The sequence below is a fragment of the Propithecus coquereli genome, unplaced genomic scaffold (genome assembly GCF_000956105.1).
Source record: "Propithecus coquereli isolate 6110/MARCELLA unplaced genomic scaffold, Pcoq_1.0 Scaffold782, whole genome shotgun sequence".
Taxonomy (NCBI): Eukaryota; Metazoa; Chordata; class Mammalia; order Primates; family Indriidae; genus Propithecus; species Propithecus coquereli.
Window position 1 is genome coordinate 65,439 of NW_012153974.1, and position 51,632 is coordinate 117,070.

General features: G+C 58.4%; 4 protein-coding genes across 5 annotated transcripts in view; 3 read left to right on the forward strand and 1 right to left on the reverse strand.

Moving 5' to 3' along the window:
- The window catches only part of MCF2L (MCF.2 cell line derived transforming sequence-like), a 32,349-nt gene extending 28,255 nt beyond the window's left edge, over nucleotides 1–4,094 (forward strand). Inside the window, exons 24-27 of the mRNA XM_012662826.1 lie at nucleotides 2,361–2,482; nucleotides 3,608–3,720; nucleotides 3,792–3,895; nucleotides 3,997–4,094. Of these exons, the coding sequence (XP_012518280.1) occupies nucleotides 2,361–2,482; nucleotides 3,608–3,720; nucleotides 3,792–3,895; nucleotides 3,997–4,082 (425 nt within the window). The 3' untranslated portion in view covers nucleotides 4,083–4,094. The remainder of the gene's footprint in view (nucleotides 1–2,360; nucleotides 2,483–3,607; nucleotides 3,721–3,791; nucleotides 3,896–3,996) is intronic.
- Nucleotides 4,095–9,010: 4,916 nt separating this feature from the next.
- F7 (coagulation factor VII (serum prothrombin conversion accelerator)) lies at nucleotides 9,011–18,131 on the forward strand. The gene is made up of 8 exons (XM_012662831.1): nucleotides 9,011–9,706; nucleotides 11,684–11,844; nucleotides 13,583–13,607; nucleotides 13,676–13,789; nucleotides 15,161–15,301; nucleotides 16,192–16,301; nucleotides 16,855–16,978; nucleotides 17,359–18,131. The coding sequence occupies exons 1-8, from the start codon at nucleotides 9,652–9,654 to the stop codon at nucleotides 17,952–17,954; spliced, it is 1,326 nt and encodes a 441-aa protein (XP_012518285.1). The 5' UTR covers nucleotides 9,011–9,651; the 3' UTR covers nucleotides 17,955–18,131.
- An 870-nt stretch (nucleotides 18,132–19,001) lies between these two features.
- Nucleotides 19,002–36,613, forward strand: LOC105825137 (coagulation factor X-like). Its single transcript, XM_012662827.1, has 8 exons — nucleotides 19,002–19,173; nucleotides 21,128–21,288; nucleotides 27,972–27,996; nucleotides 28,877–28,990; nucleotides 30,178–30,309; nucleotides 32,179–32,396; nucleotides 34,815–34,932; nucleotides 35,995–36,613. The coding sequence occupies exons 1-8, from the start codon at nucleotides 19,104–19,106 to the stop codon at nucleotides 36,594–36,596; spliced, it is 1,440 nt and encodes a 479-aa protein (XP_012518281.1). The 5' UTR covers nucleotides 19,002–19,103; the 3' UTR covers nucleotides 36,597–36,613.
- A 6,423-nt stretch (nucleotides 36,614–43,036) lies between these two features.
- Nucleotides 43,037–51,632, reverse strand: part of PCID2 (PCI domain containing 2) — a 30,217-nt gene continuing 21,621 nt past the window's right edge. The window contains exons 7-13 of one of the 2 annotated variants that reach the window (XM_012662820.1): nucleotides 51,501–51,576; nucleotides 50,272–50,413; nucleotides 46,875–46,975; nucleotides 45,866–45,939; nucleotides 45,589–45,714; nucleotides 44,615–44,738; nucleotides 43,037–43,919 (exon numbers count right to left, since the gene is read on the reverse strand). In XM_012662820.1, the coding sequence (XP_012518274.1) occupies nucleotides 43,830–43,919; nucleotides 44,615–44,738; nucleotides 45,589–45,714; nucleotides 45,866–45,939; nucleotides 46,875–46,975; nucleotides 50,272–50,413; nucleotides 51,501–51,576 (733 nt within the window). In that variant the 3' untranslated portion in view covers nucleotides 43,037–43,829. The remainder of the gene's footprint in view (nucleotides 43,920–44,614; nucleotides 44,739–45,588; nucleotides 45,715–45,865; nucleotides 45,940–46,874; nucleotides 46,976–50,271; nucleotides 50,414–51,500; nucleotides 51,577–51,632) is intronic. The other variant, XM_012662821.1, reaches the window with a different exon arrangement.

A 51,632-nucleotide genomic window follows, 5' to 3' on the forward strand; every position in this document is an offset into this window, starting at 1 on the left:
CCCGCAGCCTCTCCCACCAGCCCCGACAAGAAAGCCAAGCGGCTCCAAGTAAAGAGTGACCCGACGCCCTTTGGTGTACGAGGTAGAGCCGCCCCGTCCCGCCGCCCCTGCCGTCTGGCCAGGGTGCTGTCCACTCAGCCGCCGCGGCGCCGCCGGGGACGATACCTGAGGGGGTCTTCCGGGCCGGGAGCGGGTGGCGCCGCCGCTCAGCAGCCAGTGCCCGGGGACGGGGCCTGCGAGGGTGGCTCACCACTAGGCAGACGCGTCCCGGCCGCTGTTGCTGCCCTCGCGCCGGCTGGGCTGTCACCGTCACCTGGCAGCTGGGGTTGGGTGGGGTGGCCTCACTGCTCAAGGGCGGAGTCGGCTGCCACGCCCAACAGGCTCCATTGCGGCCCCGTCACGGCCCCCTCCCATGTCCGCAGTCTGCGCTGATGCTTGTTGGTGGACACACAGGACGCAGCAGCTGCCCGGCCGTGAGGCGTCCTTTCCTGGGCAGGTGGCAGGTGCACGGCGGGCGGTGGCCTTGTTCCTGCCTCCCTGGCGTCGAGGACAAACACTGTCCCGGGAGACCGCCGTCCGGAGGGTCTCCGGTGTCAGGAGAGGGTTTCGTGTTCTGAATCTTGCTGCATTTTCCAAACTTTGGAGAGGCCCCCAGGGATGTGAGCAGTGCCAGCATGCCCGCCACACCCAGGGCTCCTGGGCGCGGCCTGCGGGCACTTGGGAGAGGAGCTGTTTCTTGTTGGCGGCCTCCTGGGAGCGCAGCCTCGCGTGGCCCAGAGGAAGACTGCGCGGGGTCAAAGCCATCTGCCTGTTGACGTTTCCGTTGGTGGCAGGTGCCCACGAGCCTCAGCCCCGGCCTTCCGAAGGCCTCTTGGCCAGCGAACGTCGAGGACTGTTTTATGGGGTGGCCTCGCGATCGGCCACCGGGCCTGAGAGCCTTGCGCGAAGTCCCCCAGCACCCAGTCGAGGGTGACCGTCCGGGCCTGCGGTCGCTGGGCTTCACGCGCTTCTGCCTCCCTCCCATGGCTGGCGCCTCAGCGTGGTCACCCGAGCGCAGCTGCCCTTCCCCTCCCACTGTGTAAGGCAGGGCCCCCGGCAGGGAGTGGCTTGAGGTCCCTGACAGCCACAGCCCCCGCTCTTGAAGCAGGGGCTGCCCCTGCAGTCTGTCGCCACCGGCTGCGGCCCACGCAGCCATCTTGTCTTCTGTCCTCACTACCCTCGGTGCGGTGCTGCTTGGCCAGAGGCCGGTCGCAGCGCTTCGTGGCAGCCGGGGACGGGGAGGACGCTTCCAGCCAGGCGTCAGCGCCCATCCCCGTGTCCGAGCCGCCCACCCTGGGCAGCTGCACCTGTGCCCAGGCAGGGACGGTGGGGCTGCGGCAGCCGGAAACGCGTGTGCCACCAGCCCTCTCCCCTGGCCTGGGGCCGGCCGGGCCCCTGTGCTGCGCGGACGGCGGCTCCTCCCCGCACGGGCCTCACTGCCAGGCAATGGGCGCCGAGGCCGCAGGCAGGCGGGCACACAGGCGCTTGCGCGTACGGCCTGTCTACAGTCCTCGCACGCCCAGCGCCTGCTCTGGCAGGAAAGTGCCGCTTCCTGGCACCAGGTAGAACTCGGAGCTGGCCAAGCCCCGGCCCGAATCCCACTGGCAGCCGCCTGTGTCCCCACATGCTGCTCTCTGCCGAGCGTCCTTCAGTGTGACCTGTGACCTGGCCCCGCAGGGAGCTGCTGGTGTTTGTGGGGTCCGCCCTGCGCCACCCCCACGTGGGGGTCAGTGCTGCCCCTCGGGGCCCCTGGCAGGAGCAGCTCGCGGAGGGACGTGCGTGGCCTGGAATCCCGGGAGCAGCTTTGCCCCTCACTTGGCGACCAGCTGCAGTGGGGGGGGTGGCCCCAGACCCCCGACTCAGGCTCTCGGTGCCTCGGTTTGCCCAACGCGCGGTGAGGACTTCGGCCCTCCGCTCTTATCGGTCAAGGGCTTCCGATCCTCTCAGTGGACTTCAAGCGTTTTTATTGGAAACTGTTTCCGCGGGTGCCATAGATGCTGAATGTTACAGGTTAACGAAAAGCACCTTTCCCTGGAGGGGGTCACCACGTGGGGCGCTGACCCGGCAAGGCGGGCCTCCCTCCTCTGCCGACAGGGCACGCGCCCGGGGCAGGCCTGGTGCTCGCTTTCCCGCCAGGCGGCCGCAGACGGTGCAGGTGCACCCACCACCCTCCTGTGAGCCGGGCGTTCTGACGCCTGCGGCCGCAGCGCCCTCTACAAACCGGGGGGGACACCCCGCTGTGCCAGGGCCAGGGCGGCGCCTGCGGGCTGTGGCTCTCGCGCAGACCCCACGGCCGGCCCTCACGGCGCCTGTCCCCTCAGGTTGGAGCAAGACTTCCCACTCTCCGGAGGGCCCCGGGGATGACGCGGACTGGTCGAGCGCGGAGGAGCCCGTCAACTCGTCCGACGCAGAGGAAGATGGCGGGGCCCCCCCGAAGAAGCTGGTAACTCAGCCTCGGTCCCGCTGGGGGTGGGGTCTGGAAGGGGCACCTCGGCCGCGTCCTGGGGCCTCAGGTCCTTCTGACACCTGCACTTCAGAGACGCTTGTTCCCTGGATTGAGTCCCAGTCCCCGAGGCTCCCTGCGGCTCCGAGCCCCCGCCCGCCTCTCCGCGCAGCACACGCGGGGGCACCCTCCCTTCCAGACAGCCACACCCCACCGTCCCAGCCGCGGCAAGTCCGCACTGAGCTTCCCTAAAACTGCACCCAGCTGTTCTCGTCTGTAAGAACATCGGACTGTCCTAAGCGTGGGTTTGCGTTCTAGACCACGTCCTGTTTTTATGAGAGGCAGAGAGAAGCTATTTGCATCTTCAACCGTTAGAGCCAGGACTGTACCCAGATGGTGCTGGCCCACTCCGTGCTGGGCCTGGTCCGGCACCAGCGCTGTAGCGGCGGGCGGAAACGTCCAGAATGAGGACCAGCGGGTGCAGGGAGGGCTCAGGCGGCACAGACCAGGGCAGGCGCCGGCTGGAGGCCGGGATGGGCCTGGCCAGGGGCCTGGTCTTGCTCCCCTGGGGGTGGGGCAGGAGCCAGTGCGGGCCGTCCCCCCATACCCCCAGGGCAGCTTCCATGTCTCAGGCTGCGCAGCCCACGACAGAACCTCCCGCACCGGGGTCTGTGCCCGGCCCAGTTCTGGGCACTGCAGATGAAGCGGGAACAGAACCCACGGGAGCCTCCACCCTCGGAGGAGCCTGGGGGCTTAGCGAGACAGGTGGCCTGGTGGGCAGGGACAGCTGCCTGAACACGGGCTGGGAGGAGGGCAAGCATGTAGGCAGAAGGAAGGGAAGACCGCCGGGGGAGGGACTGCGGGCGCGAAGGGCCGGGCGCAGGGCGCGCTGGAGGGGTCGGCTGTGCTGTGCGGCGAGCACCCTCGGAGACTGGAGACCTTTCCAGGGTTAGGCAGAGTCTCGCCGGGGCTCCCGAGGCACGTAGTGTCCCCTCGGTGCTGGGCGGTCTGAAGTCCCCGGACGTCCTGGCCTGTGCCGTGGGGACGGCGGGCGGGCCGCCTGCCTGCGGGTGTTGAGAGGCGCGTGCTGATGTCCCGGCGCCTGCGTGCCTTTGCCCACCCCAGGTCCCGGGCAGACGCACGGTCGTGGTGGGCCCCGTGGAGGGCGGCCCCGGCGCCCTGGCCGTGAGGAGCGGGGACGTGGTGGAGCTGGTCCGGGAGGGCCACGAGGGCCTGTGGTAAGACGCCGCCTGCTCCCACACCTTGGCCGCGCTGCGCGTGGCGGCCGGGCTGACCCCACCCCTTGCAGGTTCGTGCGGGACCCCGGCACGGGCAAGGAGGGCTGGGTGCCGGCCAGCAGCCTGTCCCCCCACCTGGGCAAGTCCGGCTCTGCGCAGCGCCTGAGCAGCTCAGGTGAGCCGGCGCCGCGCCCGCTGCGCCCCAGCCCGTGTGAGGAGAGGGTCCAGTGCGCGAGGAAAGAGCCAAGCGCGGCGTCTCGCCTGGTTTCCCCGCAGAGTCGAGCCCGGGGTCGGCCGTGCTGAGCCACTCGTCCAGCTGCAGTGAGAGCGGCCAGGCCTCCTTCGCCGACCTCCAGGGCTAGGCCGGGCGCAGACGTCGCGGGCGCCACGCAGGAGGCCAGAGTGTGGATCTCAGTTCTCCTTGGCTTGGGCTTGCGTCGCTTGGCGAGGGGACGGTGCTCTAAGATACCCTACAAGGGGGGACCCCAGTAGCCCAGCACGAGAGCCACCTGGCCGCGTGCGGGCGCGGTCGGACCCTCTCCAGGCCAGAGGCCAGGTCCACGGGAAGACCCTCGTCCACGGAAGCTTCCTCGGGAAACCAGGCGTGGACAGGGGCTGCGGGTGAGCAGGCCCCACCCCGTGCGCGCCGCCTTGCTGGCGGGAGGAGCCGCCCTGGCAGCGGCTGGTCGTCTCTGGGCCGAGCGTCCCGCGGAACGTGCAGACCTGGGGCTGCTCCCAAGAGAAGTGAACGAACCGCTGACCGGCGCCCGAGGGCAGAGGGGACTCTTCTGTCTTTCACAAGTTTTAGGATTTTTTTAAAACAGGGATTAATCCCACGACCATTTTTCATGGTACTTTGGTCTCAGATCTTTACCAAGAATCACTGTGTTTACATGAAATGACAATTTGATACTGTATTTGATATAAAACTATTTTTTGTTATTGGGGTTTACATCGAAGCACGTGGTTCATGCCGCTGAATGGTTTGGGGGTCTCTCACGGAGAGGGATGGCACCCTTGAGCTCACCCGGCCACAGGTGAGTGAAATCACGCCCTGGGTAACGTCCGGAGGTGCGTCCACGGCCGCAGCAGGTAGAAACCAAGGAGATCGCTTCACCTGTGTAGATTTCATTTTCAAAAGAAAATTCAAACTATAATTTAAGGTAGTAAATTCTTTTCTATGAAGAGTGGGGGGATCTGATTTTTTTCAAAGAGCTCCACTGAGTTAGAATATTTTTTATTATTTGTAAAGAAAATACAAAGATGCCGTTTCTGCAGGGCATCGTCTGGACCGGCGCTGCCGACCGCGGCTTGGTGACGCGGCCACCGCGGCTCAGCCTCGCCCGGCAGTACCTCATTTCTGGCCCAAACACCACCCGCCCCGCACACAGGCGGCCCCCGCCCCGTTCTGTGCCACGCTCACCCCAGCACAGAAACGCGAGTGGGGAACATTCGTCGCGTTCGGATCACGGCACAAAGCAAAGAAGGCGCCTCTGTCTGACCCCTTGTTACGTTTCAGAGACAAACTGTTCTTTCAAAACGCTTTCCTGTGTCTGGCCAGACAGATGTGTGTGTGTGCGTGTCTGAGCGTGTGTACATGTCTGGATGCAAAGGCGTGTTCATGTGTCCATGCTGCTGCGCCGTGTCCTTCTGCCGTGCAGGCCGACCCGGCCGCGTTCCCACCGGGTTTCCAGAGGCGTCGCTCGCCCCGCCCCGCGGCACGCAAAGCCGGCACTGGCCGGCTGCCAGAGTGGGGAATGGAATGGGAGCCATGCAGAGACTCAGTAGCTTCTCCTCTGGCGAGGAAGTTATTTGGGAGACGACGCGATTGCAATTCATGTAGCGTGTTGTTCTGACACAGTCCCTCGTCCCGACGCAGGGCGGCCCGCTCTTCTGTGTGATCTCTTCCCCGCGACGGCACTTTAACCTCCGCATTTCGTACACTGTCACTGTGTTTTACTGCTGATGTGATGAAGTTTCATAGAGTTCTTTACTGTACGGATGAAGTTCGAATAAACGTGAGCCACTCCTCTGTCCGCCTCTGTCTGGGAAGGGCGCAGAATGTCACCGCGGTGCTGCTCCAGGACCGTGAGCGCAGCGCGCTTGCTCGGGGAGGGGCTCAGACAGAAAGGCAGGCGGCTGGTGGCCCTATGCTGAGGCAGGTCCCGCGCTTCATGTCATCAGACAGTGATGACGTGAAGTAGCCACGAGGTTCTACGGAGGCAACGAAAGAAACGTAGAGGAGCCATTACGGGGTAGTGATACAGCCGGTAGCTTCTAACCCAAAATGGGGAGAATAAAGGCAGATCGTTGGTCCATCAGAAGAGGGAAGGTGGCAGGGGAGGCACAGAAACAGTGATGGGCAAAGCGAGTCCAGATGCCCACTCGGTAGCCGCGGCCACGGCTAGACCTATGGGGAGAGCATCAGATCCGGGGTCACCATAACCGCTAAAAGAGCCCACAGAACTATACAAAGGCTGACGATAAAAGAAAGAAAAAAGATACAAGAAACACGGACCAGAAGCGAGCTGGTGTAGCAAGGTCAGTCACGTAGCACATGGAGTTAGGACGGTGGACGGCGGGAAAGGACGGTCAGGACCTGCAGGCACCTGGCAGTAACGTCACGGCACAGCAGTCGCGTCTGGATTTGCGAGACGAGTGAATGAGTTGACCACTTATGGGAGCTAAAGCATAAGACCAATAGAACGCAAAGAAAGTATAAAAAGGAGTTAGTACAATTGAGAGAAGAAAACAACAAAGGAAAAACAAATCCACAAAATCAAAATGGTTCTCCGAAAAATCTAGTGAAGTTGTCTGATTTATAGAAAACCTGAGAAAGTTCACGACACGTACAATTTCAGATGACAGAACCATTATGAATAACTTTCTGTCAATACATTTGAAAACAGACAAAATAGAAATTGTCTTTTTAGAAAAATCAAATTGGTCGAAAAGGATAAAATACTTGGGCTGATGAATAAAAAATCGAATTGCAGTTAAAAAAAAAAAAAAAAGAATTCGCCCCCATACAGATACTAAACCCAGGTGGTTTTTATAAGCATATGAAAATATTTATGCAGCAATTTGATATTCAAAGAGTATCGAAAGAGAGAAACCAGCTCAACAGATGTATGAAGCAAGTTTAAACTTGGTGCCCAAACCTGACAAAGGTTATGTGAGAAAAAATAAAATTATGCAGATGAATGCAAAAGTTCCAAATGAATGCATATAATCAACTAAAACCCAACTGTATGATGTAAATAAAAGTAATTCCTTCTAATCCAGTAGCTCTGTCCCAGGAAGGCAAAGACAGTCCAGCGTCAGAACCTGTTGCTGTAGTTTGCCGTGTTAAGGAACCAAAGTGGGTCACCAGCCCGACATGTGCAGGAAAAACAATCCAACTTCACTCAGCGTTCATGTGTCCTGTTTAGCAACTAGGAGTAGACGGAAATTTCTTTAGCCAAATAAACTGTATCTCACAAAATCTTCACAACAAAAATTTTAGTTATTGAAACACTTTAGAACCGTCCCCACTGCAGGCAAGATGAAGCAGAGATGTCCACTACTGCCCAAAGTTATTGGAAGTACCAGTGAGTACAACAAAGGAAAAGCAACTCAGCTGTATTAATTGAAAAATAACTTTGTATCTAGAAAATCCAGGAGAATTCATAAATTACCGGAACTAATACGAGTCCACAAGAGCAACCCACAAAAAGCCATTCATACTCCTAGCAATAACAAATTGAAAAACACTGTTTTAACATCAAACAAATGGTAAAATACTAAAATGTAACAAAATTTCTGGGCGAAATTAATGCAAGGTCATAGGTCATTAAAAAAGGCCTAAATAAACGGGGAGATTTCTATGGATGGGACAATTCAGTATCACCAAAATGTCAATTCTCCCCAATGTTAATCTGTAGATTTAATGTAATTCTGTCAAAATCCCAGCAGAGATCTTTGTGGAATTAGGAAACTGACTGTAATAAATGTGGAAGAAAAACTTCCTGTGTGTAGCCAGGGCTGGTCTGGGGCTGGGGCAGGGGAGGGGGAAAGGCCCCCGGTGTCGAGGTTGATCACAAAGCCCCAGAGTTCCTGCCTCGTGGTGGGGCCAGAGCTGACGGAACAGAAGGCCTGCGGTCATGGCAACCCGCTGTCCTGGGATGGGGTGGGGGGTCAGCAGGGGCACGGAATGGCCTCTTCAGCAAATGTCCACACCGCTGCGCCCACTAGCTTTCTAGTGAATAATAAAGTACAATTAGATCCCTCCCTAAACTTAAAAAATTAGGGTTATTAGAAGAAAACAATATCCTTATTGCCTTAGGACAAGGATTGATTTCTTACGAAAGACAAGAAAGGTACGCTCTCAACAACAGACAAAAAGTCGGATAAATCCGAGCACATCTCAGGACGAAGTCCTGGCCACCCAGAGCCCTGTGAGGAAGGTACAAAGGCCCAGAGGAGATACTGAGTCACACTCAACATCACAACTTTTCATCCCCCAAACGAACACCCCCCCAAAGCGACCAGCAAAGGTTGCTGCGTCCTCCGCACCGGAGGGCAGCCCGTGGGTGGCTCAGCATGGCAGACAGACAGGCAGACGGACCAGCAGAGGCCACCACGGGAGGAGGCAGAGGCTGTGACTATCCCCTTCCCTGGGGTCAGGGCGGAAGGTGCCTGGGCCCATCCAAGGGGGCTCGGGTGAGGGGAGCCCGCTGGCCTCCCTAAGGAAGGTGGTGGGGGCTCGGGAGGGTGGGTGGCGGACCCCACGCCTGCCCCTCTGTGTGGCCAGGTCCAGCTCCAGGCTCAGTGCTGGGGGCCCACGGGACAGCCGTGGACAAGCCCAAGCAGGTGGGGCCCAGGGGAGCTGTCACACTGTGTCCTCGCAGATCCTGTGCTGGGACCCCGGCCACAGCTGTTGGTCGGCCAGAGAGCCGGCCCCTGCGCGGGGACAGGCGCTGCACACAGGTGCCGGCACAGCCCCCAGCCTGTGGGACCCTGAATCCCTCAGAGGCTTGGCACGTGTTTCCTGAAGTCCCCCAGGTTTTCTGCTGCCCAGGAGGAGGTGAGGACCTCAGGCGCAGAGCCCCACAGAGGAAGGACACCCCAAAACCAGCCAGGCCTCCACCAGGTGTTACCACGTTGCCCCCTCACCTTGGGGCTGTGCTGGCTGAGAGCGGAGGGGACCCCACTGGAGCTGGACACGTTATCCCGGACCAGGAAGCCACTCGAAGGTTTTTATGTTTGTTTTTTACTAGATACGCTGGAAGACAGACTAAAATTTTAAATTACCTCAAGAGTGAAGAGGTCTCCCTGAGACGGGCATTGTCCAAAGACAGGCAGGGGCTTCAGCTGCACTTGGTGGAGGGAAAACACTCCCTGGGGGGCCTTCACCAAGCTCCCTCGTGGACTGCTCCGGAAGACGGAAGGAGTCCCTCCCTCCCTCCCTGCAGCTGCCGGGCAGGCCGGGTCGGCCGGTCCCGGCAAGGCCTGGCCCCCAGAGGAACTGCCAGCAGCGTCCCCTTCCCATACGGGATATTTACCGGGGAGGGTCCAGCCCGGGAGGCTTGGTGCCCGGCGAGCCCAGTGCTCTGGTGTTGGCGCAGAAAGCCCCACACCCTGGGAAGCCCAGGGTGGCGGGTCACCCTCGCGTGGCTGGGCCTGGGGAGCGTGTGGAACGAGGACAGGCCGGCGGGCGCGGGGAGGGGCTCTGGTGCCAGTGTCTCCCGCAGGGCCCCGGAGAGCTGCGGGACAAGCTCCGCAGGCGGGGCCAGGACCACCGTGCTCTGCTCTCCTGCCTTGAGCTTGGTGGCAGCACAAGGGCACAGCCCTCTCCTGTGTTTGGGACGCTGTCCCCTCCCCTCCCCCAGCCCCCTTGCCCTTTGCCCACCAGTCCAGCCGGGAGTGTCAACAGGCTGCGGAGACCTCGCCATGGCCCTTGGGCTGCTCTGCGTTCTGCTCGGGCTTCAGGGCTGTCTGGCCGCAGGTACGCCGCCGGGGAGCTTCCCGCAAACCGGGATGGAAGGGCGGCCGGGCTGTCACAGCGAATCCCACCAGCCGGGCCCCAGGTCTCCCAGACCGCGCCTGTTCCGGGCACCCCTGCCCGGGAGCGTTTGCTGGTGGCCCAGCTTGAGGTGTGGAGGCCCCTTCCTCCTGGAGTCCTGTGCCAGGCGCTCGCCATGCGGCACAGCAAAGGCTGTTCTTGACGGCCCGGGCGTGGGTGGGATTATTGTTCCAAAAACTTTCAGGAGCCGATGGTGCTTTCCCAGCCCGCAAGCGCCTGCGAGGACCCGCTAGTGGCTCGCTCCAGGCTCCCGGGCTCAGGGACGGGACACGGACGGGGGCTGCAGGCTTGGTCACGGCTCTGACCGCGGCCACCCTCCCTGCCCTGCACGGGGTGCTGAGGCCTCGGGGGAGAAAGCGCGGGCGAGTGCTCCGTGTGCTGGGAGCCCTCGCGGAGGCGCTTCTTGGTTTTCCCCGTCCGTGTCCTCCTCCTCTCCTTCCACAAGTGACTGACTCCCTGGCAACGTCGACACGTGCAAATCCGACGTAGAGAAAGACGTGGCTCTCTCAGCCCCGACGGCCCAGTGCACCACCCTCCTCGCTCCCTCCCCTCCCGCTCGGCAGCTGACCGCGCCCACCCAGGCCCTGGCGCCCACCGCCCTCCTGCTGCCCGAGCGCCCCGCGGTGCCAGCCTTGTGGGCTGCGTCCTCCAGCAAGGCCCCAGCTCTTCCTCCCTGGACGCCCTCCTCCCGCCTCCCCAGCGCCCACCTGGCGCCCTGTCACTCTCGTCTTTGCTGCGCGTGTGACTTCCCCTCCCGCCAGCTGGTCCTGCCCCTCCCACCGCCTTCTCCACACCCCTCTTGCCCCAGGAGGGCTCAGTGGGCTTCCCACTCAATTTCAGCCTCTGCATAGCTTTCAGCATCTTAAACGTCCTAGTCTCCACCTCCACGCCCTCTAGGACACAGTCCCCACAGCTGTCAGGTGTCCTACAGAATCAGAGTGGCGCTGCCCTGGGTGTCCTCAGGAGAATCTGAAGCCCCACCAACCTCGTGTTCCTCGTGAGCAAAACGCGGGGCCCTATCACTGCAGCGGTGGCCGGGCTACCGTGAGCAGCTGGGAGGACGCTTGAGAGGTGCCCAATCGGGAGGTGCCCCACTCGGGAGGTGTCCACTCAGGGGACCAGGGTCCCTGGGAGAGCGGCGGGGTCTTGAGCTAATGGGCCTGCGTGACACAGGCGGGCACCCGGGACTGCGGAGAGCTGGCGTGCGGGGATGAGGACTTGTGGGCGCTGTGTGGCCTGGGGGCAAGGCGGGGGCCGTGCCGTCCGCCAGGAACTCAGGGAGAGGCAGGGCTGGCTGCCAGGGACACAGCAGCATCACAGATGAGGAATTTAGGTTTCACACAAGGGCTGTGATGTGCCGAATCCATACTTAGGTACTGTTCGTGAGCACCTGTCGTGTGCCCAGAAGGGACAGTGCAGCTCACACGGCGGCGTCACCTTCGTTTTCACTTGCCGGCCCATCTTTTTTTAAGCACACCGCAGTCAGTGGCAGTGCGGGAGCCTCCCATGGTGGCCTCTGACTGGCATTGTATTGTCAGTGGCTCCTCATGGCTGAGGGTCTGCGTGTGCCTCCGATAATCCCTTAGAATAAATTCCTAGAGGAGAGGTGAGCAGGTCGAGAAGGATCCGTGTGTTACACTAGTCTGGAGAGTGCGCTGTCACGGACCCGCGCAGAGCGCTGTGCCACGCCGCCCGCCACCAGCCGCCCGCAGAAAGCACCAAATTGAGCCCGGCCCGCAGGCGGCCACGCTTCTCCGTGGGCCTCCGCCCGCGCCCCTCCCCGGCCCGGGGCAGCAGGAACCCTCTGAGACCACCACTGAGCAGGGGGGGCCCAGCATGGGTGGTCTCCCCGCGCCCTGGCACAGAGGGTCATGCGTATCCCGTGGGTTTGCCGCCCAGTCTTCGTCACCCAGGAGGCGGCCCACAGCGTGCTGCGCCGGCAGAGGCGGGCCAACTCGTTCCTGGAGGAGCTGCGGCCGGGCTCCCTGGAGCGGGAGTGCAAGGAGGAGCAGTGCTCCTTCGAGGAGGCCCGGGAGATCTTCAGGAACACGGAGCGGACGGTGAGTCCACCTGGAGGGCCCGGCGCCGCCCAGGTGCCCAAGTGTGCAGAGACTGTGGGGAGGGACGGGGTGGCGTTTGGGTCACGCCAGGGGTCTGCGCCTCTCCACTGCTTCGAGCACGGGCGGGTCGCCCCCGCCCCTCTTAGGATGACTTGGCTCTCCTGGGCGACGCCCCCTCCCTCGCCCTGTTCCGGGGACATCCTCCAGCTCGCATGCCAGCTTTTACATCAGAAAATGTCATCTGAAAGCACACTCCATGTGTCCCTCGACTTCCCCAGGAAGGCCCCCAGCGTCTGAGGGAGCGGGGAAGCCGAGCAGCGCTGCAGCGCGGGCAGCGCAGACGCGGGGGAGGCCGCCCCGCCTCGTGGGCCTTGCACAGGCTTGTCTTTGCGTCTGGCTTCAAGTTCGGAAATTTCTATGTTTGGGCATCGTTGACGTGTCCCTTCCCTTAAATATTTCCCTTTGAACATTTTCACCAGAGGGGTGGGGCAGGGTAGGACGGGGACAACGGCTTTGGGGTCAGGAGGTTCCAGTGGCTTGTTACGGGCCATCCCTGGAACCACCCGAGCCAGGTCAGAGCTGCTGGAGCAAGCGGCAGCCGTCGCCTCGGCCCCGGGCTCCTTGTCCACGCTGGTCCTGAGCTTCCTACCACCTGCCCTGACTCATGTCACCTTTCACACCCACAGGACATCGCACACCACACTCTCACAGGACACCTCACACTCACACAGGACACCTCACACTCACAGGACACCTCACACTCACACAGGACACCTCACACTCAAGGACACCTCACACTCACACAGGACACCTCACACTCAAGGACACCTCACACTCACACAGGACACCTCACACTCAAGGACACCTCACACTCTCACAGGACACCTCACTCTCACACAGGACACCTCACACTCACAGGACACCTCACACTCACAGGACACCTCACACTCACACGGGACACCTCACACTCACAGGACACCTCACACACGGGACACCTCACACTCACACGGGACACCTCACACTCACAGGACACCTCACACACGGGACAACTCACACTCTCACAGGACACCTCACACTCACACAGGACACGTCACACTCACACAGGACACCTCACACTCACAGGACACCTCACGCTCACACAAGACACGTCACACTCACAGGCCACCGCACAGCCTGCAGGAAGTCCGGCTGTTTGGGACTGGCACTAGCATGGCCTTTTCCAGGCAAACCGAGGTGGTCGCAGTGTAGGGTTTCATGTCACCAGCTGTCAGCGCGTCGTCAGCGTCTCTCGCCGGCAGCGTCACAGCAGCGCGTGCGTTTACACTCGCTTGGCCAGAGCTGCCCCCGGAACCAGTTTTATCCACGGGCCCTTTGCCGTGGCGGGATGCCCTGCACCTCCTGCTGCCCCTGTCCTGGGACAGCCCGTGGGTGCGTGGGTGCCCCGCCAGAGGACAGGATGGACGCTCAGAGCATCTGTGTCTTGCCCCAGGTCCCAGCTCGGAGGTGGCAGGGTCGGGGCTGACACTCGGATGTTCTGACTTGGGACAGGGAAATACGTGGCCTCTGGTGGCCCCAGATGCCCTGGAGAGGGGAGAGATTAGGAAAATGCCCCCTCGAGATGAGCCCCCCTCGTGTCCAGAGGAAAATGGGGATCCCGAGCCCATCCCGAGTCCGCGGGCAGGGTCGCCGTGCCGCCGGGCAGCAGGGGTGTCACGCGGCTCCCTCCCTCGCCCCGCAGCAGCAGTTCTGGATTTCCTACAACGGTGAGTCGGGAGCCCGATTCGGGCCGCGGCCGCCCTCCCCCCGCCCGCTGACGCCGCCCGCTCCGCAGACGGGGACCAGTGCGCCTCCGATCCGTGCCAGAACGGGGGTTCGTGCGAGGACCAGCTCCAGGCCTACGTCTGCTTCTGCCTCCCCGACTTCGAGGGCCGGAACTGCGAGACGAGTGAGGCTCCGCTCCCCGTGCCTAGCTGGCACTGGCCCCACAGGGACGTCGACCTGGGTGACACTGAAGGCCCCTTCCCACCTTGGGGGTCTGCCGCCTAGGGCCCCAAGATTCCACTTCTCACACTGGGTGGCCCCTCGGGCTCCCAGGCCTGGGAGGTTCTGACCGGCCTGGAGCGGGCCGGGGCCGGGCTCGGTGTCGCTGCCCGGCTTCCACATCCCGCCCGCGAGGCAGCTCGCTCAGCTCCCCCTGCTCTACCTGCCGCAGTACAGGCAGGAGACGGTTTCACCTTCCAAATATCCAACTCAAAGCCCGGGGCTGCGGGCCTCCTCAGGGGCAGAATTCACTAGAAGGACTCACAGAACCCACCAGAGTGGATACACTCACAATTGGTGACAGCAGAGGACACGGCTAAAAGCTGCAGAGGGGCCAGGCCCAAGCATCCGGTTGCCCCACCCAGTGGAGTCACATGGACAGTCCCCAGTCCTCCCAGAACAACACGTGACGAGACGTACAAAGTGCTGCCCACCCGGAAAGCCCCCCGAGCCTCGGCCCTGTCACACAGACAGGGTGACTGCCTGTCAGCTGGACCGTGCGGCAGGCCCGAGGCCCAGCTAAGCCGTGACACTCGCCTCAGGCAGGACCTCCGGGGCCTTGGAGGTCACCTCCCAGGGGCCGAGGGCAAAGGCCACTGTCTCTTTGGGCGAGGTTAACGCTTTCCCATCCAGGTGCACATCCTCACACAGCATTGGATTTTCTCGGCCACGGCCACTGTCTTCTCTAAGCACAAGAGAACCCAGGAAGAGTAGAGGGAAACTGAGGAAAGAGACTCCCCGCTGCTCAGCCTTTGGTGCACCGCAGCCCTGGCCCTGCACGTCCCAGGACGAGCCTCCCGCCAGGCCCTGCGCTCACTCAGGGCCAGCTCCCACCCCCCGTCAAGCCGCTTGGACTGAGGGTCCCTCATCTTCTGTCCCAGCCAGGCGGGCTCAGGGCGCACGAGGTCTGCTTGGAGACCAGTCTCGTGTCTCTGGCCCTCACTGGCGGCGTCTCCAACCCAGCAGGACACTTTTACTGTCACCAGGGGCTTTCACTATTTTCCGGGGCCGTCCTCAGCTTCCTGTCAGCTGCTTGGGGGAGGGAGCATTTCGGAGGCCCCCGGCTGCCAGCCTGGCGTGCCCCAAATGCCGTCTCGGTGGCCCTGTCCCCCACGGGCCCGGCTGCTCCCCCAGCTCCGGCCCCGTCGTCAGGGCCAATATGCAGAGCAGGTGGTACCCAGTCCCCGCAGCCCCCAGCTGAGCGCCACCCTCCAAGCAGAGCGCCACCCCCACCACCAGGACGGCCCCTCTCAGGCCATTCCCTTCCTGTCCCCAGACAAGAACGACAAGCTGATCTGCGCAAACGAGAACGGTGGCTGTGAGCAGTACTGCAGCGACCACGCGGAGGCCAAGCGCTCCTGCTGGTGCCACGAGGGGTACTCACTACAAGCGGATGGCGTGTCCTGTGCGCCCACAGGTGACGGGGCTCAAGGGGCTGTTTGCTGTGTCACGTGCCAGATGCCTTGTCCCACTGCAGATTATCTTCCTGGCTGCAAGGTGGGGGGTGCTTGGCATCCACTGAACACCTGCTACTGCCACGTGGGGGCTGAGGGCGGAGAGGCAGCCCCCACACGGGAGCAGCCCAGAGCCGCAGCGACCAGGACGGGCCCCCTGCCTGTCCCAGTCAGGCCAGGGGAGCCAGTCAAGGCTGTCTCCCTTCGTCCCACGTGTGGGGCAGCTGCCGGCGCTCGTGAATTTACTTTGACGCACCCAGAGTCTGTACCAGCTGCTGCACAATTCTAGATTCCAGAAGTTTTTAAAGGCATGGCCTCTCAGGAAAATGGAATTTTTCTCCAAACCAGCCTCAAACTAATGGGGCTGCAATTCCAAAGGCTGGGACACCCCAAACCCACTGTGTCCCTTCAGGGGTAGAGGGGCCCCGCCTCGCCCAAAAAGCCTGAAGTCCAGCCTGCCACCTCTGCAGGGGTTCTTTTCTGGCCCAGGGGCTTTAAAGACCAAAGTCAGCGTGGGATCAAACAACACACTCGTTTTCACTGTGGGTTCCTCCGTAGACAGAGTATCACTCACCTTTCAGTAAACGCAAGCGAAACGTCTTCTCCCCCTGGAAAAGTGAGCAGAGCTCAGTACCAAGATGCAGCCACACCTGCCCCCCACCCAGCCAGCCCCTGCACACTGTCTCCTTCACTGCAGCTTCCACACGGCCTCCTGAGCCCCCAGCCCGCCCTGCCGACCACAGCCCCGGCCCCCGGCCCCTGGCTCTTAGGGTACTGGTGCTTCTGAGCCTCCACCCACTGGCACCTTCGTCCCTCGCAAACCTTCTGTCTTGCTGACTTTTGTTTTGTGCAGTTGAATATCCGTGTGGAAAAATACCTATTCTGGAAAAAAGAAACACCAGCATGCCCAAAGGCCGAATTGTGGGTGGCAAGGTGTGCCCCAAAGGGGAGTGTCCATGGCAGGTAAGGCTTCCCCGGCCCGAGGGTTTTCCAGCCCTGGTTTCCCCTCTCTGAGCAGCGTGGAGCCTTGCGCAGGAGAACTAATCGGCAGAGCTCAGAGTGGAAGCCGCAGGCCGGCCCCGGTCGCCGCCATCAGCCCACCCCTCGCTCCCAGCTCCGCACCCTCCTTGCCCCTAGCGGGGGAAAGCAAGTCGAAAAGACAATGATGTTTATTGAGCATCTACTCTGTGCAAAGAACCATGCTGGTGTTCAATAGAGTTAGTTCATGCCATCCTCAGGGTAGCTCTTTGGGGCAGGATCTGTGCTGATCTTTGCAAAATCAGGTGCACTGGGTCAAAGTTACGTGCCGACCCGGGGGTGCACGGTGGAATCCAACACCCACATGCCCACTGTCAGGACAGTGCCAGGAGAACAGCTCCACCAGGGGTGGGGAGTGGCCTCCCGGAGCCAGGGTGCACGGCTTTGCCCAGGAGGGGCCTGGATTCCAGAGGCGGTCGCGCACCGCCAGTGGTCCCTCGGGGGCGGGGCCCCTCAGAGCACTTGTGCCCTTGCCCAGGCCCTGCTGACGCTGAACGGAGCTCTGCTGTGCGGGGGCACCCTGGTGGACCCCAGCTGGGTGGTGTCTGCGGCCCACTGCTTTGACAGAGTCAAGAGCGGGAGGAACTTGACGGTGGTGTTGGGTAGGTGCCGTCCTGTCTCCTGACCTGAGGGGGGCCGAGCGGGAATGTCCCAGGGCTGAGGGCATGGCGGGGCCACGGCCAAGGCCCACGCCCCGTGGGCGCCTCCCGAAAGGGGAGTGGGCAGACTCGCCGCGGCCGCTCCTCTCGGCCTCTTCCCGCTCCCTGACGAAGGTCAGAAGACCTGGGGGTGCAGCGCCTGCCCTGCCTCGCCGGAGGAGGACCCCCCGGGGGGCAAGACCAGGACCGCAGGAGGCTCAGGCCCGGGCTGGGAGCAACTGAGGAGAACTGGGGGCGCCCTCTCCCCTCGCGCCCAGGCTGCCACCCCTTCCTCTCGGGCCCCAGCACCCAGTTCCGGATTCGGCCCGTTCCCCCCCACGCAGGCGAGCACGACCTCAGCCAGGACGACGGCGACGAGCAGCCCCGGCGCGTGGCGCAGATCGTCCTGCCGGCCACCTACGTTGCCGGCTCCCCGGACCACGACGTGGCCCTGCTGCGCCTGCGCGCGCCCGCCCGCCTGGGCGCGCACGTGGCGCCGCTGTGCCTGCCCGAGCCCGCGTTCGCAGCGCGCGCGCTGGCCGCCGTGCGCTTCTCCACCGTGAGCGGCTGGGGCCGGCTGCTGGAGCGCGGCGCCACGGCGCGCGAGCTCATGGCCGTGGACGTGCCGCGGCTCATGACGCAGGACTGCGAGCGGCAGTCGCGGCGCCGGCCCGGCTCCCGGCGCGTCACCGAGAACATGTTCTGCGCCGGCTACGCGGACGGCAGCAAGGACGCCTGCAAGGGCGACAGCGGGGGCCCGCACGCCACGCGCTACCGCGGCACCTGGTACCTGACGGGCGTGGTCAGCTGGGGCGAGGGCTGCGCGGCCGCCGGCCACTTCGGGGTGTACACCCGGGTGTCGCGCTACGCCGACTGGCTGCGCCGGCTCATGCGCTCCGAGCCCAGCCCGGGCTTCCTGCTGCGCGCCCCGTTCCCCTAGTGCGCCCGAGGTGGGGCCGTGGGGTGGGGGGACACAGGGAGAGACAGCTGCGAGGCGGGGCGCCAGTAACTGGCCCTGGGGACAACCAAGTAGTTTACTTAAAGCAGAGCAGGGCTGCAAACCAAGGCTGAGGGTTGGCTGAATGCAGGCCACACTGTTTGTAAATAAAGTTTATGGAGCACACCCGTCTGTTTGCTTCCTGTCCCTGCCTCCTCTCCCTCCCTCCTCCCCCTCCCTCCTGCCCACCCCCCTCGCACCCCTGGACTTGGAGGAGCTGAGAAATCACCTTTCCTGGGTTAAGCCTTGGACATTCCAGGCCCCGCTCGTCCCCACTAGCCAGCCTGCCTGCACGGAGCCGGTGCACGCCCAGGGCACGTGCCCCACCCTGCATCCGGGTCCGGGGTGAGCACGGGGGCTGGGAGACATGGCCCACCAGCCCCTCACGGCAGAGCCCCTATCAGCCTCCGGCCGTCCGCCCTGTGCTCAGCAAGCCAGGAGGGGGCTTCTGGCAGAGCCCCTCCCTCCAGGCAGCAGGGTGGTTGCTCCTCCCAGAAGTCTGTGCAGGGGCCAGGTGGGCACAGAAAGGTCACCAGAACCTCTGCCTCCCAGAGCCCCTGGGTCTGCAGTGGGCAGGGCAGGTGCAAGCCCTGCGTGCTGGAGTCCCCCCGTGACACGAGACCACGCGTCCGGGCACCGCCCAACGTCACCCGGAGAGCAGCGGGAGTGGAAGGACAGGTTCGTCCCCAGGAAGAGCGGGGCACAAGCCCCGCACCCCCCACCACGGCACTGGGTCAGGCTGCACCGCTCACCGAGCCTGTTCTCTGTCCTGGAAACACAATGCGAAACGACACCTTTGTCACATTTAAGGACTGAGTTAGATGTAAACGTCTGAAAACTACAAAATGAGCATAAAATGGTGTTTTTGTTCTCTCTTAGGACAAAAGTTCCCATCCCCGCCGTCACCCAGCCCTGCCTGGGGAAGGTGGGGCCAGGTGACCATACTCCCCAGTGTGGTCACTGCCCCGCCTGCCCGGCCCCAGTCCGGAGGCGGGTAAGCGGCAGGACAACAAGCCACCCTGAACCCAGGGGAGTGGACTTTGCCCCGGCAGCCTGTCACGGTGGGACAGGGACGCTGCACTCGGCCACGCCATGGCGAGCCCACTCTGCCTCGTCCTGCTCAGCGCCTGCCTGGCTGGCCTCCTGCAGCCTGGGGACAGCGGTAAGTGAGGGTGGCCCAGGGAGCAGGGACAGGCAGGCAGAGGGAGGGGATGCATGGGGGGTGCCCCGGCCTGGCAAGTCTGGCCTCAGGTGGCTGGGCTCGGACTTCCCAGCCAAGGGTAGGAAGGCCAGCTGTGGCTTTGTGTGGGCGACAGTCATCGGATGAGTAGATCAGAGGTCACAAAGAGACAAAAAGGGACAGGGACAGAGAGGGAGGAGAGGGAGTGAGAACCGAGAGTGACAGAGAGAGGGAGACAGAGATAAGGAGGGACTGAGAGAGGGAGACAGATTAAGGAGAGACAGAGGGAGACAGAGATAAGGAGAGACAGAGAGAGGGAGACAGAGATAAGGAGGGACAGAGAGAGGGAGACAGATTAAGGAGAGAGATAAGGAGAGACAGAGAGGGAGACAGAGGAAGGGTGCAGGGGTGCCAGGTAGTAGGGAGAGGTCCCCCCTCTACTGCCAGAGCTGGGCACAGCACAGGCGCACCCAGCCAGGGAGGGGCTGGGAGGGGCCCCTTCTCAGCTGGCCCCACCTGGGAGGGGCTGCCCAAGGCGAGGCTGGACAGATGGGGCACCAGGCCACCCAGGGCCCTGGGCCTGTCCCAAAGAAGAGGCCCAGAGAGGGGAGAAGCCAGGCAAGGCTGGGGGGACAGCAGAGGAGGGGCGGCACCGGTGGCAGGTGCACGGGATTCACGGACCCGGGGCTGGTTTGCATCCTGCAGAAAGTGGAGCACAGGGGACCCCAGTGTGTGAGAAGAGAGAGCAGTGAGGGACAGCTGGAGAGACCCTCCTGGGCAGAGGAGGGGGAGACCCAAGTAGGGGAGGGAAGAGGAGAGACCTCGGGGTGGGGGAGGGGGAGAGATCCTCATAGGAAGGGGAAGCTGACCTGGGCAGGGGAGGGGGCGACCCGAGGGAGGCTGACTCCACCCTCAGAACCCACACTGACCTGAGGGCCCCTCTGCTGGGCGACACCCTCTGCCCCCTGGGGTCCCCTCCCTCGTGAGCCCCACAGGAAGCTCTAGCTCCAGCCAAACCCACATGAACCATCTTCTCAGGCCCACCCTTAGCCCCTGCCCCTTCCAGCCGCCGTCCCACCCCAGCCACACAGCGGGGCCGCGCAGTGGGATTGTCCCCTCCGTCCAGCAGCTCCTGCCATCCAGGCCTGGGTCTGCCCCACCACGCCCCATGAGGCCACGCCCTCCCCACCAGGCCACGCCCCTGTCCCAGGCCAGTGGAAAAAAGTGTGGACAGGACAGAGGGCCAAGAAAGAACTCAAGGGCCTCCCATGTCACAGTGAGAAGAGGAAGAGGAGTGGGCGAGTGAGGGACAGAGGCCGGGGGGTGGGGACAGCATGCCACAGACACACACCTTAGGAGGGACACGGAGATTCCCCATCCAGGGCATTTTAAACAGGAGATTATGACTCACTTGTGAGTGTGGTTTTTTAATGAAATAGAGTAGAATCATACAGAAAATTTTATGGTTAGATCTATTTTTTACAAAATAATAGTAAGTACCATTTCTTGAAACTTGCTTTGATTGTGTGTGTGTGTGTGTGTGTGTGTGTGTGTCCCAGGACTTGATATAAATTGCACTTTTCATGGCTCCTGATTAAAACAGTCCCACAACTCCCCGCTGAACCAAGAGCGGAGGCCTCGAAGGGCGGGTGGGGCCAGGGTGGAGGGCGCATCTCGGGGCCAGCAGAGTGCTCAGAAGCGCTCAGGGCAGAGGGCCGGGGCGCCAGCTGGAGCTGGTGTGTGCGTGGCGCTGTGACCTGTCCGTCCTCCAGAGCAGGTGCCAGGTGCAGCAGCACCTGGCGGAGGAGTCGGGAGGGAGGCGGGCACCCCCCCAGGGCTCCCTCCTGCAGTGTGGCCCAGCAGGGTACTGCAGTTCCGGGGAGAGCAGGTAACAGCCCGCGGTGCTTTCAACGTTGCGCCCGTCCCTGTCTTCCAGTGTTTATTGACCGGGAACGTGCCAGCAGCGTCCTGGTGAGGGTCAAGAGGGCAAACTCGTTTTTAGAAGAGATGAAGAAAGGGAACCTTGAAAGAGAGTGTATGGAAGAGACGTGCTCATACGAAGAAGCCCGAGAGGTCTTTGAAGACAACGAGAAGACGGTAAGGGCTGGGAGACGGTGCCAGGCCCACACCAGGACGGAGCGTGCTCAAGGGCCCTGGCTGTCCCCCGCCAGCCCCGGGCACCCAGCCCTCCACCCCCGGGTGTCCGCAAGGAGGGGACAGGCCGCGGGGGGGGGGCGTCCGGCAAGGGGAGTGGGCGGAAGGGCTGGAGGAGGCATAATGGCCTTGTTACTGGCCTCCGAGTGGAGGCTTTTTCCAAGTGCTTGGTGACCATGGGGAAGGAATTCCAGAATGCTCCGTGTAAGGCAGGCGAGCAACACCGTTTACTGACAGCAAAAGTGCGCTCTCGGGAGGCGGCGGGCAGGCTCCAAAGAGCAGCTGCGCTGAGAGGAAGTGCGTTCGTGTCTTTCGTAGTTTCACGGATCGAGGGGAGGAATGCTCAGGACCAAGGGTTGGCTTTTACTAAGAATGTGGGTACTTCCTGGACGGGGGTTCCCTCATTCTCACGTGTTACTTGGTTGTCTGGGGATGGTCACGCCGACGGTAAGGGTGGGGAAACCGTAAACCACAATGTAAAAGACACTGTCACGAGCGCACGTTCAGGTAAGGTGCAGAGAGGGCTGACAGCCCATCCACGCCGGTGCTTGCTGCGGCGTAAGCCCCCTAGTTCCTCTGCCCGGGCGGGGGTGACTTTAACACCTGCAACCGTCGCAAAAACCGTCTCCCTGTCCCTGCCCCGGCAGCCGGTACCCCCCTGCCTGCGCATGCGCACCGCCGCCTCCCCACCCCCCACCCCCCAGTCATGAGAACTTCACGTGTCAAGTGTACTTAAAGTGTAAAATAAAACGCTATGCCAAAAAACAAAACTATCCACCGCAGGGGCTGGCGCCTCCCAGGGAGCGGCCGGCTGGGTCCCCGCCTGGGCCGCACAGGTGCGCCCTGGACGCCTCGGCCCCGCCGCAACGCGAGGGGGCGCAATGGAGCGGGCGGCGAATCCAGCACTGCGCCTGCGCAGCAGGAAAGCGGGGGGGGGGGGGTGTTCCCGGAAGAGGCGGGGCTTCCCGCCCGGACGTGGCTGGGCTGTCTCTCCAGGCGTGGGGGGCCGGGCCTAGCACTGAGGAGACGGTGGGTGGCGGCTGCGGCCCGGCGCAACCTCGAGGTCACGAGGAAGACCGCGGGCGCAGCTGCCACGTGGACGTCTTGCGGGCTCTGGGACCGCCTGCGGACATCACCTTGGAGGTCCCGCCGGAAGAGCTCTGGGGAAGCTGCCCTCGGTGACCTTTGAGGACTAGGGTCAAGTTGCAGGTCGTGGCCACGTCAAGCCGTTATAAGTCGGAAGAATTTATTCATAGCAAATAAACACTTCGGGGCGACGTAACTGAAGTTGAGGACAACCTGGGGAAAACCAGGACGGGCGAGCGGAGCGTCATTCCCCGTGAGTCACGGGCTGTCTCCCGGCCAGCGCCTGGCGCCGCGTCCTCACTTTCCCCAGAGCCGGGGAAACGCGGTGTTATTGGGGATACTCGGGCTTGATCCCCAGTGACTCTCTGAGGAAGAAATTTGTCATCTGTCATCTAAGATCATCACATAAGTTTTTTGGATGAGTTGGGATTTTTAGACATTAAAACCCCCTGGATGGGCCCGGCGCGGTGGCTCACACCTGTAATCCTAGCTCTCTGGGAGGCCGAGGCGGGCGGATTGTTTGAGCTCAGGAGTTCGAGACCAGCCTGAGCAAGAGCGAGACCCCGTCTCTACTAAAATTAGAAAGAAATTAATTGGACAGCTAAAAATATATAGAAAAAATTAGCCGGGCATGGTGGCGCATACCTGTAGTCCCAGCTACTTGGGAGGCTGAGGCAGAAGGATCGCTTGAGCCCAGGAGTTTGAGGTTGCTGTGAGCTAGGCTGACGCCACGGCACTCACTCTAGCCAGGGCAACACAGTGAGACTCTGTCTCAAAAAAAAAAAAAAAAAAAAAAAAAAAACCTGGATGATCTGAGTGTAGTGGCTCACGCGCGTCATCCCAACACTTTGGGAGGCTGGGGCAGGAGGATCACTGGAGGCCAGGAGTTTGAGGTTGCTGTGAGCTGGGATCGCGCCACTATGCTTTACCCAGGGAGACAATGAGGCACTGTCTCAAAAAATTCTCAGACATGACACCAAAAGAATGATTCACAAGGGAAAAAATTGTTAAATTTGACTTTATCAAAATTAAAAACTTTTGCTCTGTAGAAAAAAACACTGTTAAGAGAATGAAAATACAAGGTAAGACTAACAGAAATATTTGCAAATCATGGATCCAATGAAGGATTTGTATTCAGAGTATATCAACACTTACAACTCAAAAGAAGAAAATAAAAACCCAATTAAACTTAATGAACAGAAGACTTGAATGGGCACCGACCAAAGATGACAGATGGGTGGGAAATAAGTACATGAGAAGACACTCAACATCGTTAGCCGTTACAGCAGTGGTCCCCAACCTTGGCACCAGCAACCAGTGTTACGGAAGACAATTTCTGCAAGTAACGGGGATGGAGGGAGTCGGGGGGTGGGGAGATGGTTTCGGGATGATTCAAGCACGTTACGTTTCTTGTGCACTTTATTTCTATTGTGATTACAGTGTAATATATAATGAAATAATTATACAGCTCACCGTAATGCAGAATCAGCAAGCCCTGAGCTTGCTTTCCTGCAACTAGACAGTCCCATCTGGGGGTGATGGGAGACAGTGACACCCGAAGTGTGTTGCTTATGTCCAGTCTACTCTGTGGTCTTGTTTTGGTGGCTGTCACTGCAGAAAACCCTGCTCCACAAAGATGGGATGTTGGAAGTGGAAGGAGGCTATTCAGTGCTTTCGTGGCAATCTCAGGATATTCCGCCTTGACTTTAATCCGGAAAGTCTGGAGATTTGAAATTGTCTCACACATACTTTGAGGCCACTGTCATTTGTGATCTCAAGCAGTTGATCCTCTTCTAGAGCAGACCAAGTCAACTCACCTGGCTTATTCACAGATGGGTTGCGGATCCGTTCCCTCGCAGTTCGGTGGTCTTCTGTGGCTGGGAAGCAATGCTCAGACTCTTTTGAAAGCTGAGACAGGTGATCATGCACCAGCTGGGAGAGCGAAGGCCCTCGCTCAGTCTCTTTCAAAATCTCTGCTAATGTTTGAAATGTCAAAAATCCCAATGTTTGTTCATTCATCACCCTCGTAATTCCAGGTTGGCTTTGAATGCAGCCACTTTGCCGACTTGAACACAGCTGTCATTCTCCCCTGAAGTGACAGATTGAGTTTGTTGAGCAGGTTGAATATGTCACACAAGAAAGCAAGTTTGCTACCCATCCTGTGTCACTGAAATGAGCTGCCAGTGGTGACTGTTTTTCTAAAACAAATCCCCGGAGTGGCTCTTGCAACTCAGAAACTCTGAGCAGTGATCTGCCTTTGGAAAACCCTCTCACTTCTGTGTGTAGGAGAAGATGTGCCCATCTCCTCACAGAGCTACGTGACCACGCGTGAGTTAAGGGCATGTACTTTAATGTGGCTGATAATTTTAATCACATCCTGCAAAACACTGTTGAGTTCAGGTTAGCCAGCTAGCCAGCATTTCTCTAACGATGACACAGTGCATAGACTCGCATTCAGAAGCCACCTCCTGGCCCCAAGTAGTGACCAGAAAGCTGTCCAGTCATGGCAGCCGCTCTGTCCATAAACCGACACAAAATGACCAATTCAGTTTTCCTGAAATGGCATCATTCAGAGACTTGGATAGTTCTGTAGCTGTGGTGTTGGCTGATAACAAAAGTACACAAAACATATCCTCACGCACGTCCTCCTGAAAAATATATCACACAAAAACAAGCATCTTTACCTTGCTGTCAACACTGGTAGACTCATCAACCTGGATTAACCACGGTGACGCATTAATCCTCTCTAACAAGTGTGCCTCAGTATCCCCTGCTATTTCATTAATACATCTAGTTATGGTGCTGGCCGAAAGAGGAACACGTGCCACCTTGTGAACTGCAGCCGCTCCTAAAAGTTCACGGCCAATGTCCTCAGCAGCAGGCAGGATCAACTTCACCAACAGTAAAGGGCTTCTTAGCTCTAGCCATGCAGTTGGCCACTGAGTATGGCGCTCTCAGGGCAGACACATTTGATGAAGTGGTAGCCTTCAGTAAGTGCTTCTGTTCTTGTGTTCATGTTTTCGTCTTTTGAAAAACTCCAAAGGCTTGTCTTTTAATGCAGGTGCTTGGTCTCCACATGGTGAAGCCGTTTTGAAGGTTTCATGGCTTTGTTGGATAGCCGGTCGCCACATATCATACAAAGCAGCTTGGAGAATGTGAATCACCTGGCGCAATGAACCCTAATTTAAGTAGGACTCTTGGTATTTTCTTTTAAACGCAGCTTTCATTTTGTTGGCAGTCTTAAGAGTCTTCTGCTGTCTCATCATTGGGGCTTTCCCCCTTTTCAAAGAAGCTTTCCAGTGACAATTTTTTTTTACTCATTTTTGCTAGGGCTGGCTTGTGGGCTTACAAAACTGTGACTGAGACAAGTGCGCAGTGTGGGAAAGAGGCGTGGATGGAAGTGGTAAATAAAATAATGGGCGGGCCATGCACAGACTAAAACAAGTGTTGGATTTGGACTTAAAGCTGCCACCGATGCAGCTTAGTTGTCACTTGCCATTCACTGATAGGGTTTTGATATGAGTCTGCAAGCAATTGATTTATCGTAGTCTCTGCAATCACACCTCTCTGCTGATGATAATCTGTGTTTGCAGCTGCTCCCCAGCGCTAGCATCACCACCCCAGCTCCACCTCAGATCATCAGCCATTGAATTCTCATAAGGAGGCGCAACCCAGACCCCTCCACGCCCAGTTTACAGTAGGGCTTGCGCTCCTACGAGAATCCAATGCTGCTGCTGATCTGACAGGAGCTGGAGCTCAGGCGGTGACGTCAGCCATGGGGAGTGGCTGTAAATACAGATGAAGCTTCACTTGCCCCCTGCTCACCTCCTGCTGTGCGGCCCGGATGCTAGCAGGCCACAGACTGGCACCAGTCCTCGGCCCAGGGTTTGGGGACTGCAGCATTCCAGAAATGCAAATCAAAACCACAATGAGAACTACTACACATTTATGGAATAAAGACACTGACAGATAGCAAGTACCGGTTACGATATGGAGCAAGCAGAACTTTGATGCGCTGCTTGTGGGAATGCAAAACGGCCCTGTCACTTTGAAAAACAATTTGACAGTTTCTTATATAAAGTTCCCATGTGACTCAGCAGCCCCATTCCTGGGTATTTGTCATAGAGAAATGAAAACTCATTTTCACAGTAAAACCTATACGTAAATGTTTATGGCATCTCTATTCATAATCGCCAGAAGCTGGAAGTAGGAGAAACGTCCTTGGTTGGGTGCAGCCACGCGCTGGAATACTCAGCAATAACGCGGAATAAGCTGTGGGTACAGTAGCTGGGTGGATTTCAAAGGCATTGTGCTGATGAATGAGGCTAGTTCCACGGGTTACACAGTGTGTGGTTTCATTCGCACGACATTCTCAGACAGCCATTACTGTCGCGATGAGGAGCAGATCGCGGAGGGTGGAGTCTGCCAGCGGTGGGCAGGTTGGGCGGATAGCGTGGGAGGGTGTTTTGGGGGAATGGACCTGTTCTGTATCTGGATTGTGGTAGTACTTACACAAGTCTATAAATGTGTTGAAATTTATAGAACTGTACACCAAAAAGTTGATTTTGCTGTGGGCTAATTTTTTAAACAGAAGATTAAAAGGCGGTGTGTTCGTTTCGTCGTACTGCCCTGACAAAGTGCCGCAGATCGGGTGGCTGTGTTGTTGTAATTACGCAGTTCAGTCTCTCACAGCCTTGGAGACAAGTCCAAAGTCAAGGTTCCAGGCAGTGTGGGTTGGTTCTGTAGGTTCTGAGAGATTGTCCAGGCCTCTCTCCTGGCCTCCGGCGGCCCCCAGTCATCCTTGGCGTTCCCGGCGTCGTAGACGCCTCACTCCAGTCTCTGCCCCCACGTTCCCACAGCCTTCTCTCCCTGTGGCTCTGTGTGGACCTTTCTGGTTCTGTCACCGACATTCTCCTTGATTTAGGGCCCACGCCAGTCCAGTGTGATCTTATCTGGACCCTGACCTTAGTTACATTTGCAAAGACCCCATTTCCAGTTAAAGTTACATTCTGAGGTTCCAGGAGGACCTGAGTTGGGGTGGGTGCTCTTCAACCAACTACAGACAGTAAAAAAGTAAGACTGTGAATATTTTTTCATATGATACAGGTTTTTGATAGCCTGCTTTAAGCTAATCAGCAACTAACATTTTTCCAACTAACAAAGATTAGGGACAAGTGAGCAGTCATTTCAGGGGTTTGTGGCCTGGGTGTATTAACCGAAGACCGTTCATTGATCGGCTGGAGCGCAGCAGGCAGAGCAGACCATTCTTGGTGTGATCCATTTCGAGGGGATTAACTTGAAAATAGGTTTTCAGTATTCAACAAAGACGGTGAATTTAAGATGATTAAAGCCATGTCTTCACAGACGCAAAAGATCTGAATAGCTTTCCCCTTCAGATTGAATAGTTCTGGAACAATTCATTCCTAAAAGTGACCTCTGCTGGGGAAAATACCCTGTTCAGGTTGGGTTACTGGGTTGTGCTTGTTATTGGTGTAAATGTCTCTGTTTTCCCTAATGTATTTTTAATTTTTTCCTCTTAGAATGAATTCTGGAATAAATACAAAGGTGAGACTTCTTTCTATTTTAAGTGAGGGGGGTTCATTAGGATATTTGAATTTTGAAAATACTTCCTGGATTTCCTTTCTGGTCCTGTTTTAATCTTACTCATTTAAGACTTTTTTCCTCAGGGTGTTTCCATAACAGTTATTGTAAAATAGTTTTTATTGTAATTTTATACTAATTCTAGTTTTGTTATTTACTTACATACAGATGTAAATCAGTTCATTCTTACTGGAGCATACCAAATTCCGTGGCAATTTTTTTAAAACACAAGTGTATTAGGTAGAAGCAAAAAGTACAGTCCGAAAGATTGGATACCCCATGAAGCTACCACCGTGACTTAATGCTTATGGCGTCTGAAATGGTGTCAGTCATGACTACCTGGCAACAGTATCCAACTCTCTCAAAATGACCGTGGCACCTGTCTCTAAACCAGAATACACAGGTCCGCCAGGAAACGAGAAGTCCCACGTGGGAGCAGGGCAGCAGCCTTTGCATTCTTGCTTTGCCCCGGATCACTGGGAAGACAAACCCCACTGTCCTCTCCTGTCAAGGCCCGGCCCAGAAGCCAGCGTCACGCTCTGGCCTGTCCTCTGTCCTTCCAGCTGCTGCCCTGTGGTCACCGGCCCAGGGCCCCTTGCGGGCTGTTACCACATTGTCAGGGAAAGCAGAGAACCTGGCTGGTGACCCACATAGATAAGGCATCGCCCACACATGGCACGAGATGGGGGACACAGTGAAGGCCAGATGGGAGGAACTGCTCACAGGGAGGGAGACAGGAAGCGGTTTCAGGTTACTGAAAAGTGTGTGCCCAGGAACACAGCACAGCCGTTCCCACGCTGCTGGGAACAGCGCGCAGACTGTGGTTCCAAACCCTCTCTTGCAGACGGCGACCAGTGTGAAAGGGACCCCTGCCAGAACCAGGGCCTGTGCACGGACGGGCTGGGGGAGTACACCTGCACCTGCCAGGAGGGCTTCGAAGGCAAAAACTGCGAACTGTGTAGGTTCCCCACGCGCGCACTTTCCTAAGGGCGGACGGTGGGCAGGGGGAGAAGCTAAAACGCCTGAGGAAAGTCTGAGCCATTTCTGACTCTGTTACCCTGCGGCGCACACGCTCCTCGGTTTGGGGGCACGATGACAGAGACACACAGTCACCCTCTGTCCCTCGAGAGGGAGCAGGACATTCATGAAGTGTGTGGCCCGTTAATGTTTAAAGGAGAACTGACTCTTTCCCTGGGGCAGAAGGTTTTGCTGTTCATGTTCCTGAGACCCTGCGCCGTGATTCTAATTCACGGTCTGGTGTTTACGTTTGTTCCTGCAGCTGTCAGCGAGGAATAGAGATCGTACAATGATAAAACGTCATACATTTAATTAAGTCTACATGACAAACTCACCAAGAATTTTCTCTAATATCACCAATACTAATTTTTAATAAAAAAATCAGGCTACTATTACATCAGTTTTGCCTAAGGAGAAAGATGTGCATTTCTTTTAAATTTCTTAATTTATAATCTTTAGGCCGAGTTCTTAGATTGGATTGCTTTTGAACTTTTCCTGATAGGAATATCAATTACGTGTATTCCATCAAAGTCCAGAGCTGCCTGTCCTGCACACGGTTTGGCTAACTCATCAGACGTAAAACTGAGCAGACTCCTGGGGCTATTACGAAAGGTTCCCAGAATCCCAGCAATGTTGATCTTTGCACTGTGATTCTTTTCCATCAAAACCCAAGTGCAGAGGTGTGGGTGAGTTGCCACGGCCACGCATTATTAATGTGAGTTTGGAGCTGGATTATTCTGCATCCACCGGAAGCAGGTTGGGTGGCCAGCACTGCTGACCATGGGGACGCACCCAGCCAGCCTGGAGGTGCAATGGGCAGGTCCAGCCTTGGACCCCCGGCCGGCCTGACTCCAGGCCACTTGCTGGCACCCACGGCCGTCCCTCCAGCCTGCCTGCGTGGAGCAGGTCCCAGTCGCACCCCCCAGTCTCCAGTGCCCCCGCGGGCTGGCGCTCTCTCTGCGCCCCTCCAGCCACCTCACGCGCATCTGCCATGATGCTTAGGCCTCCGCTCTAGCCCAGTGGCTGCTGTGTGGCTGAGCCGGGGGGTGGACGGAGCTGGCGCCCTCTGGCCAGCTGCAGCCTCAGTTCCCCCAGCCTGTCCTGAAGGCCAACCTGCGTCTCTTACAGTCACACGGAAGCTCTGCAGCCTGGACAACGGGGACTGTGACCAGTTCTGCCGCGAGGAGCAGAACTCGGTGGTGTGCTCCTGTGCCAGTGGGTACACCCTGGGCGACGATGGCAAGTCCTGCATCTCCACAGGTAGGAGGCTCATCAGACCCCTCACGGGGCGCCCCTGGGCCACAGAGGCCAGACCAAGGGCGCGCAGGCCAGCGCCGCGGGCGGGGACGTCAGCACACTCTGGGCGGGCCTTGCCGGTGGTGGCACCAGGAGAAGAACGGCCCTGGCACTCTGGACACAGGTCTGGAAACAGACGCATTATTTCTCCTAGTCAGATGTGCCACTTAACCTCAGTTTCCCCACCTGAAAAGTGGACCAACGCTGTTACCTAACTCCTTGGGCGAACAGGACCCTGCGAGGACCCTGCACAGTGCCTGGCCAGGGCAGACCCTGACGCTGCGCAATGGTGGGTGGGCGGCCACCCACGCGTGGGCAGCCCAGGCATCCCACAGCCACCAGGGGGGTGGGGCCCGGGCCCTGGGCAAGGTGTGGAGGGAGCCGGAGCACCCCAGGACGGACCTCCTCCTCCGCCCCAGTGTTAACTGGGTTTATTCTTTCTTTCACTTGATGAGTCTGGACGAGACTCCCAGAGGGCAGTGACCACGGGCCGGGCCGGGCCGGGGAGACGGCCTCCCTGCTACAGATGCCGTGAAAAGCGCCTAAATCAGGCCTAACACGGGCGCCTCAGGCCTGGGGCACACACAGGCCGGTTTCTGGGGCCAGTCCCTGAGCGTCCCTTACTCCCCTCTCAGAGCCCCGGGGGACCGGCAGGCTTCACATCCAGAGTGGCTTCCTGCCAGGCAGCGGCAAGGACTGTCCCACCCAGGGACTCGTCACTCCTGAGTCGTTTGTCACTGCTCCCCTCACGTTCTTCTGGTTGAAGACAGCCTATCTCAAAAGATATAACAAATGATCAAGAAAAAAATTGCAAATACACCCTTGAAGTATTGCTTCAATTCCATCACATGAGATCTCAGCAAGGAGAGGTGACGTGGCTCCCACCCCACGTCAGCACTGGCGTCTGTGCCTGAGCTGGTTTAAAAATGTTCTACCTGAAGTCATTTCTCAGCATGCATGCCAATGGTTTTTAATTCCAGGAATAATCAGAAATCAATTTAAAGTCAAGTGTGATGTCTGAAAATTAAATCAGGTAAACTACTTCCTGGTGCGAAAAGCTCTGTTCTGAACCGTGGGTGAGCTCGTCCACAGTCCCAAAGCCGGCGATGACAGGAATCAGCACAGAGCTAGCACACAGAGGGCCCTGGTCTCCAGCTGACAGTTCACTGAGTCTCCTCCAAGGCGGGGCGGCGCAGACCTGCGCCAGCACGGCGGACAGAAAACCGAGTTGCGCCCATCTGGTCTCAGCACTCGGCCACGGAGAGGCCACCGAGCCCTGTCTTCCTTTCTCCTCTCCCACCTCCGCCTTCCCGAGCTGTCGCGACACAGAAAGGAAACTTCTCACACGCCCCGTGCTCGGCACTTTCAAGGAGAGCCGTCCCCTTGGACCGCACGGGCCTACGCCACATGGCTCCTGGTGCCTCAGGTTGTTTGCTCGATGCTGCTCCTTCTGCCTGGAAACTTTTTTCTTCAACATTTTATTAGAGAAACTTCTCACACATGCAGCAAAATCAAAGGAATTTCACAGGAGCCCCACACACCCCGACCCGGATCGCACTGCGGCGTCTTCCCGCACGCGCTCGCCCCCGCCAAGCCGTCGGGACTCTCGGTGCCTTTGCAAGCAAGCTGCAGACTCTGTGTGCGCCCTCCACACGCCAGCGTGCCGACTGGGTCCGCCGTTCACGGTTCGTCGCTTGAGGTGCAGCTGACACACAGACGACCATGTCCAGACGTGGAGTGTGGCCCAGGACGCCCCTCCCCGGGTCCCCGTGGGCTGCGTGGGGCGGGGGGCTCGTGGCTGTGCTGAAGCCCCGGCCGCCCCGTCTCTTTCAGAGCCATTCCCCTGCGGGAAGCTTACACTGGGGCGCAGGAAGAGGTCAGCGCCCCAGGTCGTGCCTGAAGCCACCACGTGGGAGCCGGTTGACCTGTACCCCACGGAGAACCCCTTGGACCTGCTTGACCTCAACCAGACGTACCCAGAAGAGGACGGCAGCAACCTCGTCCGCATCGTGGGCGGCCGGGACTGCAAGGAGGGGGAGTGTCCCTGGCAGGTAAGTGGCGCTGGCCCCTCCGGGCCGGCTGGATTCTGTGGGGAGACGGCCCTGGGCCCCCGGCATCGACAGTGAGGAGGCACAGGCCTGCTCTGGGACCGGGCTTGGGGTTGGGGGGCCACGCCACGGAGCACACCTGTTCCCTCCTCCGCGCGGCCCCGACGTAGAAGCAGCCTGAGACGAGGAAGAGGCCGGGGCCGCAGTCCCCGCCTTGCCCGGCGCCCAGGCCCGTCTTACTGTGTGTTGAGAGCCCAGGAACATCCTGTTCCGCGAGGGACAGAAGAGAAAGGAAAGGCACAGCCCCTCCCCGGGCATCCCGAAACCTCACTCTCCCCAGGAGGAAATAGGGTGGAGAGCAGGGTCGGCGCCTCTTCTCACTGGAGGCAGAAGGGGTCGCTGTCCCTGTTCCGCTTCCAGTGTGGTCATTTCTTTTCCCCAAACACGTGGATCCTGAGAGGCAGGCAGTACCTTAGAAAAGCACGTCTGTTTATTTTCAGAGGGACATTGCCAGACGTAACAAAGACACACACAGGACTTTCAGTTAAATTTGAATTTTGCAGACCCGAATAATTTTCATGGAAAATGTCCCAGGTATCACAAGAGACACACTTACGCGAAAAATTACGTGCTGTCCATCCCATTCGAGTTTAACGGGCGTCCTGTGTTTTATCCGGCGGTCCTCACGTGGGCTGGAGTTGTTTCCAGAGCCACCGCGTCCTCCCCGCCCCCCCGCGAAACTCCAGAGCCCCGACACCCTGCGGGAGCTGCCTCAGCAGCCCCACCTGCGCGCGCTTGTCTGGAGGATAAAGAGCCGGGCAGGAAGCAGCGGAGCCACGCTGATCCGGGCTCACTGTGCGCGTGTGCCGAGAGCCTGCCGTGTGTCGGGCTCTGAGCAGCGTGTGGCGTGCATAGGACACAGAGCCACGAAGCTGCTGCTCCAACGCGTGGAGTCTAAACCTAGGACAGAGCTGGGACCCGAGTCGTGGTGACCCGCGTGCTGTGTGTTCAGGGGCAGGAACGTGGTGCCGGCCGGGCGCCCGCGGGCTCCCAGGACAAGCCGCCGAGGGGCTGAGGTGTCGGGGGACCTGGAGCCCCAAGAGAGGTTTAGCCGGGAGGGTCCCCTGTCACGTCTGCCAGGGGTCGTGATTTGTGCTTTACCTGCTTCGAGTCTTGTCAAGTGGCCTCGTCCCTGTCCTAGACGTCCAAGTCCCAGGAAGATTGACCTTCCCTCGCGCGTCACTCTGGTGGGATGGTGCGTTGGTAACTTATGCAAACAATCGTAAATGCAAAAAGGCAAAGCTTTAGTACGTCCTAGTCACGAACGTCTCTAAGAGTCCTTTTAGGTCTCTGTCATTTCACTGACCCACGCACACGCCAGCCAGTGCCTGGCACTTGGAGCTGCGGTCCCCTGCCCCTGGCCGAGGAGGTACCGGTCTGCGGCCTATTAGGGACCGGGCCACAGAGCTCCGCGCCCCCGACCCCGGTCTGTGGAAAAATTGTCTTCCACGAAACCGGCCCCTGGTGCCAAAAAGGTTGGGGACCGCTGGCTCAGAGGACGGGAAACCCCCTGGAGAGGAAAACCAGCAAGCACTGGGCTGCAAATGTGCGAGCCCCACGCCCCGGGGAAAGCGTGTGGCGTGTCTCTCCTGCCCGTCGGTGCTCGGCCCCTGGAATGTCCCTGCCGGGGAGGACATCACTTGCAGGAGGGGCCACAGGGGCTCCAGGGACATTACCTTGGAGGTGGCATCCCACACCCCTCGGAGAGAGGCTGGAGTTGTGGCCCGTCCCCGTCCTAGGGGTCACGCCTGTTCAGGCAGCTGTTTCCCCAAAGGCTGGCGTCAGCCGTGCAGACAAGAAAGGTTTTTATCACAGTGAACGTTTTCCCCAAAAACACTTGAAAACATGTTCTGTGCGTAATTAGAGAGTGCTGTGGCAGATTGGGAAGAAATAAAAATGACCCCTGTCGAAGCGAGCTTGTGGCCAGGGGAGGAAGACAGCAGGAGAACCTGCGTGATGGCGGAGGCTTCGCGAGCAGGAGGCTCTCGGTGAAGTCTGCTGCGTCGCCCGGCGAGCCTGTCACCGGCTGCTCCGAGAGGCAGACGAGAGGGTGGAGGCCCAGGGGGGGCAGGTCGTGCTGGGGCCCCAGGAGGTCGGCCAGAGCCCGGGTGGGACCAGCGGTGGGATGCGTGGGGCGGGCGTGGGACGTGCCAGCCCCGGGAGCGGCTGGGGGGCCTCCACAGCTGGGCCTCGCCTGCGACCTGGAGAGCCGGGCAGCGCGGGTGTCGGGACGCAGGGCCCGCAGTGGTGCAGGAGGCGGCAGCCCGGCCGGTGCTGCCGGAACGGGCTCTCCCGTCAGCGTCCTGGCCGGCCACCGCGGCAGCGCCACGGAGGGCCGACGTCCCTGTGTTCCCGTGGCAGGCCCTCCTGGTCAACGAGGAGAACGAAGGGTTCTGCGGAGGCACCATCCTCAGCGAGTTCTACGTGCTCACCGCGGCCCACTGCCTCCACCAAGCCAAGAGGTTCACCGTGAGGGTGGGTGAGTGACGCCCACGCCCAGGGCCCGGCTGCCGTTCAGAGAGCCCTGGAGCTGGCCGGGGACAGCAGTGTGAGGGCAGAGCACAGGGCGGGGCGGGGGGGTTGACTGGCAGAGGAAGAGGAGGAGGAAGCAAGCAGGCCGGGGAGGGGCGGCAGCTCTTGGTGGACTTCGCAGAGTGCTCCCCCTGCGACCCCCCAGCACTCCTGAGCACCGCGTGCGCTGCCCCCCGTGTTTTCCCTTGCGGGTCCTTGTGTTCACATCTGCCTTTCTCCTCCAGCCCCTAGAGCTGTCCAGGCGCAATCCAGGGCAAGGTTCCAAATGCCAATCACGTGCAATTAGAAATTTTTTGTAACATTAAAGTTTCTATCGTACGTTTTAAAATATAGACGATCGCGTGAAGGCTGGGCTCAGTGGCTCACGCCTGTAATCCCAGTGTCTGGGAGGCTGAGGCAGGAGGATCGCTTGAGCCCAGGAGTTGGAGGCCGCAGTGAGCTGTGATCTCCAGCCTGGGCCCAAGAGGAGACCCTGTCTCTAAAAAACAAAACAAAACAAAAATAACCAGATGAGGCCAATTTCAATAATGTATCTTATTTAGCCTAACATATCCGGAATATCGTCATTTCATCGTGTGATCACTCTAAGAAGGACACTCTGGTGCCTGTTCTGTTCTGGGTCTGTAGCTGCACCTCGCAGCAACGCCTTTCGGGTGCTCGGCTGCCGCGGGCTGGTGGCGGCCCCCGAGGACAGCACAGGCCTGGCAGGCGAGGCCGTTTGCGCGGAAGGCTAGGCGGTCCCGGCGCACACGCCACGCTGAGGCGGCGTCTGTGGAAAGCGTGGACGGGGAGATCCGCAGAGCCGGGCGCACAGAGCGACCGAGGGCTCCCCGGGCAGGGAGCCGGAAGGATGTCTTTATCTGCTTCTCTGCACTTTTCCTGTTTTTCAGATTTCCAAAAGTGACCCTATGCCATTTTTTATTAGGAAAAAAAATAACTTCTTTGCAAAATTCCCAGTGTGCACGTGCAGAGCCCCCCTGAGCTGAGCCCGCCCCTCTCGCCGCCGCAGGGGACCGGGACACGGAGAAGGAGGAGGGCGACGAGACAGCGCACGAGGTGGAGGTGGTCGTGAAGCACAACAGGTTCGTGAGGGAGACCTACGACTATGACATCGCCGTGCTGCGGCTGAAGACGCCCATCGCCTTCCGCGTGAACGTGGCCCCCGCCTGCCTGCCCGAGAAGGACTGGGCCGAGTCCACGCTGATGACGCAGAAGACGGGCATCGTGAGCGGCTTCGGGCGCACCCACGAGAAGGGCCGCCCGTCCTCCACCCTCAAGATGCTGGAGGTGCCCTACGTGGACCGCAACACCTGCAAGCTGTCCAGCGGCTTCACCATCACCCAGAACATGTTCTGCGCCGGCTACGACGCCAGGCCCGAGGACGCCTGCCAGGGGGACAGCGGGGGCCCCCACGTCACCCGCTTCAAGGACACCTACTTTGTGACGGGCATCGTCAGCTGGGGAGAAGGGTGCGCCAGGAAGGGCAAGTACGGCGTCTACACCAAGGTCGCCACCTTCCTCAAGTGGATCAGCCGGTCCATGAAAACCCAGGGGCCGCCGCGGCCCACGGCCACCCCCCCGCCTCCCGGGTCGGCACACCCCCCCCATTAAAGATCCCGGCAGGCGGCAGCGCGGCGTCGGCTCTGTGTTCGTGCCGCTGCCCCGAGCAGGCAGCTCCCGAGCTCTCGTGCCCGTCCTGCCCTGGGTTCCCGGCTCTGCCGTGCTGGGCAGGCGAGTGTCCACCGGACGCCAGCTCCTGCCTCTCCCTCGCCAGGGGGGAGTTTCCCCAGGGAGTTTGTCCTCCGTGGGACGGCAGCGTGGCTGCAGGCAGGACACCCTTCCCTGCAAAGGCCACCCCTGTCCCACCCGTCTTCTCCGGTGCCTGGCGGCCGTGCCCAGCACCTGCGAGCAGGTGTCGCAGGTTCCCGGCCACACACAGGAGCAGGACAGGCCATCGCTGCACAGACGCAGCCTGCCCCAGAGCCCCCCCGGGCCTGGGTCTCTCTCGAGTGTCTCTGGGAAACCCTCCCGGGGGCCTCCCAGGTGGGCAGCGGTCCGGAACGGCCCTCGTCACGCGGACGTCTTTCCTTGACCTAAACAACTGGGTGCTCACCAGGCTCACCCCCAAATTGGGGCTTGCTTGGGAAGGGTGCTGGGACTTCATCCCTGTGGCAGGTGACCGCACGGGGTGGCCACAGCGACTCCCAGCACAGTGGGTGTCAACCCTGACTTAGAACCTTCCGGGCCACAGACCTCCTGTGCGCACGGCCAGGCTCTGAGATCGGGCTCTGGGGGGCTGGCCGGAAGCTTCCAGAGCTCCTCAGGGGACTGCACTGTGCAGGTGGCTGGAGGGGCCATGGGGCTCCTCCCTCCTCTCCTCAACGCCCGAGGGCCACGTCCTCGCCCTGCCACGAGTCAGCGCTGTCCCTGTGTCGAGTTAAGTCTCTTGAAAACTAGATGGACTTGGAGTGAGCGGGAAAGGTTATCTCAGACAGGACCTCCCGCGCTCCAACGTTCCTTCGCATTTTTCGTACCTTCCTTAAGCAAAGTTTAGAAGTTCTAGTACAAAACTCCCCCAAAATGTCAGGAACAGGCGAGAGCTTTTGTAAACAGGAGCTCGGAAAAACCGATGGGATCGAGTATCTGATTTCCCAGGAAGGGTCTGACCGTGAGCGGGAGGGTTTTGGAAACACCATCTGGAGGTGCCGCCGCACCGTGCCAGGCAGGACTTTCTGGGCAGACGCGGTCCCCGGGCCCCCTCCTGGCCCCAGAGGCTTCTGCCCCCGCGTCCCACTGCCGTGCACGCCTTGGTGACGGGAAGGAAACCGAGGCCTGAGGAGAGAAGAGCGGGGGAGGTTGCCGCCAGGGCCAGGCCCTGCAGGGGGCGAGGGCGCCTGGGGGACGCTGGGGCTGAGGGCGGCTCCGCGATTCCCTGAGGCTGGAGGATTTCGGGTCCTCCCTGAGCCACTGTCCTCATCCGCCGTTCGACCTGCTCCGGCTCCTGGTGGCCCAGACGGGGGCCTGGGCAGGGCACCGTGTGCCACCGCCGAGCTCCCTGGGGGGCTCAGGGAGGGGCTGCGTGGGAAGGTGACCCCGAGGGCGGAGAGTGGCAGAGTGGCAGGGCCAGGCGGGAGGATCGAGGCAGCCGCCCTCTCCGGCGCGGGCGGCGCTGCCATGCCACCGCGATGCCCATCCCCTCCCAGCCCCGGCCCCCTGACGTCGGGGCCCCTGGGGTGCGTCGCCGTGGGGAGCGGGAGGGCGGGACCCCGGCCCCACCAGGAGGACAGGTTGAGCGGTTGAGGACCGAGGCTGTGGCACCGTCTGTGACGAAGGGGACGGGAGAAGATGCTCTCGCAGGGCAGCAGGACGGGAGCTCTCCCAGCAGGTCGGGGCCAGCGCCGGCCCAGGCCTCAGTGTGGAGCCGCACAGGGGCTCGGAGCATCACCCCAAAAACGACTCCTTAGGGTGCCTTTACACAGGCAAAGCCGGGGACACGCCCTCTTCCCGGGAAGGCGCGTGTGTCACCAACAACAGGACAAGCGGGCGGCCCATGTCGTGTCCTGGTGTCAGGCTCCGGGAAGGGCACGCCCGCCTGGCATGGGGCTGAGCTGGCGGACGGCCTGGCCAGGGCAGCAGGGGCCAGAACCACCTCTGCACCTGCCTCGGTGGGGCTCAGGGGCCACAGGGGGGACGTTGCGGGTCCCCATCAGACAGCCCTGGCAGCAGTGAGCCCACGTACAGATGGGAGCCCGCGGGGGTGTGGGGGGAGAGGCAGAGATGGACAGGGAGAGGGAGGGAGGGAGGGAGGAGCAACGCCCGTGGTGGGGGACTCCTGTGGGGACGCCCTCACAGGGTGGGTGTGTGACCGGCAGGCCGAAATGGGGGCTGCGTGCCGAGCACATCTCTAGGGCTCAGAGCCGCACTCTGTTCTCCGGAACGCCCCGGTCACTCTGTGGTGCTCGCGCTGCGGGGAGACGGCTGTGCAGACCTGAGGACGGGCAGGGGGACCCCAGGACACGGCGGACCCTGGGGAACAGGCGGGAGCAGGATGTGGGCCGTCCCCACACAGGGGCAGCGTGGCAGAGCCCATGTGGGCGAGATGCGGTGCGGGCAGGCGTGGCGGGAGGGAGGCCCACCTGGCCGAGGGTCTTGCAAGCTGACGGGCCATGCGCGCCCTGCACACCTGCGTTCCCGCCCCACCCTCCAGTGCGGGCTCCGACCTGCCGGGTCCCACCACCCACGACGGACCTCGGCACGGAGGCTGCAGAGTCCCTCCCGGCCCCTGCTGGAGGGGGCGGTCAGCTGACCCCTGCAGGGCGGGCCTGTCGTTTGTGGGGGCCCCGCCGGCCGAGGCTGGCAGGTCAGCGGTGTCGGGCACCCTCCCTGGATGGACTTTGCGGCTGTGCTGACCCTGGCGTCGGCCGACTCAGGGGCAAAGTCTGGGCACACAGGCCCCAGTTACAGGAGAAAAACAAACACGAACCACACGTGTGCTTGAGCAGGAGCAACTCACACAGAACCAGAAAATGGACTTAAAAAGAACCAGGCGGCCCGGCGCGGTGGCTCATACCTACAGGCCCAGTGCTCTGGGAGGCCGAGGCAGGAGGATCACTTGAGCCCAGGAGTTCGAGACCAGCCTGGGCAACAGAGTGAGACCCTGTCTTAAAAAAAAAAAAAGATGCCAAAAGCAGCATGAATTTACTCAGCATCACTGAGAAGTACACTGAAAAGGGTCAGAGTGGTAAGTTTAATATTACGTATATTTTACCATAATAAAAATATACTTCACTTTTTAAAAATTGCCAATGACCTCAAGGAAATTAAATACCCCAGACCACAGCCCTGCACCAGGGCTCAGGAGGGAGAGCCTGAACCCACCACGGACTCTCCACGTGGTGGCGCCAGCAAGGCGCGTGTCCTGCTCCGGCCGGGCGAGGCTGGACTTGGGGGGGCATCTTCTTTAATGTCTCTCCCACCCCAGAAGGTCCCTGATCCAGAAGGAAGATCTAGAAAGGCGCTGGCGTCCCCCAAGCTCTGAGGAACCCGCAGACGCACGACTGCTCTCGAGTGCGCCGGTCCCTCCAGGTGAGTCTGAGACTCTGGCCAGGCCAGGCCACGTCACCTGTCCTCCTTCCTGTCTCCAGGGATCTTAGGGAAATTGGGCTACAGGTGGTCACATGCCACTCGGGCCTCAGTGTGGATGTCAGGACATGTGGTGCTGTGGTCTGAGCGTGTCCCCAAAGTTCACGTGCTGGAAACTTCGTGCCCAGGGCAGCAGTGCGGAGAGGCAAGCAGGTCGGGAGGGCTCCGCCCCGTGAGCGGTTGGTGCTGGCATCTGGGAGTGGGCTCGCTATTTCGGGATAAAAGATGAGTTCGCCACTATCTGAACCTCCAAGAAAGAACAAATGCCTGCGTCGGCCAGTGTCACTTCAGCCCTGGGGGCGGGGCGGGGACGTCCCTGAGAACTGGGACCGCAGGCCCCAGAAACCCGCCCAACTTTGTGATGAATCTATACTACCCACGCAGTGCCCAAAACACAACGAAGTCATCTGAAGTGAAGTGGCTTCAGGGCGGCACTGCCCCCAGGGCATGACAGAAACACAAACCCTTTCAGGAGGAACCTGACCAGGTCCAAGCGCCAGCGGGACACGACTGCTGTGAGGAGAAGCCCAGTCTCACAGATGCTGACTCGGGAGACCCAGGCCCCAGCGTTGACTGAACACGCGACTGCACGGGGAACACGTCAGACTTGGGGGGTAAACGGCTGGGCTGCACACGGGCGTGGGGTCCTAGACGTCGCTGGGGGAACTCCGCAGAGGACACCCCAACACCGGAGGCCCTGGAGGGAGGAGGCCCTGCAGGCACGCGGAAGGATTAGCACGGCGGTGAAGAAAGTCCCTCACCCCAGTCGCTTGTCTTTCCAGGGAGGCGGACGAGAGCTGGGAGGGCGAGTGTGGGGAGAACCCTAGTGCTCGGAGGATCTGTTGCCATAGGATCTGGGGTACGAAGGTGGTCATCTCTGAGATGACGGATGAGGAAACTAAACCACCACGCGCAACACTAGTCACTGCTGTGGTCTGAGCATCCGCGCCCCGAACTCACGTGCTGGAACCTGACCCAGCGAGGCCGGGTGAGGCTGGGCCTGGACTGGCGCCCTTCCAGGACGGGCGGAGGAGCCAGCACAGGCGAGGACGGCTGTCACCAGACCCTGAACCGACCGGGGCTTTGGTCTTGGCCCTCCCGGGCTCCAGAACTGTAAGCGATAAATCACTGTTCATTGTAACATAAATTACCAATGGGGTCAACCCCCGTTTTTAGAATTAAATTGTCAACATTAATTGTAACAGTAAGAATATCAACAGGTAAGATTTTCACGAACCAACTGCAGGCTTTTGTTTCACGCGGCCCTGGGCTCAAAACCAGCCTGAGTTAAATACAACTCACACGGCGGTCAGTGTGTCAAACAGAAAACCCAGGATGGAAGCATTTCGGGGCCATCGCCTGACCTGCTCCCTTGGCGTCTGGGGGACGGCCGCTCCACTCAGGCGCCCACGCTGGGAGGGCCCTGGCCGTGTGCAGACCTTGTCGGGAGGCTGCACCTGCTCCTCCATCAGAGCTGTCGGGGGCCCCGGCCGGCAGGGGAGTCCAGTTAGGAGACAGACCAGGGCTGCGGGGAGCAGGGACCCCACAGCCACACGCCAGCCCCTCCCCACGGCCGCGTCTCTGGAAAAGCAGCAAGTCAAACACCCACCAGCCCAGGGACGACGGAGTCTGCCAGCCGTGTCTCCAGACCTGCTGGGGGCACCCAGCTGAGCGATGGTGGTGACGGGACCCTTGGCCCAGGAACGGGAGGGCGGAGCGCGAGCCGCTGCAGAGCAGGGCAGGGGAGAGCGGCTGAGCCCAGCGCCCCGGCCCAGCCCCGGCCGCGGGGGTTCCACTTTCTCCTTCTGGGAACTTCAGACCCCGAAGGTGTTTCTGATTTTCTCCACTTCGCGTGATGGGACTGGAGGAGGCTGGAAGCCGTGACCTTGCTGTCCTTCTGGAACAGTCACTGCCCTTCACATGCAGCACAGCCTCAGCCCGAGCCTCCCTCTTCCTTCCCCATTCGGCCGACGGCAGCCCCAGGGACACCAACACCGGATCTTTCTGGACGCCTCGGGTCTCCAGCCCTGCCCGGCCCGCACCCAGCACAGCCACCTGGCCGTGGCACTTGGACAGGTGCGTCTGAGGGTCTCAGGCTTAGCACAAAACAAGAATGCAAACTCCCACTGATGGTTTTTAACAATTGCAAGTAGAAAGGGTAATATTTTGGATCTATCAGATCAAATCAGTATATTATTAAAAAGAATCTCTCCTGTTTCTTTTTATTTCTTTAGGATGGCTGCTGGAAAGTTTTGTGTGAGGTGGGCTCACGGCCCACGTCCCTCAGGCAGCGCTGGGTCTCCTCCCTGGCCCACTCCCTCCTCGCCCGTTTGTGCCACCCCACACAGTAGAGGGGACGGCTTGGAAACTGGTCACGTCCCTCTCTGGCTAAAACTTGCGGAAGCAAATCCCAAACCACCTGCTGACACGGGGTGCGGAGGAGCCAGGCCCGTGTGCGAGTGGCAGAGGCCCGCACCAGCCCAACGCACAGCGCACAGCTTTACACGCTCAGCCACCGCAGGCGCCTGGACAAAGCGGGGATGTGTGGAACTCCACAGAACAAGAAATATTTGGATTCAGTCAAAAGGCTGCACTCGAGGGTCCAGAAGGCCACGTGTGGCCTTGAGGCCGCAGGTCCCCACCCCTGCAAGTGCTAACCCCGAGGTGGCTGTATCTGAGGGCAGGGTCTGCGGAGGCCAGTGGGGCCAAGTGGGTCGCAGGCGGAGGCCCTGTGAGGAGAGGAAGGGAGGAGACCAGCTCCCTCTGCACACGAGAAGACGCGGCTCTGCAGCCCACGGGAGGGCCCCCGCCAGAACCCGCCGCACTGGCAGCCGACCGCAGCCAGCCACCAGCCCGCCGCTGGGACGTGGAGCTCCTCGCTCAGGCTGACCCGCCGTCCCCGCCTGCTGTGCCGACTGCGATGGTGAGGAAGCAAAGCCACACGGGTCGGTCGGGGCCGCGCTTCGAGTCCCCACGCAGCCACCGGATCCCGCTGTCGGCGCAGCAGTCAGCAGCTCACACGGGACACTGAGCACCTCGTGTCAGACAGGCTCGTGCTAGATGACTCTGCCCCGCCGAGCCGACACCGCGTTCTGAGCGTGATTCAGACGGGCTGGGCAAAGCTGCAGCATGCAGCGGGTCAGTGCAGAGATGCATTTTCAACTTACCGTGGGTCTACTGGATGTGACCCCGCCGTAAATGAAGGAGCACCTATACAGGTAAGGTACAAAATCTGGAACATTTAAATCAAATTAAATTCTGCTTTTACAAAGAAGCTTTAAGTTAACCAAGCATTTTGATGACATAAGATATTCAAATTTAATCTATAAAAATAGATGGATCCGGGGAGATACAATGAAGAACATGCCATTTGACCAAATTCAGAATACCTTTTTTACGGAAAGAGCTGCAAAAGTTACAAGACAGCCTTTGGGAACAACACTTAGGAAAAGTAAACTGGAGCTGCCTTCACACAAAGCCACCTTCTCCAAACGGCAGAGCGTTGCGTTTTCCGAAGAAAGAGTTCCAGGCCTTCCTGAGGCTGGCGTCCCTCACAGATGACGAAGGAGGCTGGAGATGCCCGGCTGTGCGGGCACACTCAGGCCCGGGGCCCAGGAAGTGCACCGCGAGGGTTCCCAGCGTCCAGGCACCGCGGGGCTGAGTGTGTCAGCACCAACAGGACCACGGGGACAGCCGCCGCGCTCAGCACACCGTGGACAGCGGTGGGAAGGGGTTCTGCTTGCTGACCACCAGCTTCTGGTGCTGGTGCGATATGTAGCCTTTAATGTGGCCCTGCAGGAAAGAGGGAGGAGTGAGTCTGCGCTTCTAACCCGAGCCACGGCGAGGACGAGGCAACTCAGTCACTCCGTCCCCTGGCAGGAGCCGCCCTCCCCAGCAACGGTGCGATTCGGCTCACTGGGAAGACAAAGACTAAAACTACTCACAGCTGGCCCCACATCTGTGGGTCCCCTTCTGTGGAGCCAGCCAACCACAGATAAAAAGTACTTAGGAAAAAAAGCGCTGTTCTGAGCAGGCCTCGTTTCAGTTGTTACTCCCTGAACAACGCAGCGTGACAGCTGCTCACACAGCGGCGCTCACAGCACGTTTGGTGTTGTGAGTGACCTCTAGGGGCGACTCAGAGCACGCAGGGGTGTGCAGATGTGCAGACACTGCACCGTTCCTACCAGGGACTGGGGCGTCCGAGGATTCTGGTGTCCAGGAGGGTCCTGCACCCAGTCCCCCTTGGACGCCGCATACCCACACACGGGGCTGCCTGCACGCACGGTGGAAAATACGGACACATATATTATATCCACCCCTCAGAAGGCCCTTTGAATGGTATTTGCCGGGATAAAATCGGCTCTATCAGAAAATATCTTCGCAAAAGCAAATGCTTTTTGATAATTTTACCACCACCACATTGAAACTTCAAATCGAGACCGAATCCCGCCGCGAACGGCTGCCTGAGGCAGGAGGCGGTGGCGCACCATGTAGATCAAGTTGGCCAGGATGCACTGCACCTCGTCGAGGTCCACGTCCTCCACCTGCATCAGCCTCAGGGCGACCAGGAAGGCGTCCAGAGACAGCTGATGTGTTCTGAGCAACAGATACCTGCGGGGGAGAAGAGTCCCCTGCGGTCACTGGCGGGAGCGCAGCACTTCAGACGCCGAGCGGGCTGCCCTGAGTCCGCAGGGGAAAACAGCTTTTCATAAACCGGTGTTGCAAAGGGCGAAAATAATTTTCCCACCCATTAGATACACTCTAAATACTCTCTAACGATAAGAGCTATTAAATATAATTTGACTTTTCAGTTAAAAAAAGCCACTAGGCAACTAGTACAAATACTTTTTTTTTTACATTTACTGAGTATTTCATTAAATTTAAGATGTGTATTTTTTCACATTTGAATCTCTCTGAAATCGGATGCACTGACAATGGGCTCAGTGAAATATGGGCCTTCCTATTTTTGACAGACGACCCACAGCTGTGTGAAAGGTCTGCTTTCTTTGAAGTTTCATTAACTGAGATCCTGGAGGGACCAGGCCTCAGAAGAGAGTGAACTTCCGGGGTCAGGTGAGGAAGGAACAAGCGCGTAAACATTTAACCTTCTGAGAGGCGGGAGTGGGGTCGGCTGGTTCTGACAAAGCAGGCGAGGGTCGGTCCGGCTCCCACGGCCGGTGCCGGATGAGGCCGACGTTCCCCAGTGCCTGCTGCCAAGGCTCCTCGTCGCCCGGAACCCGGGCTGCTTCCCCCAGAAGCGCAAGCAGAGCTCCACTGCTCACCTGCCTCCGCGCCCAGCGCTCAGGTGAGCGGGGGACGATTCATTGTGTTCCACGCAATTAAAGGAAAACGAGGGGGCCCCGCCCACCAGGGTGCCCCTCTCCCCGCCTGCGGCCGTTCGCCGGCTGACGGCGCTGCCACCAGGCGCGCTGGGAGCTTCACACGCTGGGTAAATGCTCACACTTTCTTGAAGAGATTCCTGTAGGTGATGATCTTCAGTTTTTCAAGGATGAGGAAAATGCCGCAGCGAATAAAGAACGTCTCGTGCTTGGCCAGCGCCTCGGTCAGCAGGAGCAGGTTCCCTTCGCTGGCGAGTGAGGGAAGACGCCACAGCCACAAAACAAAATCCCAGAAAGAGCGCGTCAAAAAGCAGTGACTCCTCACACAACATTCGGGGGTAGTTTCTATTAGTTTTATATTTTTAAAAATCTCAAGTGGAGAAGAATAAAATACTCTACCTTACGGCTTTGGTCACCTCAGCAAACTGCATGAGATGGTACTTTTTCAAAAGCTCAATCGTTGGCATGTGACCCTGAAATAGGTTTCCAGAATAAAAACACTTTCGTCTTTCACAGAGTTGTCTTTGATAAAATTCTTTTCAAGGAATTAAGTTTTTAAAGAACTGCAACCTGACTTTCTTAGAATTTCTGCGTAGGTAGCTGGACGAGGACTAACAACACACTAGCACTCTGGGCAAACAACACTGGTCTAGAAAGACGGGCACCTGGCACAACGGTTTGCCACTCAACGACAGGTGACCTTGGCCTTGGCTGTGTCACGGCTCTTACCGTTCATGTAACAGAAGGGGAGGCAGAACTGAAGAAACACTAGCATAGTCGTAAGATTTAGGAACACGGAAATATCTTCCAGAAGAATGGACTAAAAAACGTAAAACCGGTTGTCTGGTAAGCAGCATTAGCTACAACGTCGCTGCTTTTTCAAATCACAAGCCATTCTGAACCACTTACGTTTCAACTGTAAGCGTGTCCTGCTTTATTTCTTTAAATTTTTAGATGGGAGAAAAGAAAGTTCTGTCACTTTAAGGATATGTCAGTCAATTACCTTACTAGTTATTTGACATTTCTTTTCAAGTATCAAAAACAAATTTGGTGAACTAAATAAAATATCTACAGACAGGCTGGAATGACATTTTTTCCCACTGCAGTTAATTTAAGGTTTTAGGGAGAAATATAATAATATGCACTTGTTTTATTTGTTACATGAATGTTAAACTTTTGAGTTAGATACTTTTAAGAGAAACAGAACACAGGCAAAGCTTTTCTAGAAGGGTCTGGAAGTGCCAGCCATGGAGAGCCCGGTGGTTCGGGCCAAGCACATGCTCATCCCTGCTCTGTGTTGGGCGAGCCCCTGTGCGGACTGCGCCCGGCCACACACCACCTGCTGTTCTCGGGAGGCCTGTCGGCTTCTTCGGAGCACCAGGATCTATCAAAACTGAGTGTCACTCACCAGCAGCATCTTTACTGGAAGCAAATAGATCAGAATCATCCTTTTGTTCTTCTGACTCATGCGGTGGCAGTGCTCGAAGGCAAACGACAGGTACTCCTCGGCTGCAAGACGAGTGGGGACCCCCTTGAGCGCTGGACCCGCAGCACCGCGACACGACAGCCTCGCCCCAGGGTCCGAATCACCACGTTCCCTTCCTGCCCCATTCTGCCGTCTTATCCTTACTGTTTCGTCCCTCCTTCTGTTAGCTCCAAAAATAGCAGCCCAGCTTCATTTCTGGGATGAGTGATTTTTCTTGGGTAAAACCCATAGCCCCAAATTCAACAAGAACTGCCTGGGACATTCTACTTAACAGAGGGAAAACCGAAGAAATTAACTTCCCTGAGAGTCTGACTTGCCTGAGGTCTAACAGGCCACTGGGCTCAGCATGCTGAGAGTTTAACCTGCTCAGACGATACCCACGTTCACGGAAAACATAAAAACGTATTTAAAGATGTACCGCCATTACTCATTTTAATCATGCATAATTAAACAGAATAAAAATCACTTAGAGAAACACCACCCTCCAGCTTAGCATATAATTCAATGATCATATACCTGCACTTGAAATGAACGTAAGCTTTAAAAAATGATCGCATTAACCTGTAACATATCCATTCTGTCCTGACAGCGATACTGAGAGGATTCCATCTCATACAGAACAGACTTGAAGTCAACAGATTTCAAGATACAACAACGATTCGATTTGTGAAGACAAATCCTACCGACTGTGCGGCACAGAGCTGCCGAGAGCCTAACGTGCCGATCGGCCACTCCGAGAGCAAGGTCGAGTGCGCTGAGCGTTTGTGGAGGCTTGAAAGGTAAAGGTGAGAGAACGGCAGGGATTCCTGGACAGTGGCCCTCCCTCCTCCCCAGACAAGGACAGGTTGTGCCGACGCTGAGACTGGTTCAAGAATTAGGGAAGTGAGGGCAGGCGCAGGGGCTCACGCCTGTAACCCCAGCACTCTGGGAGGCTGAGGTGGGAGGACTGCTTGAGCCCAGCAGTTTAAGACCAGCTTGGGCAACATAGCGAGACCCCATCTCTACAAAAACTAAATAAAAATGAAAGAATTAGGAAGGTGAGATGTTCCCTCAGACAGAGGCACACTAGTGTTTATGCTTCCTGAATAGTGACGTTAAGTCCCAGATATAAGAGACCCGAGATGCCCAGAACTACAGAGGCCGTCTCCTGTGCAGACCACGTCAGCAGAAGCAGCAGGCCCTGGGGTCTGAGGGAACCCACACTGAGAACCGCTGCCTCGGCTCCTAACCGGTGTCTCATCTTGCAGCGAGTGTGAGTGCCGCGGTGTCTTCCAGCCACTGCGCTGTGCCCGCCAGCAGCCTGCAGGCCCGGGATCGAGGAACAAGGATTCGGCCGAAAGTCGGCAATATCCAGCGGCCGGAGCTTGACTCTTGCAGCCCAGACGCTGAGACGTGCCCCTTTACCACGGCCCCGGGCTCAGACCCCCAAGGAGGTACGAAAAACGCGTTTCCTAGGCTGGGCGCGGTGGCTCACGCCTGTAATCCTAGCACTCTGGGAGGCCGAGGCGGGCGGATTGTTTGAGCTCAGGAGTTCGAAACCAGCCTGAGCAAGAGCGAGACCCTGTCTCTACTAAAAATAGAAAGAAATTAATCGGACAACTAAAAATATAGAGAAAAAATTAGCCGGCCATGGTGGTGCATGCCTGTAGTCCCAGCTACTCGGGAGGCTGAGGCAGGAGGATCACTTGAGCCCAGGAGTTTGAGGTTGCTGTGAGCTAGGCTGACGCCACGGCACTCCAGCCCGGGCAAAAAGAGTGAGACTCTGTCTCAAAACAAAACAAAACAAAACAAAACAAAAAAACGCATTTCCTAATCCACAGGGCTGAGATTTTCCGCTGTCTTTGAGGGGATGGGACATATTTTGCATCACACAATGTATTTTGGTTGGAGTAAAAAATATCTAGAAGGGTATAAATCTCTCAAGTTAGTATATTGTTGAAAGTGTGTAGCAAATAACTCCAAATATTCTTTCTTACATAACATAAAATCGCACGAAAGAACTAAAATGCACACAATCTCTGCAGACATTCTATCCACTTCAGTACAGTCGGGCTCCAGGAATTCCCAGCAGTAAGTGGAAATCGAACCACCGGGAGCGAGCGCAGTGCTGGCTTGTTAGGCACATAAAGAAATTCCTGATCAGCTTAGCGACCTCAGAAAGTCACAATCTCTTATGATTTTCCATTTCTTTTACAGTGAAATATGAGTGTCAGATGATACAGTCTTGAAGGTACTTTTTAGCTCTGAAGGTTTTAGAAGCTGTGACTAGGTGGTGTCGATATTAATAGACCTCTTCTGGCTGTGTCAGGGATCCACACCCATCACTCAGTGAATCCTCAGAGGAAAACCTTATCACTACCTTAACAGAACTCGGTAGAATATAATTTAGAGGTTTCTACCCTTATGCTTTATATTTTAAGGAGAAAAAAACAGATGGGAGAATTAACCAAGAAAAGCCCTTCTTTAAAGCCCTAGATCTACTAAAACTTTTGTGAAAGGAGATGGAAAGTCAGTCTGTAGCCAACAGAGCGAAACACCAGAGCAGCCATCACCCGCGCGCGGGCGCTGCGGTGCGGGGCGCCAGGGCTGCAGCAGCTCGGGGAGAAAGGCCTCTCGCCCACCTGTGTCGCCTGGAGGTGCTGCTTTGTGCAGCCGGGGCTGTGTGCGCAGCAAAGAGCTGAAGAAGTGAGCTTAGAAGTCTGGTTTGAGCACAATAGAAGAGATCACAAAGAACCACCTCACGCCCGCTCATCAGGAAGTACAGAAAGGAAAACAGACTGGCTTCACGTTCTTGACAAAGTCAAAGACAAGCCGATACATTAACGTGATTTCACGACATTCAGCTCCGGTAGCAGCGACTCTACATTAAAAACCACAAACATGAAATCCGACGCCAGGCCGCAGCCCACGTCTCCACTGCTTGCTGAGTCATCCCCACGCGGGACTTTCAGGCAGTAAGTCAGGAGCTGAGCTCAGTGCTGTCCTCATCTGTTTCCCATGTCCCCATGACCAGCACATGCGACAGGGCCACAGGGCTCGGGGAACCGTCGTGCTCAATCAACGCAGCAGGGACGTCCGTGGGACTGCGGGACTCTGACACGTATTGCAGGACCCACCCGGGGCCAAGTGGGAACCTTCGAACGGGACTTTCCCTTATTTAGCCATCGTTAGTGTCGAGCACACACAGGCACCTTGGACTCTGTTACGCGCGTACTGCACCTGAATAATAAATGCACTGCTTGTGCTCTCTGACGCTGTGACACTCAGTTATTCAGAACGCGACATCTCATCTAAAACACCGGAGAAGAGACGGACACACCTTGCTTAAAGTCGCTGTCGAACATGGCCTTGCGTCCCACATAGTACTTGTACGTGACTCTCTGCGCGGTGCTGTAGTCGTCCTTCAGGTTGGAGCTGTCGATTGCTCTGATCAGGGGTTTGCACAAATGCAGTTTGTTGATCTGTAATGAGTAACAATCCATTTAAAATATTTAAAAACAACAAAGACAGGTGGTAGAACAAACATAAACTTCTACTTTACTAAGCATATGTCTCCTCAAAATGGGAATTACAAAATCTATTATATCAAAATTATTTATTCAATAATAAAAACTAAAACAAAAAGCTGCCAGCACAGACGACCTCACTCTGGACAGCGCTGAGGAGCCCTCCCTGGGGCGCTGCCGCGGGGCAGCCGGCCCTCCATCCACAGTCGGTGGAGGACACAGGCTCTAGAGTAAACTACACGCACCGGAGGCCCAACTCCACACCGGGCAAGGTGCTTAGCGCACAGGTGCCTTAGTTTCCCCTGGAGCTAGTAACAGTCACCTCAGAGGTTGAGTTTTGTGTTCTGTTTGTTTTTTATAGAGACCCTGTTCTTTGGGCTAGAGTGCCGTGGTGTCATCATAGCTCACAGCAACCTCACACTCCTGAGCTCAGAGGATCCTCCTGCCTCAGCCTCCTGAGTAGCTGAGACTACAGGCACGCGCCACACACAGGCACACACCACCACGACCAGCTAATTTATTTTAATTTTAATTTTTGTACAAATGGGTCTCACTATGTTGCCTGGCCTAGAGTACAGTGGCATCACCATAGCTCACTGCAGCCTCAAACTCCTGGGCTCAAGTGATCCTCCTGCTTCAGCCTCCCTAGTAGCTGGGACGACAGGTGTGTGCTACCATGCTTGGCTAATTTTTTTAAATTTTTTGTAGAGACGGGGTCTCACTGTGTTGCCCAGGCTGGTCTAGAACTCCTTATCTCAAGCAATCCTCCCACCTCAGCCTCACAAAATGTTGGGGTTACAGATGTGAGCCACCACACCCAGCAGAGTTTTAAATAAGATATTTGTAAAGCATTTTTGAACAAGGCCTTGTACTTAGTAGGCACTCATCAAATGTTAGCTACTAGGGTTATGAACATGGTTACGGTCATTTCCCAAGCAATGCCAGAAAGGCTAGCTAATAATTAACAGAAATAATATGACATGTGGAAAGACAGGGAGAAAGAAAACTTACAAAGACATAAAGTATTCAAATGGAAGCATACCTTAAAGTAAATTTTGAATAACTGATTCACCAGAAACAGCATTCCCCACTTCTTAGAGTCCTCTATACCAGCACGACTATGGGAAAATAATTTTTTAAAGTTACATAAGAAATAGAAATCTTATTTATAAAT

Excerpts from the sequence above, each read along its gene's own strand:
- F7 (XM_012662831.1), top strand. The coding sequence starts at position 9,652 with ATGGCCCTTGGGCTGCTCTGCGTTCTGCTCGGGCTTCAGGGCTGTCTG. Across the intron at positions 9,707-11,683 it reads TCAGGGCTGTCTGGCCGCAG|TCTTCGTCACCCAGGAGGCG; the intron begins GTACGCCGCCGG and ends TTTGCCGCCCAG. Across the intron at positions 11,845-13,582 it reads TCAGGAACACGGAGCGGACG|CAGCAGTTCTGGATTTCCTA; the intron begins GTGAGTCCACCT and ends CTCGCCCCGCAG.
- LOC105825137 (XM_012662827.1), top strand. The coding sequence starts at position 19,104 with ATGGCGAGCCCACTCTGCCTCGTCCTGCTCAGCGCCTGCCTGGCTGGC. Across the intron at positions 30,310-32,178 it reads CAAGTCCTGCATCTCCACAG|AGCCATTCCCCTGCGGGAAG; the intron begins GTAGGAGGCTCA and ends CGTCTCTTTCAG. Across the intron at positions 34,933-35,994 it reads GAGGTTCACCGTGAGGGTGG|GGGACCGGGACACGGAGAAG; the intron begins GTGAGTGACGCC and ends TCGCCGCCGCAG.